Raw genomic sequence first — 70807 nt, forward strand, 5'->3', positions numbered from 1 at the left:
GCAAGCCTTGGTGTTCTCGGCTTGTGGCTGCCTCCCTCCAATCTCTCTTCCGTCTTCTTGTCCCCTTCCTCTCTGTGTCTCTCTGTGTCTTCTCCTTTTCTGTCCCTTGAATGGCCACTTGTCATTGGATTTAGGGCCTGATCCATCCTGAATCCAGAATGAGCTCATTTTCTGATCCTTGTCTTGATTACAACTGCAAAAACCCAACTGCTGGGCATCAGTGGTAAAGAATCCACCTGCCAATGCAGGAGACGCGGGTTAGATCCCTGGTCTGGGCAAATCCCACATGCTGCAGGGCAACAACGCCAGTGCACTGCAGGTACTGGGCCTGAGCTCTAGAGCCGGGGGGCTGCAACTACTGAAGCCTGAGAGCTCAGAGCCTATGCTCTGCAACAAGAGAAGCCTCCACAACGAGAAACTCATGCACCACAGGTAAAGAGTAGCTGCCCCTCGCTGCAACTAGGGAATAGCCTGCACAGCAACGAAGACTGAGCCCAGTCAAAAATAATTAAATAGACATTAAAAAAATCCCTTATTTAAAAACCCAACTGCTAAATAAGGTCACATTCACAGATATTGGGATTAACCCTTGGGCATATCTTTTAGGGGACACCATTCAACATCTTTGACTTCCCTGGTGGCCCAGACCTAAAGAATCTGACTGCAATGATGATGTGGATTCGATCCCTGGGTTGGGAAGACCCCCTGGAGAAGGGAATGGCTACCCACTGCAGCATTCTTGCCTGGAGAATCCCAGGGACAGAGGAGCCTGGCAGGCTATAGTCCGGGGGGTGGGGAATGGTCACAAAGAGGTAGACACAGCTGAGTGACTTTCACTTACTTATTCAACATCCTCCAAAAAGGAATGAAGTTGATGCTGACGCTAGGAGCCCACATGTGACTTAACTAGGTGAAGAGGTGATGACAAGAGGAATTCCAGCCCACAGAAATAGCATGTGCAAAGGCCCTGCGGCCAGGAGGAGCTGACACGTTAAGGAATTTGTCTGAAGGAAGCCCAGCATGACTGGAGCAGGAGGAAAAGGAGATAGCACAGAGGAACCCAGGCAGGGCTGTTCAGGCCACGGGGAGGAGGACTCGGGTATTTCTCTGCAGGTGGGAAGGGAAGTCCCAGGGAACGACAGCCTTGACTAGCCGTCTATGTGCCAGGTTGGCTGTTTCAGTGCCCAAGCCTTGGCCACTTTCAGTCCTTCCAGTCACTTTCAGGCTCCCCAGTCACTGGACCATGATGGATGAAGCTGGGTAAGCAGACAAAGCTGCCTGGGCCACCTGCCTCTTGTCCTGGCCCCTGCTGCCCTCCACGCGCAGGTGGAGCTGGTCTCTCGAGGCCCTGCAGGGAGCAACCCTGCTACTGCCCCGCCCCCACCCCCCGACCATAGCCCAGGGACAGGGTTCACCTCCCTGGGCACAGGCTTCCTCTGCAGTATGAAGTGATGTGATGGTCCTTATTCCTAGGGACACGGTCACGGCAAAATGAATGAAGCACCTTGGGACGCAGCTGGGTGCAGCGCTGGGGCCAGGTAAAGAGTGGAGGGGGGCAGAGTGTCCTGCAGGTAGCCGGCCCTTCCCCCGCCACGGGGTCTGGACCAGCTGTGTGAGATCAGCACAGAGACCCGCTCCCAGGGCCTCTGCATGTGTCGAAGCAGCGAGGCAGCCCGGATGATGGCAAAGATAAAGGGTGACCGTTTTCCACGAGCTCCCTGTGTACTCAGCCCTCTTAGAATCTCATTTTCTCATTCAAGGGTGAAACCCACTTGCACCAATATAGCTGGTGAGAAAGCTGACACCTGAAGAAATGAAGCAATTTGGCAGAAGTCACCTCACAGGTAAAAGGGAGTGCTGAGACCTGGAGTCGGGTCTCCCAGGCTGGTCGAGGTGCAGAGATGTGGTGGAGAGTCCCAGCTGGTGAGGCTGAGTCCACTCTGCCCGGCCAGGCTGGGCTCCTTCCAGAAACATCTTTTTGGAAACTTAAAAAAAAAAAAAAATCCTCATTATTAAGTGATTAAGTGGAGGGGCAGGCACCATACAGACATCTGATCCGAGAGCGGTTTCTTCTCCACAAGTCCTTCCAATAACCAAGAATAGTGGGTTTCCTTCTGCCCATTAAACCTGAACCCCACTTATCATTTTCCGACACGTTATAGGGTTATTTTGAATTGCCAGCAAGAGTCTCTGAGCTGCAGGAGTTGGCGGGTGTCCCATAAGTGCTTTTGTTTGGGCCTCGCGATACGATCGTGGCGGTCTTATAAAGAGAGACCCAAGGAAAGAAGAGTGGCACTTTTTTCCCCCTTCTAAGTTGTGTTTCGATTCTGCCTTCTGGGCTGGGTTCCTGGAGAAACGCATAGGAGACCTTATTTGGGATTACTGAGTTCCTTGAATTTTATGAGCATTAAATACTTGCTCTCAGCACGGTGTCTAGGTTCCGTTTCTGTGGTGGGGAGGTTGCATGTGGCTGGGGAGAAACCGGCAGACCTGGCTGCTTGTGGCTGGGCGGGAGCCTCAGTCTCTCTGCGCCACCTCCCCTCCTGCTGAGATGAGACGTGTGAGCTGAGAACAGACCTCTGAGGCTTGCCGAACGCTAGTGTCCCAGAGCGGACGTGGACACTGTCGTGTTCATTTAGCCCTTGGAACAGCCTGGTCGGAGGGATCAGGAAAGGGAAGCTCAGAAACTTTTAGTAACTCTCTCAAGGGCACACAGCCTACAAGTTGTCCCTCCGGAGTTTCCATGTGGATTGGTGTCTGTACAGATTGTACTTCTGACCACCTGCCTTTATTTATTTATTTTTTGATGTGGACCACTTTTAAAGTCCTTATTGAATTTCTAACATCATTTCCTCTGTTTTATGTTCAGGTTTTTTGGCCCTGAAAAAAGGGCATGTGGGATCCCTGACCAGGGATCAAACCTGCACCCCTTCATTGGAGGACAGAGTATTAACCCCTGGACCGCCAGGGACGTCCTTCCCTTTTTACTGTCAAGTGGATGCTTACAAGTGCCAGGGACTTGTAACTTTACAAGCCAGCTTTTCAAAACCCCTTTCCAGGGTTATAAAATGTGGTAGCTGCTACAGAAAAATGTTTTTTGTTCAGTCGCTAAGTTATGTCCTTCTCTTTGTGACCCCATGGACTGCAGCACACCAGGCCTCCCTGTCCCTCACCATCTCCCGGAGTTCACTCAAGTTCATGCCCATTTGAATGAGTGATGCCATCCAACCATCTCATCCTCTGCCGCCTTCTCCTTTTGCCCTCAAGCTTTCTCAGCATCAAGGTCTTTTCCAATGAATCAGCTCTTCGCATCAGGTGGCCAAAGTATTGGAGCTTCAGCTTCATCATCAGTCCTTCCAATCTGTATTCAGGGTTGATTTCCCTCAGGATTGACCAGTTTGATCTGCTTGAAAAAAGTTTGCTTCCTCAGTAAGTTAAACATGGAATTACACACAACCCAGCAACTCCACTTCTAGGGTATTGCTAACCTCCAAATCACCCAGGATCAACTCACCCTGGACCAGTTTGGGCCACCAGGCTTCCCTGGGCCTGCCGCTGTAGTTGCAGACTGCTGGGCTCAAGGCTGCCTAGGGGGCCAGCCCCTCCAAAGCTGAAGAGAGAAACTGGCCCCACCTGGGCCTCATGAGTGGAGTGGGGAGACTGGGAAAAAAGCTGGAACCCAAGAAGCAAAAGCTGTGCCTACACCCCTGAGACCCTGCACACAATCTGGTCCAGGGTTTAGTTGGTCCAAAGCTAAACGTGTTCAAACAAAAGATCTTAGACGAATGTTCCCTGCAGCCTTACTTACTTACAAGACCAAGATGTGGAAACAACCCGTGTCCACCAACAGAGGAATGGATGGACAGGCTGTGGTGTCTCCATGGCACGGAAGACTATCCATCCACAAAGAGGGCTGCCGTTCTGACACGTGCTATACCGTGCATGAACTGTGAGGACTTGACTCTCAGGGAGAGAAGGTGATCGCCACAGGCTGCAGACTGTGCCATTTCGTTTCTGTGAAATTTCAGAATAGTCAGAGCGGGGGAGACCGAAGGCCGATTGGTGATTGCCAGGGTTCAGGACGAGGGGGAATGGGCTGGCTGCCGTGGGCACAAGGTTCCCCTTTGGAGAGATGGAGATATTCTGGAACGAGATGGTGATGATGGCTGAACAACATCGCGGATTCATCAAATGCCGCCGAATTGTGCAAATGGGAAAGCTGAATTTTGTGTGTGGTGGTCTTTGCCACAAGTTGGCAAATCCCTCGGAGGCGTGAGGAGCCTGAGGCTGGGTCCCACACGAGCAGCAGTCTGGGGGGAGGATGGGGAAGGCTGGCGATGAGGACCCTGTGGTGGGCTGTGGTCGAGAAGCCTGGGACGCAGACGCGCATCTTCGCTGGACTTGGCAGGAAACACCCCCGGGTGTGAGATGCAAACACGCCCTCCGCTTGGCCTGAGAAACCTTCCACAGAAGGTTCTCTTTGGAGATTCTCTGACGCGGGTGGTCTTGTCATGAGGTGTAAGATAGCTGGGTTTCCAGGTCAAGGCCGGCGCGGAGGAGAAGCGGGTGACGTCGGCAGGAGTGGCCGGAGGCCTCGCCCCCTCTGGTCTGTGCCCCGCGGAACCTCAGTAACAGCCAGCAGCGAAGGACTGCCCGACCCCCGTCAGGGGCAGCGGTCACTTCTGGTCCTTCCACGTCCACCCAGGCCCACGGCGGGCAGAGACCGTGTGTGGGGTCTCAGGGGTGTAGGCACTGAGATGCTTCTTGGGTCCCAGTTTTTTCCCAGTCTCCCCACTCTGGTCATGAGGCCCAGGTGGGGCCAGTGTCTCTCTCCAGCTTTGGGGGGGCCGGCCCCCTAGGCGGCCTCGAGCCCCAGCATTCTGGAACTATGGCAGCAGGCCCAGGGAAGCCAGGTGGCCCGAGCTGGTCCAGGGCGAGTTGGTCCCGGGAGCGTTGCTGGGAGCCTGGGTGAGACATGGACTGGAGATGCTGGGGTATCTTTGTCACCCGCCCCTTGGGGATGAGCAGGGGGCGGCCGAGAGGAGGGATACAACTTCCTAACCAGGTCCAGCGGGGCGGGGCTTAGTGGACGCCCTGACCTCCGCAGCCATCTGACCTGGTCGTTCTCGTCTCTAAGACTTGCTTGTTTCTGTTGCTTGCAGTCAGAAGCAGCTGAGGACGGCAGGGGCTGTTGGAGGTTTTAGCTGCCCCGTGCGCCGGGGAGGGAGCCGTTTGAATCAGCAGCAGCTGATGGAAAGCGTGTGGGGGTCCCAGAGAGGGCAGTGCAGGGTCGTGCTCCTCTGCCCTGTGGCCGGGGGGTTCACACCTCTTCGAAGAGCAAGCCCTCTCTACTGGCCAGTGGGCAGTCCTGCCCTTGGCATCAGCCAGCCGTGGGTGTGGCTCCAGCTGCATGACCTTGGGCTGGACTCGTGGCCTTGAGGCCCCGGTGCTCACCTGTAAGTCAGGGGCCATGTTGTCCAACCTCAGGCCCGTGGCCCTGAGTGCTCCCTGGGTGTCAGGCGTGCCACCACTTATTGGCCTCGCCTGCCTCAGCTTGCCCATCTGTAAACTGGGATAATAAGGGTGCCTCCTTCCCAGGGCGACTCTGCAGCAGATGACTGTCAGTGCTCAAGACGGCGCCCGGGAGAACACGAGATGTCGCCGGTCCTCAGCAGGGCTGCGGTAAGGACACGCAGAGCCTGTCAGGGGCACAGAGGAGCCTGCTAACGGGGGCCCCTCTGCACCCCCCTCCCAAGCCATTCCAGGAGTCAGAGGTGGCTGGAGCTGGCCTGCCTCCAGAGGGGACCCATCTGTCACCTGGTGGCAGCCGTGCCTGCAGCCCTTGCCTGCTCCTTAGCGGTGATGCCAGCGTCCAGGAATGTCCGGACCTTCACTCTCTTCTCCGGGAGCTCATGCATTACGGCTGAAAAGATAAATAAATGCCTCAAGCCTCGCCTGCCGCTGGTGAAGGCCTCTGCAGACACAAGGGGCCCCCGCAGCCCAGGCTCCTCATTAAAAATGGGTTGTGGAGGAGGCCCAGCAGGGGGTCTGGCGGTTCCCCCTCATCCGACCCGGTCTGACCCTGGGCTAGTGTGGGGCTCCTGCAGACCCTCCATGACCCTCCCTCCTGCACCAGGACCCCCGTCCAGGCCCCTCCTCACTCTCTCCTCCCTCCCTCCCCACCCTCCACTTCAGTTACCCCGAAGCTCCTATAGATACCGTCCGGCCCCATTAGCTTTGCCCAGGCGGCTGCTGGAGGGCGCACAGAACCTGAAGGGGCTGACATCGCTCCTGCTGGTGGTCTTTAGGGATTTGGATAAAGGCAAATTTGAATTAAAATAAGACCTGGTTAGATCTAGAAATCTTGATGTTAAAAAGGAAAAAGAAAAAAGGAAGATGTTAAATTAAATCTGTGCCCCTGATTTTACCCCTTTGGGAAGGAGCTGCGCTCATTAACCAGGGAGTGGATCATTTATAGGATTTCTGACCTAGATAGAAGCCGGAGGCCTCCGAGTTTGAGCACTGCACGCAGGACAAGGGTTCTCAGAGACGGTGCGGAGCGGGGCCTGGGGTCACAGCCGGCTTCGGGGTGTGGGACCCCACAGCCCCCCGGAGCCCGCGGCTCAGAGACCCCGAGCTTGGTCTCGTGCTCAGTGGCCTCTGTCTTCCAATTCTTATTCTCTTATTGGATCTGGGCTTTTAGGTGAAGTCTGATGGAGCGTGTGCGCACGCAGAGGCCCCGGAGGCAGGCTTGCCCTTCCCCATGGATACACACCAACCCGAGCGGTGGGGCGTCTCGACAGGGAGGCAGGTGAGGCCCCAGTGAGCTCGGTGTCACCCCGTTCTGAGCAGGTGGGACCCTCACCGCCCCCGGAGCCCAACTTCCGTCCAATCACAGGAAACACATGTGGCCAGGGCCCGTCGCCCCCTTCCTGCACCGGCCACCGCCCGCATCAGCCCAGCGCTCACTCCGACACCCTGGACGTGGGGGCGGGGGGGAGATGGGGAAAGGAACACTTCCGACAGTGAGCAGAGCTTCCACTGCCCTGGTGAAAATAAAAGCACACAGGCGGGCACGAAACTGTGTCGTTTCCATGATTCTGTGCCCATGTTAACATTCACTTCCCCTCCCGATATATATTTTTATTGAAGTACAGGTGATGTACGATGTTTAAGCTGTACACTAAAGTGACTCAGGTAACTGAATTGCGTTTTTAGATTCTTTCCTAATAGAGGTTATTACAAGATATTGACTATTATAGTTCCCTGTGTCAGACAGTAGGTCCTTGTTGCTCATATACATATATGTATATGTATTTAAGTTTTTAAATTTTATACTGGCTCATATTTGATTGACAGTGTTGTGTTAGCTCAGGCGTACATCACATGGTTCAGTTACACGTGTACATGGATCTGTACTTTTTCGGGTTCTTTTCCCATGTAGGTTACTACACAGTCCTGAGTAGAGTTCCCCATGCTACACGGTTGATGTTTCAGTGCTAAGTCATGTCCGACTCTCTGTGACCCCGTGGACTGTAGCCTGCCAGGCTCCTCTGTCCGTGGAATTTCCCAGGCAACAGTCCTGGAGGGGGTTGCCACTTCCTGCTTCAGGGGATCTTCCCGACCCCAGGGGATCAGCCCGCTTCTCCAGGCAGATTCTTTACCGCTGAGCCATCAGGGAAGTCCCATGTGATACGGCAGGTCTTTGTATAACAGGCTTTTACATTTGAATTCAAATCTGGCCCCGCATAAGATTGCGATGAACAATAAGGTACATGTTCATAATTTAAAATTCTAACTCTCCTCTACTTTACAACAGCATCAAACAGCAAGGGGAAAACACAACAGGCAGAGAAAGACACTGCGGCAGAAAGACACGGCTGCGTGCTTTGGTGCCTCCGTGGGCCTGTCCCCTGCTTTTTGGCCAGCACCTGCAGGTCCAGCGCCTGGCGGATTTCGCGCCCGTTTCCCTGGTGGCTAGCTCTGTGGGGACAGCATGTGTCCGCTCCCGCCGCGATGCTGAGGCCGCTTTGCCCACGGGCGCCCCTCGCACAGGCGGGAACACTGAGGCCTCGGCTGCCCCGCCTCTCCGGCACCCTGGGCTCGTGGCCTTTACCCTCCAAGACTCAGCCCCCTTCCTCCCCCTGGGGCCGGGTTCCTGCCGCGTCTCTGGCCCTGGCAGTTGCTGTGGTCTCTAGGATCTGTCCGGCTGCAGGGCCATTGCTCCCAGCTGTGGGCTGGTCCCTCCAAGAGGCTCCCCCTGCCCACAGCTTCATGCTGTGTTGTGCCAAGTCACTTCAGTCATGTCTGACTCTGTGCAGCCCCCCTAGGGTCTGTAGCCCACCAGGCTCCTCAGTTCATGGGATTCTCCAGGCAAGAATACTGGAGTGGGTTGCCCCTCCTCCAGGGGATCTTCCCCACCCAGGGATCAAACCTGCGTCTCTTAACGTCTCCTGCATTGGCAGGCAGGTCCTTTACCACTAGTGCCCCCTGGGAAGCCCTCACAGCTTCAGCGACTCCCCACTATTTGCGGGATTGAACTCACCCTCCTGGACAGGCTCCAGGCCCCTCCACCCCTCAACCCCCAACTCCAGCTGCATCTCCACGCTGACCTCTTTGGGGCTAACCTCCTCTCTCCCCCACTGGGTACCCCTTGCCATCGGAACACACCCTCTGGGCTTTGTGAATGCTGTTCCCTCGGCCCCGAAGACCCTCCTGCCTCCTCCACTGGCCTGTTCCTTTGCAGCCAGATATTCTGAGACAGGAGGACACCTCCCCTCCCCTACACCCATCTAGAAAGCCGCTCCTGCTCTGGCCCTGGGTTTCCGCAGCTCAGCAGCTCTCTCTGTCTCTCTCTCACCATCTCTCTGTCTCTCTCTGCTCACCGCTCCTCGTGTAGTCACAACCGAACTACACCTTTGATTTGGCCCAGCTGTGACGCCCTCTAGTTTGTGAGCGCTTAGGCTCAGGAAACATGCTTTTAGAAAACACTAATAGCTTTTGGATGGTTTGCTATCTATCAGCCGCTGTCACTATAGTATAAATTAGTTTGTTCAGCATGCCTTCCTTCTAACACCCAAAGCTCTCAGAGGACAGGGTCTCCAGGGGATCCCACAGCCCTGGGGAGGGTGGAGCAGGAGGGCGTTGGGGCAGATGAGGCTGCCCAAGGCTTCCCAGGTGGCACCACTGGGAAAGAACCTGCTGCCAATGCAGGTCCCATTTCTCCCATTTCAAATGGTCCTGATGGGCCAGTCCTGAGGTGAAGACAGATGAGGAAAAACCCATCTTCCTCTCCCCACCCCCAACAATGCTTACCCCCCGCTCTGCCCCATACTCAGGGTACCCTCATATTCCAGGGTACCCGGAATTCAAACAATTATATTCTGCACAGGAGTTCAGGGTGTCAAGTGGGGTGAAATGCCACTTTTTATTGCTATTAAGGCAAGAAAAGTGCCACTTGTTTTTCCGACCACGTGGATAAACAGGGCAGCCGTGCAGACAAGTGTTCTGTGAGTGGGGTCTGGAGTGGATGGGGAGGCTTGGCCATCTCTCTCTCCAGTGCCCCCAGGAGTGGTGCTGAAGGGGAGGTGGGCAGACATGTCCAGGGAGCAGGAGCCTCCTGGGGGAGAGATGGAAGCCCCGCCCCCTTGAGGATGCGCACAGGTGGATGGGGTTGGTTCCTACTGAGGTCACTGGCAAGAGAGAGACCAAGGACCGCCCCCCAGGTGTCAAAGGGACCCCCATCTGCATTCTCCCCAGCTGACCTGAAGGTCAGGGAGCTGGTGCTGCCACCGTGGGGCTCCTGCTGGGGGGAAGTGACAAGCCCTTGACTCCATGTGCTCCTGAGGGTGGGACCCGCCAGGACCTGAGCAGGGGGACCCCAGCCCAGGCGAGCAGCAGGGATGCTCTGGGACTGCGCTCCACAGCGACACCATGCGGCAGCAGAAGAGGCTGTCGCTCAGTCGCTCGGTCGCGTCCGGCTCCGCGAACCCGTGGACTGCAGCACGCCAGGCTCCTCTGCTCTTCACTGTCTCCCAGAGTTTGCTCAAATTCATGTCCACTGAATTAGTGACGCTATCTACTCATCTCATCCTCTGCCACCCCCTTCTCCTTCTGTCTTCAACCTTTCCCAGCATCAGGGTCTTTCCCAATGGGTTGCTTCTTCATAGCAAGTGGCTAAAGTATTTGTGCTTTGACTTCATCATCAGTCCTTGCAATGAATATTCAGGGTTCTTTTCCTTTAGGATTGGCTGGTTTGGTCACCTTGCTGCCCAAGGGGCTCTCAAGACTGAGTCTTCTCGAGCACCACGATTTGAAAGCATCAATTTTTCAACGCTCAGCCTTCTTTATGGTCCGACTCTCACATCTGTATGTGACTACTGGAAAAACCATAGGTTTGATATACTGATTTTGGTTGGCAAAGTGATGTTTCTGCATTTTAATATACTGTTTAGGTTTGTCAAAGCTTTCCTTCCAATGAGCAAGCGTCTCTTAATTTCATGACTGTAGTCATTGGCAATTTGGGTGTAACATGGGCTCTGTGTGTGGAGTAAGATGCAACACTTTGGGCTCCTGAGGTTCTTGGACTTTCACATGGGTGGAGGAGGATTCAAGAAGAAGATTCTAGGCTTCTAGCTAAGATGGGGGATGATGGGACAAAGAACTGGAAACTACAAAGGAAGTGAGTTTCGGTATCTAGGTGGGTGCTGGTCACATCCTCTCAGGGGACACGTGTATGGGCCTGGCCTGGCCACTCCCAAACAGTTTAGCAAAGAAACAGAGATGGAATTTCCTGCTGGAGCAAACAGCCCTCTCCCTGTGGAGCTCGGCCGGCCCCCTCCAGGGCTCCTGACCTTCCAAAGAGCCCTACGAGACACCTCAGTCACTCACCTGCCTCACTGCGCTGAGCTGCAGTCTGACACCCCGGCCTCCACCAGCTCTCCTGGGGACCACGGTGGGGGTCTCCCCTAACCTTCCAGCTCTGCAGCAGCCAGCCTGGAGTCCATTCACGGTCAAGGCAAGGACTTGCCTCGCCTCACACTTGGAGGGGAAATCCCTCCGTTCTCAAGAATGCCAGCCCCCAGTGTCTGGCTGTCCTGGTCTGTCTGTCCTCTGCAGACCTGTGGTCCCGCTCCAGGAGAGGGGTGGTCTGTCTGAGTCCCCGGTGGGGTGCCTGACCCCCGGCCGTGGGGGCTGCTGCCGTGTAACAAGTCTGACCCGGCCTGAGAGCCCTGATGGCAGATTGCCCGATGGCCCCGGCTTGTATTCACCCACGGGACTGGGTCCTGAGCGGGGGTCCCAGCATCCTCTGTCTCATGGAGCAGGGCCCCTACTCCTCCACCAGAGGACTTGGCAGGTCACAGAGACCAGCTCCCTCCTGGGGGCAGGGGGCTCCGTCCTGAATGCCAGGTGGGCGTGGGTCAGACTCTCCAGGGGCCCTCAGTGCCTCTCTGCACCCTTCTGAGCCCCGGGTCCAGGCGGCTGACCTGCAGGGGTGGCACATGGCTCCCCCACCCCATCCTTGCCTCTGGTCAAGTCAGGCCGCTGGGAGAGGCTGACGGAAGCCAGTGAGACAGGCTGAGGAATTAGTCCCGGCTCCTTGCTGGCCACGGCCGAGTTCCTCTTCCCAAGTGGCCTGTCCCACTGCTGCAGCTGCATTTGGTTCTACCAGTGCCTCCCCGACCTCTTCGGTCCGGGCATACGGGCTCCCCACCCACTGCTGCCCACCCCGGGGGCCTTGGGCAGCTCCCCAAGCCCCGCTGGTCTCTCTTTTCAGTTCACACCTACAACAGTTTCCTTCATTAAATGTGCTTGGATCCCCCTTCCGCGTGGGCTGTGTCCTCTCTCTCCATGGGAGGGTCTCAGCCTTTGGAGGTGTGGCGGGCAGCGCAGGTATGAGACGGCGCTTTCTCTGTTTGAAATCTGTCCCTTATCACAGCCACTCCTCGTCCTGCGGTCAGCCCAACCCGCCCGACTCTCCCCGCGGTGACTCAGCCATGTAGCTGCCAGAGAGCCGTCCAGCCGCCAGTGCCCCCGCCCCACTCCCAATCCACCCCGTGTCTCCATCCCTGGAGGTTCTGGCCCTTGTTCTCCAAGCACACCGGTGACTCAGGGGCCCCTCGATGGCCAGGCCCAGGCATGGACTTGTATCAGTCTCATGCTCTGATGGCGGGGCTCAGAGGTGCAGAGAGAGCCCGGGGCCAGGAACGGGACAGGCCAGGGCAGGGCTGGGGGCAGGCCCTCCTCTCCATTTGTTCGCAGAGGGGAAGGGAGCAAAATCTGGAGGCCTTTTCACCCTGACTGTCCGGAGGTCGGTAGGGAGAGGTGCTTGCTGAGACTTCATCTGTCGACTTGGAATTCCCCGCTCAGCCGTGATACACAGCCCACCACGTGAGGAGGAGGCTGGCCTGACAGTCAGGAGAAACTGCGGCCTCACTTGGGAATTAGCCAAGCTGTGACTCAGAGTCATCTGGAGAGATTTTAAAAGTACAGGTGCCCAGGGCCAGCTTAGGGAGGACGGTGGGATGGGGTGAGAACACCTGGGCCAGCTGGGCTCATCCTTATTGAGCTGAAGCCTGAGGATATTTCCATGAATTGTGATGCTTGGAACATCAGGAAGTAGAGTTTCGGGAATGTTCTGGAATGTTCCAGAACGTTCGACATGCCTGGCGGGGACCACAAACCGCCTTGGGGTTTCATCTCTTTTTGTAATCGTAGGCCGTGGAAATGCTAGAGTCTGGATGTGTGTCCTCTCCTCCAGCTGCGGGGTGTGGCGGTGGAGGCCTCAGGCCATGCGGCAGCCTTATACAGGTCAGGTGAAGGTGGCCCATCCACCCGTCAGACCCGAGCAACGTGCAGACCTACGATGCCCGCACCGTGGACGATGCCCTGAGCTGCAGGCCCTCGGGCAGCACATAGAGGGCATTCGACATGGGCATGGGGCTTCTGGGGAAGGCCAGGAGAACTCTGAACTTGGTTTTATTTCTTCTAGGCTATTTGGACAATTTCAACAGGGAACAGAGGAGAGACACCCCCATGTCCCCTCAAATTCACATGTTGGAGCCTGATCCCCCGTGGGATGCTGCTGAGGCCTCTGGGGCGAGATTAGGGTTACGGGAGGTCGTGAGGGCAGGGCCTCACTCACCCAGAGCAGACAGCCTCCAACATCCCATGAGACACGTCTTTTCTCTGCCAGACCCTCTCGTCGAGCTGCCCATGTCGGGGCCGTGAGCCGAGCTCCCCATCTGCCCACCTCCCACCTGGAGCCTCTTCTCCCCTTGTAGCAAAGATAAAGGCCTCTGGCCCAGCAGGGCGGTGAGCAGCTGTGCTGATCCTCCTCCTCCTCGTGGGGTCCCTTCTTGTTACACATGGAAGAGCTCAGAGGGGAAGATCAAACCACACACAGGAGTGCCACCTGAAGGCAACTTAGATTGATGTTTTGTTCATCATTGTCGTGAAACATCTTTCTATAGTGTTGGGGCTCCCCTCTCTGGAGGTTCACTCATCCACTCATCTATCCAACCACCCACATATGCATCCATCCATCCATCATCCATCCATATACCTACATATCCAACCATCCATCATCCATCCACCTACATATTCATCCATCCACCTATCCATCATCCATCCACCCACCCACATATCTATCCATCCATCATCTACCCATCCATCGTCCATCATCCATTCACCCACCCACATATCCATCCATCCATCCATCCATCCACCCCATATCCATCCATCCCTCTTCCTCCCTCCCTGCCTCCTTTCATCATTCCTTCCATCCATTTAGCTATCCATCTACAATCCAACCTCTGTTCCTCCCTGCTTTCTCCCTTCCTCATCTCCTCCTGCCCTTCTCACCGCCTTTCCTCCTATTTACTAAGTAGCTGCTGAGCACCTGCCCTCTCTACTATCCCTGATCAGCTTCCACAAGGAAATGAGTCTTTCCCGATTGAGGCCTCTTGAGGCCAGAGGCCTGCAGCCCAGGGACCAGCCTCCGAGAAATGGTGAACACCACAAGCGTGCCCCAATCCTATGACCTCTGCAGATTCTGACTTGGAATTGTCTTCCTGTGGCTCACGTTTGCTGAGTTGCTTCGTACTTCGGGTTCTTTAGGGCAAGAGCCAGCCTTGCTGGGAGTCTTAGCTATCTAAGCTGTGGTGAGCTGAGGTTTCATTGGCTACTCAGCTCCTGCCAAGTGAGACCTGAAAGCCAGTGGGTACAGCCAGACTGATCCCGGACCAGAGGTGACACCTGAAGCGGGTGGGAGGAGGTGGCCTAGGAGAGGGTGTGGGTGGGTGCCAAGAAAGACCCTTCATCGTGCCCCGGGGGGTCCTGCTGCTTGACTCCAGAGCAGGACACCCCCAGAGGAGCAGGCGGGGGTCTTAAGAGTGAATTCCTCCATGGTCTGGGGCACGGGTCCTCAGCCTCTGGGATCTAATGCCTGATGATGTGTGGTGGAGCTGATGCAATGAGAGTATAAATAAAATAAATGTAATGTAAATAAAGTAAATGAATGCAAGATGGAGGAGCCCATGGGCTCCGGTCCATGGAGTCTCAAAAGAGTCAGATTCAGTGACTAAACAACAAAACAAATGTAATGCACTTGAACCATCTCAGAACCATCCCCTGCCCCTGGTCCCCGGAAAAATTGTCTTCCATGAAACCCGTTCCTGGCGCCAAAAAGGCTAGAGACCGCTGGTCTGGGGGCCTCTGTCTTCTCCCAGCTTCAGGCCCCTCTGACCGGGGAGGCCAGACCTAGATCCCTGGCCGCAGTGGGGGGTGGCATGCCCCACACTGCCTTGAATTAGCACAGGCAGAACTTCGGCCGCCCCAGCCACGGAGAAGGGCAGCCTTTACCGTGACTCCTCAGCCTGTGCCGGCCCATTCTGCCTCAGTTTCCCCCGAGTTCCAGCTTCTCCTCCCACCTGGGTTGGGAGCCGCTTGAGCCCTGTCCAGCCACGCGGGGACCTAGGGTCCCAGTGCCAGCACTTTCACCCCAGACCTCGCCTGGTCCACCCATGTCAGGCCCCCCGAGGCGAATTCAAACGAGGGACTGTGTTTTCTCCCCAGGTGCTGGCAACTGTGTCAACAGGCAGTCAGAGATTCTCAGGAAGACGCTTCCTCGTCAGGCGGTGGACACGTTCCAAGTGTACCAACAGTCTGCACAACAGGGCAAGATTAGATTCCTTTCTACCAAGATGGATTGTAATCTGCCCCCGCTCATGCGAGAAGAACAGCAGGTTTCCACGAGGTCACCAACCCCTTTGCTGATGCTGGAGAATCCAGAAGGCCTCTTGCCCGGATCCACCTTCAAATGGTGGGGCCTGGGTGGTGGAGAAAGAAGGTCTCAGGTTATTTTAGTGACAAGCCCAAAGGTGAGAAATCAGGAAGGGCTGTCCAGGGTCCAGGAGCCCCGGTGGGCCCACCCAGGCCAGGGTCCCCCACCCTCCCCACCAGCCTAGGGCACACGGCGGTCTAAGCAGCCGACCCGAGCCTCTCAGGGGGAGTCTTCTGCTCGTCGGGGCCGGTCCTGGAGAGACTCCCAGTGCTGGCTTCCGGGTCTGGCCTGGGTCAGTCCCTGTAATAGCCTCCCCGGGGGACCTGGTCTCTCCATTGCAGGAGGCAGCGTGGGAAACGGCCGACGCACTGATATGGACTCCCGCCTCCCTGCAGCCTGGTTCCCTGGGGGGAGGGGGGAGGGGTGTGGGGGCCAAGCAAGCCTTCTGTCCTCGCATCCATCACGTGCCCAGTGGGACTGTCCACTCCCCGCGGCCATGTCCGTGGTCCTCTTGGGCTTCTCCAGACCCCGCTCTCCTTAGGAACTCTGCTCGCAAAGTTCCACTCCTTGGGATCCTTTCAAGGACCTGCATCCAGCCTGCAAGACCAGCCTCACCCACATCCCCCGGGTCTGAGCAGTGACCGGACTCACCTGGTATCCTGGTGGCCAGCAGTGGCCTGCCCTTCTCTGGGGCAGGTCCTGGGTGTCTTCACCACCCCTGGACCTTGCTGGCCTGCCCACTGGTCCCCGTCTGCCAGGGCCAGCCTTTGGAGGTCACCAGGTGTCACTGGCAGATCTGGCTTCACCCTCCAGAATAGCAGCTGCTGGGGGTTGGGGACGGTCAGTGGCCAGGCTGGGCAGTGCCTCGATAGTCACCGCAGTCTGGAATCTGTCTCTCTGCCTCTAGAATAGAGACCGCCCTCGGTCTGTGTCAATTTCATTCATTCGTTTATCTGTTAGTGAAAAGTCCCTCAGTCGTGTCTGACTCTTTGCGACCCCATGGGCTGTAGCCCGCCAGGTTCCCCTGTCCTTGGGGGTTCTCCAGGCAATAATACTGGAGTGGGTTGCTGTGCCCTCCTCTAGGGGATCTTCCTGACTCAGGGATTGAACAAAGGTCTCCCACATTGCAGGCAGATTTTTTTTTTTTTTAACCATCTGAGCCATCCTTTAGGAGCTATGCATGTGCCCAAGCACTGTAGCCTTGGCCTCTTGAGGATTCAGGTCTGATAGGAGAGATGGATGTTGATCTGAAAAAGCACAGAGACCAGTGAACATCACCGTCTGGGACTTGCGGCGATGGCAAGGCCCCTGGAGTCAGGAGGGTGTGCCACACGGCACTGGTCCTTGCCAGGGACAGTGTGCTAAGGAACACCTCCCAGAGACCGTCCTGCTCGAGCTGAGATCCGAAGGCTGCCTGGGAGAATGGGAGACACGCCACCCAGGGCTTCGGCACAGGGCGTGGCTGGTTTGCTTTCCGGCTGGAGCAGAGGTTGGGGGGGGGGTGGGGGTGTCCAGCAGAGGTGGGGAGAGCAGATAGGAAGCCAGGGAGGCTGTCCAGCTGTCCAGACGAGAGGTGATGCCCCCCGGGGCGGTGTGCCAGCAGAGGGCAGGAAAGCACACACCTGTGGTGTCTGGAGGTCGCCGTTCTTTCTAAGGTAAACCAGGTCATGGCGGGTCACCCCGGAGCTCTGGTCTCCAGCGTAAGGCCGCCTGGGCCCGGCCGCTGGCCTCCCACTCCTCGTCGCCCTGACCTTTGCCCTGCTGGTTTCCCCTGGGTCTCTGCCTGCATGGATTTGGACCTGGGATAAATTACTGTTCTTCTATCTCATGGCCACTGGCACTGCCCTCTGCGTAGGCCAGAGAGCCTGGCACCCGCTGGGCCTTTGCTTCCCGAGCCCGTCCTCCTGCAGCTGGCTTTCGTGAGCCTCTGTGCACTAAAGCTCTCTTATTTCCTGGATGATCCTGTCTGAGTTGACCCTTCACAGGCCCGCAGGGGGAGGCCCAAGGTCACAGGTGGGCGGGGTCAAGGGCAGGATTTGCACCTGGCCCCACCCCACCCCACCTGCCTCTGGGCTCACTCTGCCTTGTTGAGCGGAGTGGAGGGTAACAGGTGGGCAGCCTGGCGTGGGGAGGGGAGCTTGACCTCAGGACGGACCCTGGTTCTCTCCCTTCCCCTTCCCTGTGGGCCTCCGGGGGGGAGGGGGCAGGTCGGCCACCCTGGGCCTGCGGTTCTCAATGGGCTGGGGATGGGGTGGGGAGCCTGGTGATTTTATCCCCCAGCGACACTTGGCCATGTCTAGAGGCATTTTACTGGGAGTGGGGGTGCTACTGGGGTCTGGGGGGCAAGGCCACAGGCGCAGCTCACCTTCCTTCAGGACACAGGACAGAGCCCACCACAAAGGCCGTTCTGGCCCCAGATGTGAGGACCCTGCCCTGAAGAAAGCTCAACCCAGCCTCACTGGTTGGTGGATCTGGGGCCCGGTGGTCGGCGCACTCACTGGAGTCCCTCTGGGGCTGGGAGCACTGGCCGTCTTTAATAAAGGTTTGCTGTGGGCACGGGGCTCCAGTTTTGGAAAGTGTTGAGCCCTGTCCCCCAGGCTGCAGGCCGTGCACCAAGGCCACAGAATGTAGCTCACCTCCGAAGCTGCTGAGCCTCTTTGTAACCATCGCCAAAAGCCCCCCCTGATCATCACTAACAAGCTTCCCGACTCCTAATTAGACAAAGATGCCCGCTCCAGTAAACAGGCTAGAGCGCCCTAACCAATCACCTAATGCCACCCTTCCAGCAGGAATTTTCTTTGTCCTGAGGCTATACAAATCGGCTGCTAATCCACAAAAACTGTCAGCTTCCCTTGGTGACTCAGGAGGTCAGCCTGCTGTGCTGTGCACATTATCTCTGCTTTGTTCTTAATAAACTCACTCCCTTCTGAAATGCTCTCTGTCTGGAAATTCTTTCCCAACCCACATTCAGACTGCCTCCACAGAACGAAGGCAGAGTAAGAACTGAAACCCAGGCAGGAAAGGCTCCTGCCGCTGGGGAGGAGCAGAGCCGAGCCCTGCACACAGACAGCCTCACATGGTCCCTGCTGCCCTGGGGGTCTCAGAGGGTGGCCTCCCGACCTGGATCGCCCCGGGACGTGCCTTTGGAGTGGGCCAGGATGACCAGGGCAGAGGGCATAGCATATGCAAAGGCCCTGGGGAGTCACTGCTGGATGGGTTAATACCCACATGTCTGAGCTGAGAAGACGGAAGAGGAAAAAAGCCCCCTCCTGCAGGCTCAGACAGCCCTGCCAGGCACCCTTGTCCCCCCACTTCCCCGGGGGCACCCTTACTCCCCAGCACGTGTTCATCTTGCCCTTTTCCTCTTCTGTCTCTGAGGGAAGAACACTGATGGAGATAGGTCATCAACATGGGCTTTCAACGTGAGAAATGGCAAATCCTGGGATCACTGCCCCATGACAGCCCCAATTCTCACACTGTGGCCAGAAACAGCCTGATATGGCTGCACTCAGAAGCCTTGGGGTCTGCCCAGCACCCTGACCATGGCCACCCCGCGGTCTCTCTCAGGACTGAGTGACCCATGCTCACTGCTTGGGTGGAGGGGCTGGGAGGGGGCCATCCAAGGGATACAGCTTGGGGTCGTTTCCCCCAGGGACCCACAGCCAAGCCCACCCTGGTATTCAGGGAAGCCGATCCCTGCTGCCTTGTCCTGTGGGCACCCAGAAGGGCCAGGCGCCCCGGGAGGGCTGGCTGGAGGACAGGACGTTTGTTCCGTGCGGATCCGTCCACTTTCTGTGCTGTGAAACCACGCTGTTGGTCTTCAGACTTGGCGGAGAGACTTCCCGCCAGAGATAATATCCTAGCAACCTCTTGGGGTGACCGGGACACACTTGTGGCTAGAGTTGCAAAGCTGTTTACATTGAGTTTTATGGCATTTGAGGGAACTTGGCGATCTCAAAGCTGGGAAGATGGTTGTTCAGAGCTTCCAAAAGTTGATCCTGGGGCAGCGGGGCCTGAAGACGCATGGGCTGACTTTTCAGGAACGTAAACTCTAAACTCTCCGCTCACCCCTGGGAGTTTGAAGGCTGCTGGACAGGGGGAGTCTGTGTCTTCTCTGTGGAGCCTCATCTGCAGCTGGGCAAGTCCACCAGCTCTGCCTCCTTGAGCTGTAGGTGTCAGGCTGATGGCTGCTGGGGTATCACTGGGAAATGTGTGTGTGTGTGTGTGTGTGTGTGAGAGAGCGAGTGGGGCATGCCTGGGGTTGGGTCAGAAAAAGAAGCTAAAGGTTCCGAAAAATTTGTTACTGTCTCTCTTTTTTTTAAATTGAGGAATAATTGAGGTATATATGTTTCAGGTGTACAACATAGTGATTCACAATTTTTAAAGGTTATGCTTCATTTATATTTATTATAAGATATTGGCTACATTCCCTGTGTGATACAGTATATCCTTATAGCTTATTTATTTTAGACACAGCCGCCTGTGTCTCTTAATCCTCTGTGCCTATCTTGTCCCCTTCCCTCTTCCCACTGGTAACCACTAGTTCGTTCTCTATACCTATGAGTCTGTTTCCTTTTTGTTATATTTGCCAGTTTCTTGTATGTTTTAGATCCATATATAAGCAATAACGTATAGTACTTGTCCTTCTCTGTCTGACTTTCTTCACTTGGCCCTCCAAGTCAATCCACGTGGCTGCAAATGGCAACATTTCATTCCTTTTATGGTTGAATAATATTCCACTATGTATATATCATTGTCCTTTTTTTTAAAAATATGAGCCATCCCCTGGGGGGAGGGGATAGTTAGGGAGTTAGGGATGGACACGTACACACTGCTATATTTAAACTGGATCGCCAACAAGGACCTACTGCATGGCACAGAGAACTCTGCTCCATGTTATGTGGCCGCCTGGATGGGAGGGGGGTTTGGGGGGAGGGTGGATACATGTGTATGTATGCCTGAGTCCTTTCTCTGTTTACCTGAAACCGTTTTATTTCTTCTTCTTGCCTTATTGTTCTGGCTGAAACCTCCAGTACAATGTTGAGTCAAAGTCTTTGTCTTTTTTCTGATCTCAAGATTAAGTTGATGTTAGATGTGTTTTTCACAGATGCTCTGAACATGTTGAAGAAGTTCCATTCCTAGTCTGTTGAGTGTTTTCATTATGAAAATGTTTTGTTAAATGCTTTCCCCACATCTATCGAGGTGAATTTGTGGTTTTATCTTTTATTCCAGCAAGATTGTGTGTTATGTTGATCGATTTTCATATATCAAACCAACCCTGCATTCCTGGCATAAATGCCATGTGGTCATACTGTATAATCATTTTATATGTTTCTCAGTTTGATTCAGTATTTCACTGAAGGTTTTTGTCCCTAAGTTAGGATTTGTAGTGTTCAGTAATATTCGATTTCAGATTCTTGCATGGTCAATGGTCTTCAAAATTTTCTTCTATCTTCAATGAATTTGGTACCAGTGTTACACTAGCTTTTCCTAAAGGTTTTTTTCCTGAGACTTTTCTACTTTTTTGCATGCCCTGGAACAGTTTAAATGATATTGGAATAATCTGTTCCCTAAAATTGTGTTAGAATTCCCATGTGAAACCACACAGCCTGGTGCAGTTTTGGCATGAGGTAGAACTATCTATTTAAGGATGTCATTTTCTATGGGAGTTGGGTCATTTTCTCTTTTCTGTCTCTTCTGGGGTGAAGTCTTCACATTTACAGTTTCTTAGAAAGAATCTGTTTCATCCAAGTCTACAGATTTATTGGCATAAAGTTGATCAAAGCATTCTTTTGTGGTTCTTTCCATTTTCTCTGTTCATGTTTCTCTATTTGTATTATCTTATTCTGCACAAGGGGCTTCCCAGGTGGCGCTAGTGGTAAAGAACCTGCCTACCAATGCAGGAGACGTTAGAGATGTGGGTTCAGTCCTCGGGTGGGGAAGATCCCCTGGAGGAGGGCAGTGGCAACCCACTCCAGTATTTTTGCCTGGAGAACCCCATGGACCAAGGAGCCTGGTGGGCTACAGTTCATGGGGTCACAAAGAGTCCGACACGAGTGAGCAACTTCACTGTCACTTTCTTTCAAAGCAGATTAGCATGCATGCATTCTGTATATGTATATATACTCTCTTTTTCTTAATTGTGCTGGTTTTAATTGTCTTTTTCCCTCCAAAAAGTCAGCTTGGTTGAACCTTTCTTGGAATGAGGCTGCAGGTGGAGACCCACTCTGCGTGGTCCTCTGGTCCGCCTCTCTCCTTCCAGAGGTGGGGGTCCTACGTTGTGTTCTGGAGGCTCTTTGCTCTGTCTCCTGCTGGTTCCATCAATAAACCTCTTTTGTGTCAAACCATGTCTTTGCATCTGGCTGTTAGCAGACCCAAACAAGCCCCAGGCATTCCCTGGCTGCAGTGCACAGAATGCCCTAGAAGGGGTGGGGAGGGAGGTGAAGCCCGTCTGCCCGGCTGCTGCAGTGGTCTGGGAGCAGAGGGGACCCTGGTCTCATCCCAGAAAGTGGGGAGCGAGAGGGGGTGTACTGTGAGGGATGGGTCTACGAGCTGTTTGGGGTCAACGGGACTTGGGCATATAACTGCATAGCTAACATTTCACCATTTATTGCTTTCAACATTCCTTCCCAGGACCATAAGAATCAGATGAAGCTACAAATCTGAAGGCAGAGTTGAAATGTTTATTCACAATCTCTCAACTTGGCCTTAACCCCCAGCCCTCACTGAATGTCAAGATCTTGCATGAGAAAGAAAGAGACACGGCTCTAAAGGGGACAAGCAAAGGTTACTGAAGAGCCTGGAGGGGCCAGGACCCTGGCTGGCCCTTCTCCCGGCCCTGCACGCAGAGGCTGGGGGGCGGGGGCAGCCGTCCTTGGCCGTGGACACAGCACGAGGTCTGGCCAGCTCTGATACGCTCTGGCCCCACCCAGGAGGCGACCAGGGAGGGCTGGTGGTCAGCAGCCCACCTCCCCCCGCAGATGCTAAAAGAAGGAAAAATCAAGCAAACCTGGACACTTTTCAGGTGGGTTTTGTGCTGTTGGTCTTTCGCTGGGGGAGCATATTGTACATTTTCTCTTTTAGGAAATAGAATGTTCTGGTGAGAGGAGGCCTCAGAGATTAGCAGAAAGCGGGAAGGAGGAAGCCAGGTGGCGGGTCTTCTGGCTGCTCAGGACCTCCCACCTGGCAACTCCAAGCCCACCTACGCTCTGCCTTAGACCCCCTCCCCACATGGTGCTTGAACCCGAGAGCTCCGGGTCCACACACTGTTTCCATACCCTGCCTTGTGCAGATGAGAAAACTGAGGGGCTGTCTGAGATCCGGAAGCAAGTGCAGGGCTGAGCTGGGAACCTCCGTGTCCCGCCTCACACCTCACCTCCCCCCAGCCAAGGTATACAAGCGCAGGTGTGCATGCTCAGGTGTGGCTCCTGTTCTGAAGGCAGACTCCGCACGTCAAGCAGGTGTGCACCTGTCCAAGGTGTTAAGGGTCACCAGGTGTGCCCTGCCCCAGCTCAAGTTAAGACAGAGAGGTTGAGCTCGTTGCAGGCAAGTGCCGTGTGTGTGACTCTGGGCCCCTTTCAGGACTTGGGGAACAGCAGGTGGGTGGTCCTAATCCAGGTGACCAGAGGACCCACAGGACTCCTCCTGGGGGAGACACGCCTCCTCTGAGGGCCCATCCCACAGGGTTTCTGACCAGCCCCTCCTCTTCCTTTTTCCACCGTCCTGCATTCACTCTGCAGGTGGCCTGAGCTGCCTGCTGGGTTTCTGGGTGAACGTGCCCACAATATGGGGCCAGCCAGAGCCAAAAACTGAGTACACGTCATAGCACTGAGCTCCCCCCAGTGCTGGGGTGCCCTGGGGGTGTGCCCGCACACAGGAGGCATCTTCTGTGCCCTTTCCACCTACCGGGTCCTGGGTGCCAGCAACGAGCCAGCCACAGAAACCAGCTTGGTGAACAGAGTGGCCTCCAGTTTAGGGCCCCGGGAAAGGACTTAATTCTCCCCAGCTCTTGGCTTCACACAGCCCTGTCAGATATCCCCTCCCTGACCCACCATCAGATGTCCATTTTTCATGAAACTAATGCAACTTCAATTTCAGGTCATCTTCCTTACTAGGAGCTTCCGAGGGCTGAGGAGGGACTTGGGAGTTGTGTTTACAAGGTCATGCGTTTTTGTAAAGCTTGCAAAAATTAGCAATTTTATGTGGTGGACACACTGTGAGGTGACCAGGGGTGGCTGAGAGAGTTCCAATGAGTCACACCCTTGCAAAATCCCCTTTCTTCAAGCATGGGCAGGTTCTGCGACCTATTTCTTTCTTTTTTTAAAGTTTTTTTTTTTTGATGTGGACACTTTGAAGTCTCTATTGAATTTGTTATGATACTGCTTCTGTTTTATGTTTTGATTTTTTGGCCACGAGGCCTGTGGGATCCTAGCTCCCCAACCAAGGTTCAAATCACATCTCGCAGTATTGGATGGGGGAGGCTTCACCACTGGACAACCAGGGAAGTCCCCTGTGACCTACTTCTGACTGATAGATGATGGCAAAGGTGATAGGCTAGCATGTCCACGAGTATGGCAGGTTACAGGGACAAGGTGAAGAGATTTTGCAGAAGTAATTAAAATCCCAACCAATTGACTTTGAGTTTTTCAAAAGATGGGCTTGGGCAGGCAGGCCTCCGAGAGGGCCCTGGTTTCTGCTGAAGCCAGAGACTATCTCTCACTGGCTTTGATGAAACCAGCTGCCTGAATCCTAGAGCAGCAAGAAAATGAACTCTGCCAACAACCTGAGTGGGTTTGGGAGCTGCCCTCCCCGAGCCAGCCTTCAGATGAGAACGCAGCCCAGCCACCACCTCGATTTCAGGCTCAGACCCAGGCAGGGGACCTGGCTGAGCTGGGCCTGGATTCCTGACCCAGGGAAACTGTGAGATGACATGTGGGTTGTGTTCTGAGCTGCTACACATGCAGCAATGTTAGGTAGCAATAGACAACACATTCCTCATATGTTCTCTTCCTTCTAGAGCTCTCCCCTGCCAACAGCGTAAGCTTCATCTCCATAAAATCCTTGAGGCCGTAACTTTCTGGTGCCTTTCGGTCGTAGGAACCGTCTTACTTCACCCATGATGACTGCCTTTCAGAGATGGAAGTCTCCAATCTGGTCCACAGAAAAAGTCCAGTCTCATAGGCAGCTCAAGTCTTCTTTCCCCAAACTCAGGCCCAGGCCCCAGTGGGGAGAGCGGGAAGGGCTGTGGCCGAAATGTTGGAACAGCAGGTAAAGCTCTACCCGAGTGTCCTGGGGCTGCAGCAGCAAACAACCAGTTTGGGGGCAGTGTATAGCAGAAAAGGATCTCTCCCCGTTCTGGAGCCAGAAATCCATGAGCAAGGCATCGGCAGGGCTGCCTTCCCACGGGAGGCTGCAGGGGAAGGTCCTTCCTGCCTCTTCCAGCCTCTGTGGCCTCCAGGTGACCCCTTCAGTCTTGCCTTTTCAGCACCCCGCCTTCTCTCCTCTATGTCTGTGTCTCAACCGCCCCCTTCTCTTATAAGGACCCCAGCCCTTGGATTTGGGGCTCACCTTAAATCCACCATGATTTCAAGATCCCTAACTTAATTATGTCCTCAAAGATCCTTTTACAAATGAGGTCACCTTCACAGGTTCTGGGGATGAGGCTGTGGACAGATCTTGCGGGGTCACTGTTTTCAGCCCCCTACGGTCATATTCAGAGTGTTTTCTGCAAGTGAACCAGGAGCCAAGTGTGCCGCAGGTGAGATGAGATGTGAGAGGCAGGGGTGGAGGAGGACAAGGGGGTTCAGAGGGAGAGGATGTTGGGTGACACCCGTGAGGGTGACATTTAAGCCCGGACCGGATGGCTGAGAAGGGCCCCTGCCGTGGAGATGAGACAGGGAAGCAGAGGGGCCCTGGTGTGTGAGAGCTGAGGGCGCGTGAGGCTGCAGGGTGGTGGGGTGTGGAGAGGAAGCAGGCAGGGTGTGGGCGGCGGGGAAGGCCGTGGCCTGGCCAGTTCAGACCATCCTGCAGAGGAAGCAGTAGGTCTCCAGGCACTGGGAGGCCAGGAGGGGCGTTTCCGGGGATGGAATCCTGTGCTGAGGTGGTCGGCCTGCTGCCTTGTGACCCTGGATACGCCCCCCCTGCCTAGGTCTGATCACTGGGCCTTGTCCCTGCTAGATGTGGGGGCTAGGGGAGTCAGGTGTCCTGGGAGGGTCAGGCAGGGCCCCCCTCCAGTTGCCTGAAACTCTGATGAGAGTTGCATAAAGCAATGCATGAAGCCAGGCAGCTTTATGGGGTGTTTGATGAAGCTTTTAAGGCATCAGAGACCATCATCAGAGGCATGGCCACCTGCTCCGTGTGGCTCAAGATGCAGTCTCGTGGGGGCCTCTGCTGGATTGCGGGCCACACCTGGGGGGGCTGGAGCTTGGCCAGGGTGCACCCTGTTCCTTTGACCCCTAACCGTCGGGCCATCCCGCCAGGCACGGCCGGAATCCTCCAAGTACGAGGTGTGTCCAGAGCCCTGGCCCTCGGTCCTGGCACCGCAGAGGGCAACGTTAACACAGTAATGAAAACCGTGGAGATTTTAACAGTTTCTTAGACAGGGGATGCCTCTTTGTTCCAGGGATCGGGTCCCGTGGCCACATCACAGCGAGAGACACACGAAGTTCCCGGCGTTGAGGGGCTCACGTAAGGGGGATGGTAGACAAATGACTGGAGAACCCACTGGGAGAGCGTGGGCCTGGGGGTGAGAGCTGACGGCATCCCTGGGCGGGGGTCAGGAGGCCTCTCACAGGTGACAGAGCAGGGTCTGTGGCATCTGGGGGGACCGTCAGAGCATTCCAGGCAGGGATGCTATGCGGTTGGGGCGTGTTGCCAGCGGCCACCACGTGGAGGGAGGTGAGGTGGGCAGCACGCAAGGGAAGCGGAGAGAGCGGCCAGGCCTGGCCCCTGAGAAGGGGCCCAGAGGAGGCTGAGCCTCCATCCAGCAGAAGTCCCCTTTCCTTAAGGTGGCCCTGCTGTTGTCTGAGCTGAGATGGGCCGGACTGGGGCAGGGGGAGGGGAGCGGCGGCGCTCCCCGAGAGTTTGGCGGCCCACATGGGCCAGCGGTGAGCCCTTTCCCCTGGGCAGGCCGTGGACTCAGGAAGCAGCTGGCTGCGCCCTCAGCGTGGGGCTCTGTGGGCACAGCGGGGAGGGCTCCCGTGGAGCCAAAGCTGCTGTGGGAAGGGTCCTGGCTCTCTGGGACCCCGTCCCCACTGGGAGTGCGATCATCCCCAAAGACACCCTTAGCTGGCCGTGGCAAGGTGGGGGCTGGTGCCTCCGGCTCTGAGACCCCTCCCCAGGTTGCCCAGAAGTGGGGGGCTCAGGCCACAGCTCCCCTCTCCCTCAGCAGGGCAGCAAGTGGTCAAGGCCATGGGCTCTGCTCCCTGTTCCCCAAGAAAGACCAGCTGGCAACCTGGGGTGAGCTCCTTCAATCCTTCTGAATCTTGCTTCTCTCTCTACTGGGGAAGCTGAGGGGTCAGTGGTGGAGCTCACAGGCTAGCCTCCCCGGCTCTCAGCTTTGTGACTTTGGGCCATTTACAAAACCTCCCATCTATTCCCAACTTCCAGGGGTTTGTTTTCTTGGGTGGGTATTGAAAGCATCAATATACCCAAAGCACTGACCACCTTGTTCATGGCAGCACTATTAACAATTGCCCAGACATGGAAGCAACCTGAATGTCCATCAACAGATGAGTGGATAAAAAAGATGAGATACACACACACACACACACACACATATATATACATGCAGTGGAATATTACTCAGCCATAAAAAAGAGTGAAATAATGCCATTTGCATCAGCAGAGATGAACCTAGAGATGATCACACTTAGTGAAGTAAATCAGAAAGAGAAAGGCAAAATACCGTATGATACCACTTGTGAGCGGCATCTAAAATATGGCACAAATGAACTTATCCATGAAGCAGACTCACAGACATAGAAACACACTTGTGGTTGCCGGGGGCAGGGGGCCAGGGGTGGGCGGGGAGAGGATGACGTGGGCGTTTGGAATAGGAGATATAAACCATTATATGTAGAACGGATAGACAAGGCAATACTGTGTAGCACAGGGAACTGTCTTCAACATCCTGTGCAAAACCACGATGGAAAAGAATCTTTTAAAGTTTGCATTAATATACACCAGAAGTGCTCAGAACTGCGTTTGGTGGTGAGAGCTTGGCCGCTTGTGGCTGTGAGCACCAGTTCCCAGGGTGAGAAAGCCACGGCCTCTGACACCCCAAGCCCAGATGTGGAGGGCTTAATCCAATGACGGCTTCTCTCTCTCTCTCAAGTCACAATCCAGCGCAGGAAGGGGGAGGGGAGGGGCCTGTCCCACGAAGGCACTCGGGGACCCAGGCTCCTTCCAGCGTGTGGTCCTCTTGGGGCTTCAGAGTCTTCCTCTAGGATGGTCTGCAGATGGGGGCCCCCGGGAGGCCCCTCTGGGCCGGGCCTGGGCCATCTGCACGCACAGGCTGAGGCCACGCTAACCACAGGGAGGCCGGGACCCGGGGACCGGCTCTGCGTCCGGGAGGACGGAGCGCATTCTGTCTTAGCTGTTACTGCTTTCACCTCCTCCTGCAACAGCTGGAGCGCCAAGAGAGGTGAGGGGTAGGAAGGGCCTGCAAGGGCCTGGCAGACGACCCTGTTAATCACCCTTCCGGTTCCATCCCAGCCGGCTTTGCCACCCCCGAGAGAGGCTGCAAGGGGGAAGGGGCCCTCCCAGGGGCCCCCGGCGGCTCCTCCCACGAGGAGTGTGTATGTGTCACCAGCCACCTCTTAAATCCCTTAATCTTATTATTCCTTGGCGGGAAGGCTCTGAACATTCCTTTTGTATTTTTTTTTAAAAATTGCCTGACAGGTTTCTTAAACAGAATTCTTCTTCTTTTTTTTTAACCCTCAATCTCCGGGAGGATCGTTTCCTGTTGGGACCAAGGATGGGGTCCTGCTGAGGGTCAAGAGAGTGACAGCATTTCTCAAACAGGGTTCCTGGAGGCCTCTTCTGGGCCACTTGCTGCCGGCCCAGGGGACAGAGCTGTCCGCACAGCTGAAGTCCTAGGGGACGCCGTGAACCCTCCAGCCCCCGTTCCCACCCGATTACAGAAGGTTCCTGAACCTGGTTGTGCAGAGACACTTGCTCACCTGTAGATTCCAGGCCCCACCCCAGCGGCCCTGATGCTGACCGTCAAGCAGGAGAAGAATCTGAACTTTCAACAGGAGTCTGGGAAGTGCTGACACGGTCTGCCTGTCCATAGCCTGGAATTTGGGAAGCCAGGCTGTGGGGGACAGTGAGATGAACCAGACACCGCCCCGTCTCTGGGACTGTGGCTGTCTGGCAAGGAAGGTAAGACAGGACCCTTGCCGACCTAAAAAAAAAAATAGCACAACCTAAAAGTTGTTTATGTTTTATTCAGACAGAACTCAAGGCAGCCTCTCAGCTCAGAGGGACTGCTGAGGAGAGACGAGAAGAGCTGGGATATATAGGGGGTTTTACGACAAAACCCAGGTAGTCGGTGCATCAAAAATTACGGTAAATTAAAGAGAAAGCAGACATCTCACGTTAACGAATTAGCGCTTGTCTATGTACGGGAAGAGGCAAGAGTCTGGGCTCACTGAAATCGCCCCTCTGATGTGCACCTCACTGTCTGGGGCCAGGAGCCTGCTTTCCTCCATGCTGAGTCCTCTTGGGGTACACGCTGTGTGTGTGGGGGGTGACCACAGGGGCTGCCGGCTCGCTGGCTGCAGCATCCTTTGTTTACCGATGTGGCAGGGGACACTCTTCGTTTACACCCCAGCCAGAAGCACCACCTGGGAGAGACGCTAACTAACAGCAAGGGCCTCACTAACAGCTGTGAGCAGAAGCCAGCTTCACACCGGATCCGGGGCCCTGGGCTTTCTGGTGTTGCGTCTTTGCAGATTCTACTTTACAGACGTGAAGACAGAATGCCGGAAGTCCAGTTATCTGGCCCAGTTTCCCAGCAGCAGCAGAGCTGGCTTTGAGTACAGAAGTGCCACTGTCTCTCGGGCCAAGAGCTCGGACCGTCCGATGCGTGAGGGGCTGCCAGGAGGGGGGGGTGTCTGTGTGTCCTCTGCTCCAGGGCTGCACACGAGGCTCCCTGTCCGAGGCAAGGAGGCTAAGTGTGCCCATGCAGGTCCCTGCAGAGGCCACACTGACCGCGCCTGCATTTAAAAAAAACAAAACAAAAAAAAAACGGAGGTCAAATTCACGTAACATAAAAGTAATCATTTTCAGGTGAACAATTCAGTGGCATTTCATGCGTTCCCAGCGTGGTATGACCACCACCTCTATCAAGTTCAAAATATTTTTATCATCCCAAAAGGTAGCCCTGCACCCATCGAGTAATCCCTCCCCACTTTCTCTGACCCCAAACTCTGGGGACAACCATCACTTGGCATTCTGTCTCTATGGATCTGTGGATTCTGGAAATTTCATATAAGCGGGATCGAGCAGTGTGAGGCCCTTGGAGGCCAGCTTCCGCCGAGCGGACTGGTGTCCAGGGTCATCCATGCCGTCGTGGGGTCAGTGCTTCTCCCCTTCCCACACACGCTCCTGCCTCCTCCCACTGCAGAGCAAGAAGCTGTCCTGGGAAAACGGGCTCGGCAGGCAGGGCACCGTCCCCGGGGAAGGGAATGTTCTTAAGACCCAGGGGTCCGTCCTGCCTCCTGCCCACCCCAGGTGAGCCCGGGGAACCGGCAAGCACAGATGCTTCTCTGGTGTCCAGGAGGACGACGCCTCGAGCCAGGCTCCGCCTCCTTCCTCTCCTCCAGCCCCAGGAGGCAGTCCATCTGCCAGCAATTTGGCCTTTTATAAATAACCTTGTTGGAGTTTTGTTTGAAAGCACCATGTGGGGTGGGGAGGTGGAGTGGGGTTGCTCCAGGCTCTGCTTAGCCTTCGAGCTAGTTTCTTCCTGAAACAGCCCCGGCCGGGGCTGCGATGCCTGTCTACCGCAGGGTGATGGCCTCATCTGCTTCCCGACCCCTCAGACAGGGCACTCAGACTGCAGCCAAAGCGGGTCCCTGGCCCTGGGGAGTGACAGCTGGCTTCTCGCTTCCCAAAGGACGGCCCAGAGCGCCCCCCTATCCATGGAGCGAGGGAGGTGGCCGCCTGCCCCACAGTGCCTTTCCTTCTAGAATCTTGCGCTGGGAGGCCCTTTGATCCCACAGTCCTGGCCCCGAGCAGGATGTCAGAGCTGCAACCTCACCTCCCAACCCCCCTCCCCCTCCCCCCATGCCCCTGCATCTTCCGGAGCTTTGAGAATTGTGGGGGCTCTGGACAGAGAGGGGTGGCATCCGCGTGCCTGGAGACAGGCCGAGCTTCTGGGAATTCTGATGCAGGAGTGTCTTCCTGCCGCTGCCCTTTCCGGGGCCTCTGCTGGACCACAGGTTCTGGCCAGTCGAGAGGCGTGACCCCCGCACGGATGGCAGGAAGAAACCGTTTATCATCCCGGAAGGATCTGGCTGCCGGCGTGTTTATCGGGAGGAAGGAAATAAGCTCTTTCATCCCTTCTGAGCGGTGTCTGGCCCGCTGGTCATCCGATCCTTCAGCCGGTGGAGTTGTAAATAACGTCCTGCGCTTGTCGGTACCTGCTTTGTGTCTGCGGCGGGGCTCTCAGCTCATCGCTTCCTGGGTGTCGTACTTGACTGTCGCTTCCTCCTTTAAATAAACTCGGCCATAAATTTAATGCTTGTCAGAGCCGCGTTTAGAAGCCTGGCCCAGCAACATGGCCCGGCGTGGCGGGGTTCTCTCCTGGGGCCGCCTCCCAGAGCATCCAGCCCGGGACACCTGGCGGGGTGTGGGGTGCCGGCCGGGGTCCCTGCTGTGCCAGGAGAGGCTTGCAGCCTCAGGGAAGCTACGGTTTGTGTCTCCACGTCTCCAAGCCAGGGAGAAAGTAGTGAGAAATCTCACCTGGCAACTGGCATGGAAATTGCTGGAGGGCAGGCATTACCAGTCTGCATACTCATGGCCAGCAGCATTGCTAAGCTAAGAGGGCCTTGCATGGTGTTTGCACCCCAGGGGAAGTGATGCAGGAGTGAGCCCATAAGTCTAGCGTCTCCCATCCAAACATTCATCCATCCATCTATGCATTCATCCTCCAAACGTGCATCCATCTACCAAACATTCATCCATCCATCCATCCACCAAATCTCTATCTATCCTACTACCAAGCATCCATCCATCATCAAACATCCATCCATCCATCCATCCACCATCCATCCATCCATCCATCCATCCATCCATCTATACGTCCATCCACCAAATACCTATTCATCTACCAAACATCCATCTATCCATCCATCCATCCATCCGTCAAACATCCATCCATCCATCAAACATTTATCCATCCATTCATCTACCATCCATCCGTCAAACATCCATCCATCCATCTACCAAATATCCATCCATCCATCCCTCCATCATCCACTGAAGCACTGTCATTTCACATGTCCCTGTGGGCTGGACACCATGCAGCCCCAAAAGGACAATGCCCCAGGGAACCCCTTGGCTGTGGGAAGCAGGGACTTTGGTTTGGGGGTTACTGGGGGTCTTGGGTAGTTGGGGGTAGCCTCCAGAAGGAAAGAGAAGCTCCTTCTGCTGTGGTACTTAGAAGAGGGCAGGGTTCAGAGAACGAATCCCCTTTCTGCCCCCTCCCATCGCCTGCTGTCTCACAGTCTGGGGTGACCAGAGTTAAAGGCAGAATCCCCATCCCCATCCCAAATTAGTGTCCTGGGACTCCTGGAGCAAAGAACCACAGATGGAGGGGCTTAACCCAGGGAAACGTCTTCTCCCACAGTCCTAGGGGCTGGAAGGCTGAGGTCGAGGTGTGGGCAGTGCTGGTTCTTCCCCTAAAATACAGGGGTGGCCTGTCCAGGCCGCCGCCCTGGCTGCTGGTGGGTGTCAGCTTGGGGCTGCATCATGCCAGTCTTCATACGGGTTCTCCCTGTGTGCGTGTCTGTCTCCGCTTCCCCTTGTTATCAGGATGCCAGTCACAGTGGATTGGGGGCCACCCCACCCCAGTTGGACCTTAACTAATTATGTCTGTAATGACCTAGTTTCTAAATAAGTCCGTATTGAGAGGTGATGGGGCTTAGGACTTTAGAGTGTGAATCTGGGGTGAGGGGAACACAATTCAGCCATGTCACCTACAGAAGCTAAAATCCCTCTTGGCGTGGAAAGCGGCTGCTGAGAACCCTGACCCTCTGTTGTCCCCTGATGTCCCCTCACATGGGCCCCGAGGGGATGGTCGCCAGGAACCACACAACCCTGCTCAGGTTCAAGGTCGGGGTCCGGATGCCCGGATCCCCTGTGGGACCTCAGTCCAGGTGCCCTGCTAAGTGCAGAGGCTTCTCGAAAGAACAGTGCCAAGCCAAGGTCAGGTCACCCAGCAGCCTCGGGTTCCCCGGACCTTCTGGGGTGCCGAGGTCCCAGCACCGACCCGAGAATTCCGTGGCTGGAGCAGGATTTTCGGGGCACGCTCTGCCTGGTCTTGTGTCTCAGGTCCACCTCCCCTGCCTGGAGGCCGTGCGGCTCTGGGTCCCCTGGGGCCTGGGAGCTGTGCCCGGAGCCAGCCGCTGCCCTGAGACCCCTCGGGTTCTTGGAGAAGGAGTTGGGGGTGGTGATCGCGATGAGGCCACGCAGGGGACGCTGGGGCAGGGGACAGTTAGAGGTGCTGCTGCAGCTTTGCTTTCAATCTCCCCAGTAGGCCCTGAGCCCAAACCGAGCCCAAACCGAGCCCATGGAAATTAAGACTGGCTTTGCACACACCCATTATCTGGAAAGGATTGCTCGGCCTGGTTCACGCTCCGGCGGGTATGGTGATGCAGACACCTGCTTCTGGCCCCACTCCCTGCTCCCCGATCCCTGGGCCCGCCTGGGACAGACTGCTCCTGGGCCCTGGTCCATGTGGTGCCCTGCCCTCCCTGGGCGTGTGCTGTCCCGGCCCGTCCATGTTTGAAGCCACCCATCCACCTATGAGGAAGCCCCGCCTGGGGGCCTCTGCTGATGCTCTCATCCATCTCAACTCCCAGCCGAGGGCCAGGGGCCTGGCTTATCTCCCCTGGCCTCCCCCAACCCTGGGTGGGGGCCCACAGCCGAGAGAGGTGTTCAAAGGCCTGGTCAATGGCTCCGGTGGTCCTGGAGATGGGGAGGCCTGCCCTGGGTGGGCAGCAGGACTAAGACCAGAGATGCAGCAGGAGGGCCAGGCCCGCAGGCCTCCAGGGCGCTCAATGCCCCCCAGCCTGAGCCTGCCTCCCTCCCCTCCCACTCTGGGACACCCTCTATTTCTTGCGGGAAAAACACTTATCTTCTGAGGTCCAGAGAAGCCAGGAGGCTGTGGGTGACCCAGGAAACTAGTGCCCCTTCCCCATCTGTGTCAGGTGGGGAGGGGTCAGGGTCTCGGGGCGGATCCCACCTGACAGACATCTCCTAACGGGAGGTCAGCCGTGAGCCAGCCTCCTGGGGCCCCTGGTGGGGGGAGCTCTGCCCCTCTCCTGGGAGGAGGCCAAGTTCAAAGCCAGCATGGCGCCCCCCAGGCCGGGCACTGGGCCTGGCTGAGCCCCTCCTGACCTCCCCACTGTGGTGCGCTGCGGGTACAGCAAAGAGACGGTCCATCTGAGAGAGCCTGAGGACACTCCCTGGACAGCCCCTGGACACCCCCTGGACAGCCCCTGGACAGCCCCTGGACAGCTCCCTGCCTTCTCCCACTGACACATGGGGTCTGTGAGGCTCGCTGGCTGTGGGCTCTTTGCAGACGCACTTCGTGGGGCAGGATTCGTGCATCACGTTTCCAGCGGTTGCAGAGGGCAACCCCTCCCCTGCCCCGCTGCACCCCTGCTCCAAGGCCGCTGAGGAGACAGCCCAAGAGGAAGTGGAGGGTCCAAGCAGGCCCTCCTGTGGGGTTTGGACACACGGGCTTACTGAGAGCTCCGGGGAGGCTCCGTGGAGGCTGAGTAGGGGAGGACCCCCAGGGAGGAGGGCTCACGCCCAGAAGGGGGCTTCACCCCTCAGGGGAGCTCAGGACACAGGGAGCCTCTGGGTACTGATGGAGATGAGGAACCCCCCGGGGTGACAGTGCAGAGGGGACCCTAGAACAGCAGGGTGCCGTGTGCGTGTGTGAGTGCACGCGTGCACATGTGTGAGTGTGCGGTGTGTGAGTGCATGTGTGTACACATGTGTGAGTGTGCGGTGTGTGCGCGTATGAATGCGTATACATGCGTGTGCACGTGTGTGAGCACCAGGGAGCCACGCTGGCGGGAGTGAAGGGGCTGTGAGCCCCAAGAGGCTCAGGAGGGCCATCACGCTTGGAGGCTCCCCCATCCGAGCAGAGGGGTCTCCCAGGGCTCTCTGGGCGAGGACAGGAGTGAACCAGGGGCAGCAGCCTGGGGGAGGGGGACACCAGGCTGGGTCAGGGAAGGGGCTCCGGAAGGAGGTTGCCAAGGAGTTGGGGAGTGTAAGGGCCAAGGAGCATGAGCAGGATTTTATAGCAGGAGCCCTGGCCGGGAGGCCCGCCCGTTGTGGCCTTTCAAGGTTTGATCAGGCTTTGTGACCACAGCTTCGGAGGGAACAAGGAGGTGAGGGCTGGGGGGCTGGTCCAGGCAGGCTTTCAGGCCCTCAGGCCATGAACACAGAGGCCTCTGCCCTTGGGGGTCTGGGGTGCAGCTGGGTCTCCAAGGAAGGCTCAGAGGTGAGGGCCAATGCTGCCCCCTGGTGGCGGAGAGAACGCCATCGTCGGTCTGTAATACTACCTTTTCCATCTCACAACTTTTTACTTTTTAAACAATGTATTGATTTTTGGCTGTGCTGGGTCTCTGCTGCTGGGCGGGTTTTTCTCTAGTTGAGGCGCAAGGGCTTCTCATTGCGATGACTTCTCTTGTGGCGGAGCACGGGCTCTAGGACCTCAGTAGTTGCGGCCCCCCAGGCTCTAGAGCGCCGACTCAATGGTCGCAGCACTCGGGCCTAGTTGCTTTGAGACATGTGGGATCTTCTTGGACCAGGGATTGAACCTGTGTCTCCTGCATTGGCAAGCAGATTCTTTATCCCTGAACCACCAGGGAAGCCCTCCGTGGCACAGCTTTGCATCAGGGCCCTTGGAGGCTGAGAAAGAAGATGGGTTTACATGAGACCTCCCGAGTGAGGCTGAGTGCCCCCAATGGCCTTGTGTTCGGGGTTGGGGGGGGCATTGTTACAAGGCCCCCAAGGCAGGGCTGATCATTAACAGACTCCAGACCCGACCTACCTCCCACCCAGCCCCCTAGCCCCACTCCTCACATTTGCAAACGGGCAAAGTGAGGTTCACGCGTAGGAGAAGCCTTGGAGTGTCTCCTTCCCCCTAAGGGTTCACTGCAATGGTCCAGGGCCCTGGGGGACCCGAGACGTCTCCCAGAGGGTGTCTAGTGGGGTGGGGGTGTGCAGCAGTAGGCCCCCAGGAGAGCCCGCGGAGGGCCTGGCTCGCTGAGTGTCTGTGCTCCGGGGGGCAGTGCCCTAGGACCCAAAATAATACCACCTGCTCTGAGAAACTGGTGTCGAAATATGCCCTCAGCCAGGCGAGACCCCCAACATACAGTCGGTGCTTATTACTGTAATAAGTACCCTGGGCACCAATGGTGTGCAAGGTCTGTGATAGGCTATAAAAAATGGACCTAAACGATGTGATAGAATAAAAAATATGTGAACTTATGGGGCAACAGGGACTTTTCAGATGTGGTGAACTTGAGGGACAGACAGGGGAGATTTTCTTGGATTATCTGGGTGCTCCCGGTTTGCATTGCCATTGCGAGGGTCCTCACAGCAGGGAGGCAGGAGGGACAGTCAGAGAAAAGATGCGCTCTGAAGAGAGGCAGGAGAGAGGCTGAGAGACCGGAAGATGCTGCCCCGCTGGCTCTGCAGACCGAGGAAGGGGCCAGGCCGGGGGATGCGGGTGCACCGAAACGCTGGAAAAGGTGAGGAACGGGGGTCGTCCTCAGAGACCCCCTCAAAGGACCAGCCCTACTGATGCCTTGGTTTTAGCCCAGTGAACCTTCTGACCTCTAGAAGCACAAGAGAATAAATCTGTGTGGTTTCAAGTCAGTAAGTCTGGGGCCACTTATGACAGCAGGGTAGGAACTCATGCAGGTCCTGTTCTGGGAAATGGCTTTTGTTCAGTCGCTCAGTCATGTCTGATGCTTTGAGACCCCAGGGACTGCAGCACGCCAGGCTTCCCTGTTCTTCACTGTCTCCCGGAGTTTGCTCAAACTCACGTCTACTGAGTCAGGGATGCCATCCAACCATCTCATCCTCTGTCATCCCCTTCTCCTCCTGTCCCCAATCTTTCCCAGCATCAGGGTCTTTTCCAATGAGTCGGCTCTTCGCGTCAGGTGGGCAAAGTACTAAAGCTTCAGCATCAGTCCTTCCAGTGAATGTTCAGGGCTGACCTCCTTTAGGATGGACTGGTTGGATCTCCTTGCAGTCCATGGGACTCTCAAGAGTCTTCTCCAGCACCACAGTTCGAAAGGAAGTGGTTCACTGTCCTCTAAATGGACGGGATCACGGGGGTGTATTTCCCGAAGCGCTTACATCACCCAGTGCCCGTTGGGAGGGACTCCATCCCGAAATATGCCCAGACCCCAGAGCTGACTGGAAGGACCTTGTGGGGACACAGAAGCAGACTCTGTTCTCCCTGGCTGCCCAAGGAGGGGGCTTAGGCTCAGAACCCCCAAAGAGACCCAGACAGTGCGATGACCTCAGCACAGCCCTGCCCCGTTCCTCCCAGCTGGAGCCTGCCAAGAGCAACCCAGGGGGAAATGATAGAATGTCCTTCTGGACATGTGTCCTCCTATTTTTAAACTGTTTTTCCCCTCCCCACCCCCCCCCCCCAATAACTGTTTGGATGTTGAAAAGGAGCTGGGAGCAATGGTGCCCAGTCGGTCTGAAATTTTTTCAGGGGGCACAGGGTCCCGGCCCTTTATGTTCACTCTCTCTCCCGGCAGGCGATCCCACTTCATGGAGGGGAACACTGAGGCTCGGGAGCGGAAGTGACTGGGCCAGCGCCGCCGGCTCGTGAGGGGCAGGGGCTAGATCCGGACCAAGGTCACCCAAAGCTTCCGGCTTTTTCCCACGACACCATGCTGCCCCCCTGCGGCAGGTCTGGTTTTCTCAAGAGTGCTAAGCTGGCTGGGAAGATTACCCTGGAGGAGGGCATGGCAACCCACCTCAGTATTCTTCCCTGGAGAGTCCCATGGACAGAGGAGCCTGGCGGGCCATGGTCCATGGTGTTGCAGAGAGTTGGACATGACTGAGCAACTGAGCGTGCTCACACAAGCTGGCTGGGGCTCCCTCAGTCAGATCCGGAGCTGGAGACAGGGCTCCATCAGGAAATGTGGTTTGCATTGCTTGGAGCACAGTATGGGGCGACCAGGAGGTTCCCCCATGTTGGGAATGAGCGGCTGGAGCAGGGGAAAGCCCAGGAGTCTAGGAGCTGGGTTGCAGTTTAGTTCCATTTGGGGCCTTAAAAGTGTAACAATGAGTGTTTCATGTCTTTGTTCTATGAAAATGCACAAGTCCTACTATGCGCTGGGTACGGAGCTGGAAAGGCTTCGCCCTGGAGGACAGGCACTGCAGAGGCCGTGATGCAAAGGCTGAGGAGTAGGGGTGACTCTTCCAGACCGAACAGCAAGTGCAAACGTCCTGAGGCTGGAACTAGCCCACCATGCTTGACGCACCAAGTCAGCGCAGCTGGGGCCGGATGGAGGGCATGCAGAGGGAATGTGAGGTGACGCGGGGGTCAGCAGGGGCCAGCTGGAGTGGGGCGGGCTTGGAGGCCATGGTGAAGAGTTGGGAGCATGTGGGGTGGGGGTTGTGGTTTACAGGCTGTGTCCATGTCATCCAGAAGGTGGCTGGAATCACACTGGAAGAAAAGCTATGACCAACCTAGACAGCATATTAAAAATCAGAGACATCAATTTGCCGACAGAGATCTATCTAGTCAGAGCTATGGTTTTTCCACTAGTCATGTATGGATGTGAGAGTTGGACCTTAAAGAAAGCCGAGCACCGAAGAATTGATGCTTTTGAACTGTGGTGTTGGAGAAGACTCTTGAGAGTCCCTTGGACTGCAAGGAGATCAAACCAGTCCATCCTAAAGGAGATCAGTCCTGGGTGTTCATTGGAAGGACTGGTGCTGAAGCTCCAATACTTAGGCCACCTGATGTGAAGAACTGACTCATTGGAAAAGACCGTGATGCTGGGAAAGATTGAAGGCAGGAGAAGGGGACGACAGAGGATGAGGTGATTTTGGATGGCATCACTGACTCAATGGACATGAGTTTGAGCAGGCTCTGGGAGATGGTGAAGGACAGGGAAGCCTGGCGTGCTGCCGTCCATGGGATTGAAAAGAGTCAGACACAGCTGAGCGACAGAACAGCAGTAACAAATGGGGTATTCAGATTTGGGTGGGGCAGCTCTGGTGAAGGCAGTCTTTTCCTGTGACCCTGAGAAAGTAGGTTTACTGTTACAAAACCTGCCTACAATATTGAAATTCCCACAAAAGAACGCGACTTGCTTTTCAAATCTGACCTTCTCCAGCCACGTGCCTCCTTTTCCCACATTGAAACCAGGGTTTCACATAATGCAACGCTGGATAACACAGGATTCTGTGAAGATGCAGTTTTGCTCCCGCAGAACTAGCGCTGATAATTCTTGACAGTTCCTGATGTCTTCCCTCCCCCGCCCCAGTTGTGGGGCATGGCCGGAGCCCCTCCACCCCTGGGGATGTCTCCTAGGTGCCCCCGGGCCGTGGAGCAGAGTCCTCACCCACACGACACCCTCCGACCCACAGATCTCCGTTTTCATCCCGCAAACCATCCCGACACAGGGCTGCGAGCCTGCCCTGGGCCTGAAGTTTGGGAGGGAACAGAGCAGAAGACACTTCATGCCCCACGTCAGACACGGCGGGGGGGTCCCCAGAAACAGCCTCAGCTCATGCTTTCTGTACCCGCCGCGCACCCCAGACTCCAAGCTCAGCACCTCGCCTGTATTAACTGCAGAATTCTCACTGAGATGGGCTGGGACCTGGGACCCTTTGCTGCAATGCTTGCACCTGGGCACCCCTTTCCCGGCGCAACAAAATACAAAGAAACTATCGGGGATGAAACACTGCTGTGTGCATGCGCAGCAGGGGCGAATTCTGGACAAAAGGTACAAAAAGACCAAAGAACGCAAATGCCACTTCTGAAAAGCAGGAAGCAAAAGCAGGCCGCCCCCCTACCAACGCACCACCCCACACACAGGACCACCCCCAAAGGGGTGGGCAGACCACCTATGCCACCCCTCCAGCCTGATCCCTAGGTGCAGCCCTACCCTCGCCCCCGTATAAGGAACTAGCTCATCCCCTGACACCCCGGGAAACAGCAAGGGAACCTGTTGCTTGTTCTCGCTCCCCGCTGCTGCAACAGGGACCCCAATAAAGCCTTGCAAAAATTTCTTGTCCAGCCTCTGATCAATTTCTATTGATTAAGGAAGACCAAGAACCCCAGTCAGTATTAACACATGCTCTTCATACAGACGAGGAAACTGAGGCTCAAAGAGATGGAACGATGGGCAGGCATCTGGCAGCGGGTGGGGCCCCCAGTCTGCGGGGGGGTTGGTCTTTTGGGAACCAGTGCACCCCTTTCCTGGGCACACCTCTCTGGGCCCCAGCCCCAGTCCCCAGCTGCCCAGGCCCCCAACTCTGATGCAGGCCCGGCCTGGCCCTTCTTCACCCTGTCCTCTCATTTCCGCTGTGCCCGGACCTCGGCTCCTCCAGGTCTGAGGAGGAGGCGGCAAATGCTTGATGACATGTGATCGCTTCTCTGCATCATTTGTTCGCCATCATCTTCCTCTGAGATGGGGGGTCCCCAGGGTCCGGACTGCGGCCTCAAGGGTTAGGACCATGCCTGCCTTACTGACTGCCATCTCCCCAGCCCCCACCGCAGGCCTGGACACCGTAGGTCCCAGCGGGTGTCTGCTGGACGAAAGGATGTGTGAACAGCTACATGGGGGTGCACACGCCTGCCCCGCCATGAAACGTGACGTTTGCTCTGTCTCGTTCTTTGGGAAGATGATTCATGCCAGGGAAGGCTGACGGATTAGTGAAAAGACACCATCTGGGGAACGTTCCAGGCTCTGTCCATGAGACCCATCTCCTATTCTCCTCCACCTTCCTTCGATGCTTTTCCCATTTGCCTTGGCTGCCAGGAAGCTCAGAGCCAGCTTGTGGGACCCGGGATGGAAGCAGCTCCCTGGAGCCCTGGAAGACCTTGCCTTCCTCCTCCAGCCTCCCCTCTCTGCTCTCCTTCCTAACTCCTTTTTATGGCCTGACACCTCCAGTGCCATGGGGTGCAGGCAGATGACACACAGAACCAGGCGGAATGGCCTCGTGGGGAGGCCTCCCGGGGGGTGGGGACAGAGGCCCCACCCTGCAGACAATCCTTGGCACCTTGATCACCCGCCCGGGGCCGCCTGTACCTCCAGGAGCCAGCTCCAGGACCCAGAGGACACGCAGATAAAATCTCGCCAGATAAGGGTCCCTTGACCTGGGCATGGAAAGCAACCGCAGGGCCTTCACCACGTTCTCCTGGCATCAGACTTACACGGGGATAAAAATACCAGGTGTGGCGGGCGTGGAGGTTCCCGAGAGACTTCCCAGCCTGGCACCGCCTGGCCTCAGACACCACTCCAGGGTGAGGAGCAACAGGAAATTCCAAGCCGGGCCCCACCCCGCGGGGCCTGCACGTGCCTGCCCCACCCAGTTCTTACACAGCTGCCTGGCTGCCCTAGGCCTCAGTTTCCGCATCTGAAAAATGGAGCTGCAACAAGCCCACCCCATCCCCCACCTCCTCTGGTGGGTGCAAGGCTTGGAGGACACGGCCCCTGGGAGGTGCCTTATAAAGTGTAGGGTGCGGAGCGCCCGCTGCAGGCCCCAGGCTCGCTCTCTCTGAGGCCCCTCGGCTCGCAGCAGCCTCCCTGAGTGGCTCACCCCATCCAGGCTGCCCACTGCCTGCGCTCGGGCCGACAGGGAGCCCGTGTGCTGAGGCGAGGGGCGCCTGGCTGCACTGGGGGGCTCGCCTGTCCTCAGTTAGAGACTTGTTCCCTGGGAGGGGGGGCTCTGGACACCGCTGTCCCTTTCTGGAGCCGGGCAGGAGGTGAGCCTGAGGGTTCCGGGGACCGGGGCTCAGGCTGCGGGCAGGCTCCCGCCCTCTCGAGAGTGGGTGGCTCTTCGTTTCACCTGTCCCCGAGGCCGGAGCCGGGAAGGGCTTTCTCCCCCACTGGCTGGGCTTTCCCGGTGCCCAGTCCCGATGGGCGACGGGGAGCCTCGGGTCCTCGGCCTGGGTCAGAGCCACAGCTGCTTCACCTGCCGGCACCGGTGTGAGTCTAGCCCACGTTCCCGCAGCCGAGCAGGGCCCCGGGTGCAGGCTGTGTGTGTGGGGGGAGTTCAGAAAGGGGGCTGCCCCCGGTACCTGGCCCAGCGCTGAGCAGCTGGGGCAGGCGAGCAGCCTCTGCTTGGCGGCTGCTGGCTGCCCTAAGACCCTGCCCCAGAGAGGGGGCTCTTGGACTCCTCTGAGGGCCGCTGACAGGTGAATGGGCCTCCAGTGCTCACCTGGGATCCCCTAGGGCAGCCGCTGACACCCTCCGGCCCCAGTAGACAAATTCCAGCAGGGTCCCTGCTTGGACAAGGGCCCCCTCCCCCCAGGCCCTGGGTGGTCTGTCTGGATTAGAGCCTGGGGGCCCTAGTAGAAGTGGAGAGGCCCACCCTGCGGTTCCAGAGACTGTCCACCAGGGGGCAGCGCCTGCCTGGGGACCGGAGTCCCTGGAGGGCACCCCTCCCCCTCCCCACTCACGGAGGCCGCGCTGGGCCGGGGGGCAATGAATGGGAGAAGGGGACAGCAGCTGTTTTCAGCTCTTGGTCAGGCCAGGGGAGTGACGGAGCGGACACCGGGCCAGTCTCCACTGGCCAGAAGGCTGCCCAGAAGCCTGCTGTGTCCACTGGGTCTTCGTGGCTGGACTCTCCTTCATTAGACGTGTTATTGAGCACCAGTTGTATGCCCAGCATCCCAGAGGGCGTCCAAGGTGTGGGCTCTGTGGTCAGCTCCCCACGGGGTCCCAGCGCGGCTGCTGGCGGCGGGGCAGGAAGGACAGAGTCCAGGCGCCGGGAAAGGAGGGTCAGAGGTGGAGGCCTGACAGCAAGGAGGGTGGACACACAGGCCTCCCCGGCTCTGGGCCCACTACCCACCTGCCCGCTGGTGGCTCGGCGTGGAGCCTGCCCCCCACCCAGCTGGGACGTGCAAAGCAGAACCCAGCAACCTCCCTCTAAACCCGCTTCTTCCCCCAACAGAAGACCCCTGTCCACCTCTTCTCTCCAGCCAGGAGAGATCTTAAGACTGCCCCCTGCTCACAGTCCTTGAGGCCAGCCCCAGGCCAGGCACCAGCATCTCCCCGTCTTCATGGTAGACTTCCCAGCCCCTTGTGGGCTCCAAGTCGTCCTCCTGGTGCAGGGCGGCGGCGGGGAGTGCCATGGGGTCGGTGGGAGGAAGGAGAATGCAAAGGAGGGCAGGGACCCCGGCAGAGGGGCGTCTGCAGCGGGCGCTGCACCCCCAGGCCATCCCAGCTTGTCCCCATCCCACCCCCGGCCAGAGGGCAGATCAAAGAAAGTGCTTCTCCTTCATCCCGGGGTGGGTCACAGGGTGGGGTGAGGATGAAGTGAGGACGGGCCAGCGGGACCCAGCGTGGTACCCGGTGAGTGGTACAGGATGGATGATGTTTTATAAGAAACTGACGGCCCCAGGAGGTCATCATCTGCTGTGGGGGCAACAAGGGGCTGAGGGCGGCTGAAGGAAGGTGGGCAGAAGGGGCCGGGACTGGGCCTGACCTCGGGTCCTTTGCAGTGTCTGGCCGGATGCTGGCCCCTGCCCACCAACGACCCCTTCCCCCCTGCCCACCGCCTACCACTTCCCCGAGGACCTGACCCACACCATCTGCATCACTAATTAACACCAGACTCTCCCCTCCTCCGATGTCCCAGTTTGGGTGACAACTTCCGTCAGGGGCTGCCAACCCGGCCTCAGGTCAAATCCTCTTCCACCTTTTTCGTAGAGCCCGTGAGCTAAGAGTGACTTTTACATTTTCTAATAGGCGAAAAAAATCAAAGGTAGAACATTTCAGCCCCCGAAAGCAACACGGCCTTCCAAGTCAGTGTCCATCAGCGAGGGTTCTTGGCGCCCGGCTGTCCCTTCCCTGACTTGTCGAGGCTGCTTCCCTAGTAAGTGGTGGGAAAAGAGATGAGACAGGATCGTGCAGCCAAAACTGTCCCCTCTCCAGCCCTTCACAGAAGGTCCGCTGAGCCCTGACCTCGCGAGCGCCGGGCAGGGCCTGGCCTTCCACGTGGGCAAGTGGAGAGAGCGCCGTCTGGACGGTGGCAGGATCCCTGGTGTCTAAACACGAGGCGTGGACAGACACACCTTCGCTAGGTGATGTTTGCCCAGCCCAGGAGGAGCTAGGCTCACCCCACACACAGCCGGTGGGCTTGCGGTCAAGCACCCAGGCTCTGGATTGAGCCTTGACTGTGGACACCATGTGTCTCAGCCCCTCCATCCTGAAAATGCAGACGACCGCACCTCCGTGGCAGAGAGGATCACAGGAGTCAAGGGCATGTGATGGGTCCTGTGAGGGCTCGGGGCGGTGCTCCCCTTCCTGTCTCACCCCACCAGGCACATCCCCCGGCAAACCCCGCTCCTTCCCCACAAAGGCCCAGCCTGCGCCCCTCCTGGCAACCCTGCTGCTATCACTGGTCCCCCTGCCACCCACTCTTGCTCAGATGCTGCAAGAGCCTCCTACCTGATCTCCCTACTTCTGTCCTGCCCCTTCCATCTGCTGCTCTCTCAGTGGCCAGGGGGGTCTTTCAAAAAGCAAGTAGACTATTATCTCTCCTGGGTGCAAAATCTCCCAGACCCCTTCTTGCTCAGAGTCAAAGCCAAGTCGATAGGCTGGCCGTTTACCTCTCTTGTCTCCTCTTCTGACCTTCTCATTGACCCCCCGACCTCCAGCCCTCTGGCCGTTCTCTGAATACACAGGGCTCCTGCCTCAGGGCCTTTGCACAAGCCAACCGCTCTTCCCAATCTCTCAACATCTCATTTCCTCAACTCCTTCCATCTTGACTTGGGTGTCACACACCTGGTGAGGCTTTCCCTGGCCACCCAATAGAAAACTGAGGCTCCATCCCCGTCACAGCCAGGCCCATCTTCTGGAAGTTCCCTGTTTAGTGCTCAATACCACACAACTGAGGAAGACTCTTGAGAGTCCCTTGGACTGCAAGGAGATCCAACCAGTCAATTCTAAAGGAGATCAACCCTGAATATTCATTGGCAGGACTGATGCTGAAGCTGAAGCTCCAATGCTTTGGTCACTTGATGAAAAGAACCGACTCATTGGAAAAGACCCTGATGCTGGGAAAGACTGAAGGTGGGAGGAGAAGGGGACGACAGAGGATGAGACGGTTGGATGGCATCACCGCCTCAATGGACATGAGTTTGAGCAGGCTCTGGGAGTTGGTGATGGACGGGGAGGCCTGATGTGCTGCGGTCCCTGGGTCGCGGAGAGTCAGACACGACTTAGTGATTGAACAAGAACAACCGTCCCCACTCAGGACATGCCTGTCCTCTGGAGGTTTCCCGGTTAGCTCTCAGCACCACACAATGGACCATACGGTCTCTATATTTGTCACATTTAGCGTCTGTTCACCCCCACCTGAGCCTAGAGGTGCTGTCTGCTTTGGTCTCCACTGGGTCCCTAGTCCATCTGGGTGTGCCCCATAGTAGATGTGCAGCACGCGATTTGTTGAAAGATTGAATCCAGGATTCTGGAGTTAGAAACTTCTCACCTGATGAACACACAGTCCCTGGGGCTCAGCCTGACCCACGATGACGGCCTCAAGAGTGCAAACATCCTGCGGGGAGGGACCAATGGACTAGCTTCCTGGAACTTTCTACGATGGATGCTGCGTGAGTCAGACCTCACAGGCTGGTTGACAGAACTCTCAACGCTGCTCTGTTCCGTGGGTCCCCACGGCCACCCTGCAAGGTGGGGGGCCCAGCATATTATGCCCACTGTGGAGGGGAGGAAACTGAGGCTGGGAGGACGATGGTGGCACCGAGCAAGGGTGTAACCCCGGCCTCCAGGCCCAGGGCTTGGCCCACCGTCCCCCAGCCCCTGCAGGCAGGACAGTGGGGGGTGGGCTGGTGGGATGCAGGTGTGTCAAGAGAACCAGAGGACGGAAGGGGGAACAGGAGGGGCACCCCAGAGATCCCCCTCCCGGAGGGTCCCCTTCCGTCACCTCCCCCGGCTCTGCTCCTCACGGTGGGGCTGCTGACCTGGGTCCTCCCTGCTCTCCGGGGCCTCCGCCCCTGCCCCCACCCCGAGTTCCCAGGGGGCCCACGCAGCTGCTGAGCCAGGGCTGGCACGGGGCCGTCACTTTACAAGGAAGAAACCGTAGCCCCCACCACCCCCACTCCCAGGCGCCTCCGGAGACTGCACCTCTTTCTCCAGGAGAAGCAAACTGCCCTCGTAAAAGCATAAACCAGTGACTGGCAGTGAGAGGCGGCTGGAGATAAGGCAGACCTTTACAACCAGATAGCCGACAATAGCGTCCGGCCCTGTGAGTTTGCTGCAGCACCAGGCCCGGCGGAGCGGATGCCCAGCCGGGCTTGCAGAAGATAAGGGGAGAGCGCGCTGGGCTTCCTGGCCTGGCCCTGGGAGGGGGGACAGCCGGGCGCCTCTGCAGGCCTCTGGGCTGGGCTGGCTGGGGAAGGGGACACTGAAGCGGGTTGTGTCTTGTGCTTGTGTTTTTTTTTCCCTTGGTTGCAGGGGAAGAAACCCCTTCAAAGGGGGCATTAAAGGGCATCCGGGCCCTGCAGCTCGAGCGTGTGACTCTGGGCCCTGTGGTTCTCATATCTGGTCTCCGCGTCCCTCTGGACAGTGACAGGCACCCCGACCCCGTCACCCCGTATGACGCCCCGGCAGGTCCTAGCTAGCTTCTCTAGCCTGAGTCCTGGGAAGGACAGCGGGTCCCCCTTCCACATTTCTGCAGGAAACAGGGCGCCCCGCTGACCTCAAGGTCAGGAATGCGCCCTACCCAAGACACACCTGGACCACGTGCCTGATGAGCCAGGGGCAGGATGGCGGGGGGGCCACCCCAGGTGCCCCTGGGGACCCGCAGGGGGGAGGGGTGACTCCCTGGAGAACAGTCTGGGCACAGGAGGGGGCCGGCCCCTCTGGATTCTGAGTGTGTTGACCTCAGGCCGCAGCGGCCGACATAGAGACACCCCACGGACGTCGGAGGCTGGAGCAGCTAGTGGACCCCGGACCAGAGTTTGAGGCGCTTGTGGGTCACCGCTTGCCGGGCAGCACTGGGTAAGGTGTTGGCCTTGTGTGACCTGGATTCGTCACTTGCAGTACGGTTTGCCCTAGAACCTGGGGTGGTTCTCAGGCTGGTGTGCCTTGGAACCCCCAGGCTATCATTGAGCTGCAGGTCTCTGGGTTCCCTCTTTAGGAAGGAGGGTTCCCCATGAGTGGGCTGTGGTGAGGCCTCTGAGCTAGCAGCCCCCAGGGGGTGCCTTTGAACTACCTGTGAGGGTTTCCGCCCTAAGCATCTTTGCAGTTTCTTTCTTCCTGAAAGGGGAGGTGGAGAAGGTAAGGGAGAGTGAGTTGTCAGGGCGGAAGCCCCCGCCACAGCTTGTGAGACGTGTCTGCGGTGAGCGCGGACACAGGACCGCAGTACATGACGGCCGGGGTGGGGTGGGCGCCGGCTCTGGCCCCGCGAGCCCAGGAGAGCCAGCGAGTCACCACCGCCACGTGGACGGTCCTCTGTCCTTCTCCCAACATCCCGGGAGGCAGACTCACTGCCCCCATTTTTCAGGGGAGGAAACTGAGGCCACGAAGGCAGCCTGACTTGCCCAGGGCACCACTCCCCCACTCCCCGTTGGTACGGGGACCCCTGGGGCTGCTCCCCAGGCCATTTGGGAACCTGCCCAGGCGCTGACCGTGCCGACCCCGACCCTCTGCCCACCCCCTCCACTGGCTCCACAGGAAAGCCTTTCACGGGGCTGCCCAGCCCCCTTATCCTGGTTCATTGTCCCCAGGTGAGCTCACCTGCGCGCAGTGCTCAGGCGCTCCCCCTAGAGGAGGTTGAGGGAACAGCTTTGCTGGAAGTCGGGCTCTCCACATCATTGGGAAAGTCCTCATCCCCAAGGCAGCATTGAGGGGGAAAGCCTCCTGGAGGTGAAGGGGTCCCCCCTACAGATCCTCCGGATGAGGCCTAGCTGCTGTTTTCATATGTATATTTCATCATCCTTAAATAAAAGTCACTCATGCCTGGATAGTTAGGAAAAAATAATCAAATGATCAGAAAATGTAAAGTAAAAAATTGTAAAATATTGTAAAAATGTTGTAAAAAATTGTAAAAAATGTAAAGTAAAAGTAAAAAATTCTGTCTTCCGCTCATGCCCTGACCTGAGACCTGTCTTCGAGAGTTAAGTTCTGTTCTCTTCCTGCGGCCCATCAGAGGTGTTGAGCCACCCAGGGCCCTGCAGCTCCTTGGAGTCACCAAACTCACAGAGAGCTCTCTGCATCTGCCCAGATAGAGCTGGCTCGTTCTTGTTGATGGTTGCATAGTATTCCACCCCTGCACTGTCATAATTTATGGAGATATTGTTTTCTGTGAACCATGCAGTGGCAGCAGCCTGGAACCTCAGCCTGGGTGTGCTGGAAGGAAGATGAATTCCTAGACCCATGGAGAGTGTGTGGGTCCTTGTCCAGGTAGGTGGACTCAGCCACCCCAGTGGGGAAGGAAGAGTCTGGCTGCTCCCCAGCCCCAGCAGAAAGGCATACTAGGGGCTGTTCTGGGAGGGACAGCACACACCGTGTGATGCCTTTGGGGAAAAATGAGGGGGAAAATCCACCCCAAATAGTGGTGTAGGTTGGCAATCGGTATTTTTAAAAGAATGGAGAGATTACCAGAATATGTAATGGCGATCTCTCTGGGAAGAGAGAGGAAATTTGAATGAAAGTGAAGGTGCCTTAGCTTCATTGATAATATAGTCTTTTGCTCTCTCTTCTTTATAAGAAATAATATATATTCATTTTATGCTTTATGGAAAGTAAATACATTTTCCAAAAGACTAGAGGTAAATAAGTCTGTTAAAAGTGGTTAATTCTGGGCAGGAAATACAAATGATTGCTATGTTTTACTTGGTTCCTTTCTGAAGAAGTCAGGTTTTAAAGTAGTAGGAAAAAAACTCCCTGCCCACCTTCTCTGGCACTGAGGTAACCCTGGCATGTGAGGGAGCCCCCGAGCTGGGTTCCCTAGGCATGCCACCGGCAGGTGACTTATTAACCAGGCTGCCAAAACAGGGAGCCCCAGAGAAGGAGTTTCCTTGTAGTTTGGCCCAGGAATATCTCACTCCTATGACTCAGCAGCAGGTTCTAGGCACCTCAGTCCTGGCCAGGGAATGTGCCCAGCTGGTTACTGACCCTGGCCAGCACCCGGGAGTTCATTCTACTCTCCCAGGCCCCTCAGAGCCAGTTATGATTTGAATCCAGATCCCCACAACCGCTGCGGTGTTCTTGTGGTTTTTAACATCTGGCCGGGGGTGACAGGTGGTAGGGGGTTGGCCCAGGCCCAGGCAGCATGGCAGAGGTTGGCTGGTTTCCAGACTGGGGCGGAAGGACATTTCTGTAGAAATGACTTGGGAGTCACATATTAAATTCTCTACCAGCTCCATTAAAAAGAAAAGAAAATGAGGGGCTTCATTGGTGATCTAGTGGCTAAGGCTCCACGCTCCCAGGGCGAGGGGCCTGGGTTTGATCCCTGGGCCAGGAACTAGATCCCACATGCTGCAGCTGAGTTCACAGTCTGCATCAGAGATCCCATGTGCTGCAACTAAGGCCTGGTGCAGCCAGATAGGAATAAATATACAAATAAATATTTTTAAAATAATAATAAAAATATAATTTTTAAAAGTAAAGCTAAACAGGTGGAGTTAATTTTAATAACATATTCTATTGAATCTAATATATCCAAAATGTTGTCACTAGACATGCAATCTACACTACAGCATTGTTAACAAGGCATTTTGCATTCTTATTTTCTGTGTAAGGCTTCAGGATCTGATGTGTGTCTTACACTCAGGCACATCTCAGGTGACTTGCCACAGTTCAGAGCTCCACAGCCACTGGTGGGTGAGTGGCCACCATCATGGACCACACAGGTGGAGCCAATCCCAGCAATGGAACATGTTTATAACAGGAGGGTAGATCTAGGCCTCCTCTTCCCATGCTCTCGGCAGCTAGAAGTCAAGGGCATGTCTGCTTTGTTAGGTGTGAAACCAGTATTGGTTCTTGTATGGATGATACACAAGTATGATATATATGTAATTGGAGTCCCCAAAAGCAAAGAAAGAGGGGAAATAAAGGATAAATATTTGAAGAAACAATGAGTGAATTTTTCCCAAAGCTAATAAAAAGTATAAACCCACAGATCCAAGAAGCTCAATGAATCCCAAGCATAAGAAACATGGAGAAAATTATTCCAAAGCACTTTATTATCAAATAGGTCAAAACTAGTGATACAGACACTTCCCTGGTAGCTCAGCTGGTAAAGAATCTGCCTGCAATGCAGGAGACCCTGGTTTAATTCCTGGGTCGGGAAGATCCCCTGGAGAAGGGAAAGGCTACCCACTCCAGTATTCTGGCCTGGAGAATTCCATGGACTGTATAATCCATGGGGTCTTACAGAGCCAGACACGAGTGAGCAACTTTCACTTTCATTTTCAGTGATACAGAGAACATCTTAAAAGCAGAGAGAAGAAGATGTCATGTGCAGGAGAGCAAAGATAAGGGCGACAGCGGATTTCTTGTCAGAAGCAAGTGACCAAGGAGACAGTGCAGCCACGTGTTGGAAGCATGGGAAGAAAAATCCACCAACCTAGAAGTCTCTACCTCGTGAGAGGTTTTTCAAAAACAAAGGTGAAATATGTTTGTTTGTTTTTTCAGATACAGACAAGCAGAAAGAATTCATCACAGGCAGATCCACCTTCCAATAAATGTTAAAGGAAGTTCTTGAGGCAGAAAGAAAGTGATACCTGGTAGAATTCAGGATCTAGATAAAGGAATGATAAGCACCAGAAAAGATAACTACGTGAGAAAATGTATGACTTGTTTCTTGCTATTTAAATACCTTTAAAAGATGACTAATGATATAGCAAAAGTAATAACAATGCAGTGTGGGGTTTGTAGCATATGTAGAAGTAAGATGTCTCAGGAGCACAAAGGGGAGAGGTAGAATAGAAATACAGAAGTATGTTTTGACAAAATATATTCTGACAATAGAAATATTGTCAGAATTTTATATTAATACTACACATGAAATAATATGGTAGCCGTTGAAGGTGGATTGTGGTAAGTTTAAGATATACACAATAAACTGCAAAGCAACCACCAAAATAACAAAACAAAGAGTTATTGCTGAAAAGGCAGCAGAGGGGATAAAACCACATCATGAAAAGCACTAAATCAATCAAAAGGAGAGCATAAAACTAGGGAAACAGGAACAAAAAATAGACAGGACAGACAGAAAATCACAGCAAGACAACTACATCAAAGATCACATTAAATGTAAATGATCTAAAATACTCCAGTTAAACGGAAGAGATTGCCAGTCTGAATCAAAACCCCAAGCCCAACTATGTGGCATATATAAGAAACTCACTTTAAATGTAGAGACATTATTAGATTAAATGTAAAATGGTGGGAAAAGATATATCATGCTTGTATTAATCATCAGAAAGCTGAAGCAGCTGTATTAATATCAGAACAGATACATATAGAAGATGTGTATAACACTGGGTAACCAACTAGATGTAATTTACATTTGTATAATGCTCCATCCCCCCCAAATGAAATATAGATAGTTTTCTACTGTACATTGAACATTTGCCCAGTAGGCCATATGCAGACCCATAAAACATATCTCAATACATTAAAAAAATTTGTCACACCAGGTATGTCTCTCAACATTAAATTAAATTAGAAATCAGTAATGGAAAGATTAACCCGGAAAATCCTCCCATGTTTGTAAATAGATAAGATGCTTTCAAGTAATGATGAGTCAACAAAGAAATCATCAAGGAAAATAGAAAGTATTTTGAACTGAATGAGAATGAAGACACCGTATACCAAATTTTACGGACACACGAAATGAACCATCACAGGAAGTGAGCCTTTTGGGGGGCCGAGGAGGGCATCCTGGGGGGTCTCACTCTCACAGACCGACTCCGTGAGGCCCTTGTTCCCCACTCAGGGCACAGATGTGGAGACTAGAGTCCGGGACCCTTGAACTCACATAAAAGTACTGTGTCTATGCACAAGCCTACTGCCTATTTTGAGTAGAGGTTTTGTAGCTTTCGTCAGATTCTCAAAAGGATCTATGACCCTTAAAGGGTAAGGACCACAGCCTCTGGGGAAGGGGGGTTACCTGAACCAGGTCACTATCTCCTGGGTGGGGTGGCTGTCACAATCTCCAGCTTTGAGACCCATTTGTGCATCTCTGCAGTGCCTCTGGCCATCTTGGGGAAGCAGTTCTGCAATTGTCCAAAATCCAATTTGCACAGCTTTGATGGCCCCCAATCATTAGTACAAAAGGCCAGGACAAAAATCTCTGTCTTGCAAAAATGGTTCCACGCGTGGCTCTTCCAATGGCAAAGTGAGAGCAGGATCTGCTCAGAGTCTGATTTCTAACTGCTTCTCAGCCATGGTTTCTCCAGAAGTCACGTTTACAGATGTGGGAGTGGGGCCATGAAGAGGGCTGAGCACTGAAGAATTGATGCTTTTGAATTGTGGTGCTGGAGAAGACTCTTGAGAGTCCCTTGGACAGCAAGGAGAACCAACCAGTCAATCCTGAAGGAAGTCAACCCTGAGTATTCATTGGAAGGACTGATGCTGAAGCTGAAACACAGATATCTGACCATCTGCTACAATAAGCCTACTCATTGGAAAAGACGCTGATGCTGGGAAAGATTGAGGGCAGGAGGAGAAGGGAGACAGAGGGTGAAATGGTTGGATGGCATCACTGACTCAGTGGACATGAGTTTGAGCTGCAGTCCATGGGGTCATAAATAGTCAGACACAACTTAGCGACTGAACAACAATTCAGCACCAAAGAGAAACATGGGGCTAGAGATGGTCACCCCTCTGGCCCAAGGGGTACGGGATGAGCCCTCTGGCCTGGGCCCATCTTCCTTGGGGATCCCAGGGAAGCTGTCTGGGTGCCTTGGCCAGACGGCAGCTCCTGCTACTTGCTGACTGTCACATTCTTGCTCAGGAGGTGTTGACTCAGAGCACAAAGCCCTGCTTCAAAAGGTCAACTTCCACTGGAGTCTATCCCGAGGCTGATGACCCAGCCCATCCACACATGCCCTGGGGGCAGGGAGCGGCCTGCCTGGGGGAAGGAGAGGCCAGGCCTGGAACCCCCTGGTCCACAGACTCCAGCTTCCTTAGACCCAGACCTGGCAGTCCTCTGAGGCTGCAGAACCTGGGGTGGCCAGGCACATGAGGGTCCCTGCAGCGGTGCTGACCATTGTCTACCTGCCTCCCACCCCCCAGATCCAGCCATCCTCCGTTCCCAACCTGTTTCTCTGCCCCAGGAGGCTCATGGCTACTGGCTTCCTGCCTCTGGGTGACAGCTGAGCTCAGCCAGTGGGAGATGCCAACGACAGATGAGGGTGAGGCAGGAGAGAGGGGCTGGCCTTCTTCCTGCTGCCGGGGGGCGGCAGGGCCCCACATTTCCCCAGGGCCACAGCTCCTGTGCAACCCCCTCCCACAGCCCCTTCTCTGGGCTCTGTAACTGCTCCCTCCTGGCCCCAGGGCAGCACCCAGGTGCTTCAGCATCTTCCACCCTGTTCCCACTCCCCACCCACTACCCAGGGATTACAGTTGAGGTTAGACACCTAGGGTGTCTGCTTCCGTACAGGGGACACACGTGTTGCTATAACCAACACTGGTAATGGCAACAACAATAAGAACTATCATCCCCTGCAAGGTGCTTACCATGGGCCCCCTTTATTTAATCCTTTGGCCAACTGACAGAGTTGATACTCTCGCTAACCCCCATTTTACAGATGTGGAAAGTGAGGCACAGTAGGGGGAGGAAGCAGAGGAGCAGGGTCAGGATCCAAGGGCTCTAAGACTAGCAGAAAGCTGGGGCAGGGCTGCTCTGAAGTTGCGGGGGGCGGGTTGTGAGCACACCCCACCGTGCACAAAACATCACACACAGGTGTCCTGTTAGGGTCCAAGGCTCCGGGCTCAGGGAGATGATGGTACTGACCATCCCGGCTCTGGACCCTTGGTGGTGGGCCCTGGACACCCGGATCCTTGCCTCTGGCCAGGCCCTATGCGGCTCATATACCATCTGCCAGCCATGGCGGTGTTGTTGTTGGCAGAAGCTTGACCCCGGTGGCCTATAAAACACTGCCCGAAAGTTACCCCGGCCTTCGAGGGATGTGCGTGTCACTCCCTGTTTCCTTTCTACTCACATGGAGGACTGAAAAGGAAAGTTGGTGATCCCGGGAGCAAGAGTACAAGCTAAAAATGCTCCCAATAAACAAACAAACCGGGTCAGGGATCAGCAGCCCTTGAGAAAGCAATTCTGGGGGCACAAAGGCCAGTCATTTATGGCCTCAAATTTGGGCTCGTTGCCCAAAGAACTCGGTGCCAAAGATAAAGGCAGGCAGAGTGTTCTGCTGGCTGAGGGCGCCAGGAGCTGCGGCGAGTCGTTAACCTCGGCCGCCTGCGCCTTGCTGGGGCCCAGTGCCTCCTGCCTGCCTTCCTGGAAAGGGCCCCGGGGCCGTGACCCGGGAGTCAGGTACTGAGCCAAGACAGCCGCCTGTGCCCCCGGGCAGTTTATGGTCTGCACCAGGCTGAGCAGTCCGGAATGGCTGTTCGGGGATCGGCCTCAACTCCCAGGACCTGGGTGCTCAGGTCCATGGTGGGAGGGCGACCATCTCTGCCTTCGAGATCAGGATTTCAACCCCAAATAAATTCACTGGTTATTATTCCACCGGTGGGTCTTCGATAACCTTGGAAAGGCTGTCCGAGCTTCCGGAGCCTCAGCATGGTGTATCATGGAACTCTGCTCAGGATCCTGTGGCGGTCTGGCTGGGAGAGGAGTTTGGGGGAGAACTGTGCTCAGCCGTGTCCGACTCTTTGCGACCCCGTGGACTGTATCCCCCCAGGTCCCTCTGTCCATGGAATTTTCCAGGCAGGGATACTGGAGTGGGTTGCCATTTCCTGCTCTAGAGGATCTTGCTGACCCAGAGATCCAAACCCACGTCTCTTGCATCTCCTGCGTTGGCAGGCAGACCCTTTTACCGCTGAGCCACTTGGGAAGCCCCTTGGGGGAGAATGGATGCTTATATATGTGCTATGGCTAAGTCTCTCCACTGTTCATGTGAAACTATCACTATGTTGTTAATTGGCTATATCCCAATACAAAATTAAAAAGTTAAAAACAAACAAACAAACAAACAAAAAACAGGGCAATAGCAGAGACTGCTTCTGGGCTATTGAGAAGATTCCAGAAGATTCTGGAGGACAATGTGCTTAGCACAGAATCTGGCTCATGGGAGGCACATATGACCCACACTTGGGTCTGTTATTGGCGTGGCTGTCGTTGGGCTGGTCCCCCTAGTCCTGAGGTTGGGGGACAGGAAATCAGGACAGGGCACAAAGACTGGTCCCCGGCTGGGGGGGCGCCGAGGGTCCGCTCTCTCTTTGTCTCTCCGGCTTTCCCTCTCATTAGTCTGTCTAACGAGCTGGAACGGCAATTAGGCACACGCTCCCTCCCCAGGGACCCCGGCTCTCTGGAGCCAGAGCGCAGGGGCCGCCAGGAAGGGGGCCCCGGATGCCCCTTGGAGCAGGACACGGGCCTACGAAGTCAGGCTCGGCCAGGGCCTGTGGGGTGACAGCTGGGCTGCACGGGCTGAGGGGGTCCCAGGGTCAGCTCCCTCTCAGCGCGCCCCCAGATCTGCAGGTAACAGGAGCTGTCGTGCGTCCAGCTCACCTCAGGGGGCGTTTCTACTTGTGGGGAGGGCTTCGGGACAGCAGACTGAGCGCAAGGGCCCCGGGTCAGCAAACTGCTGCAAAGCGGAGGTGAGCTCGCTTCACTCAGACGGTGTGTTTGTTCGGAGCTGCTGGTGGGGACCGGCAGGGCAAAGGCCACCCTCGTGGGCACCGGAGAGCCCTGGCAGGCTGGCGGCCCATCCTGTGTGCGTATGCACACGTCTGCAACAGAGACGCAAGCGCCGGGGCACGCCGTCTGATCTGGTTTGCACTTGGGGGCATTTCACCCTGGTGCTTACTGGAAGCTGCTGAAAGAGTTCGAAGCTGAGCAGCGGGGAGTGTCGGTGGCTCCGTGCTCTGCCAGACCCGGCCTCCCGAAAGAGCTCCCACTGGCAGGAGGCGATGCTGCGGCGGCTCCAGCTTTCCTACCCCAAACGCTGAACACATCCGGTGCTTCCAAAAGCCAAGTTTGCACAGGACCTCAGAGCTTGAGTTTGAAGGTTCTGTCCTGGCTCTGGGTCCACTGTAGGCAGACCATGGGGCGGGGCCAAGGCACACAGGCCGCCTTTGGGGATCCTCGTTGGGGAGGTCTGGAGGTAGGGCTCTGCCCTCCTTGGACCAGGGGCAGACTTTGGAGTAGGGGTGGGGCCTGCGGCAGTGGTCCGGGAAGGCCATGGCCCTCACCTGAGAGATGATCGGGGAGGAGAAGGGTCCTGCCCTCGTCCACCCAGCTGGATTTCAGCAGAGATGCTCCGGACCAAAAGCCTCCCAGCATTCTCTAGTTTTCCAAGAGGAAATGTCCCTGTTGTTTCTCTTAGATCCTAGAAGGATGCTTACCCACGGCGAAGCATGGTGCACCCACGGGGGTGTCTCCAGCCCGGAAACCAGCACAGGCCTGGAGATGGAGACTTTCCTCCAAGACTCTCAGCCCATCACGTTAGAGCTCGATTGGCAGTTAGCAAATGTCGCAATCCCTCCTCTCGTCGCCGCGGCTGTTTCAGATGTCAGATTCCTGCCAAGCTTTCCATCTTATTCTAAAACCTCTTTCCAGGAGACTCGGGGGAAATTAACATCGTGCCAAATGAAGGAAAGCCCCATTGGAGCCTGAGCGGGACGTGTCCTCCTGGGGAGGGCATTGAGCCGCTGCAGGGCTCATGCTCATATCAACAGCGAAAGATTAATTGGTGCACAGCGAATTATGGAAGCGCGGGAAGCCGGGCCCACCTCCGATGCCTTTGAAACTGGGGTCTCTAGCTACAGTGCCGTCCCTTCCGTGCCAGGTCCATGGCGGGGCTGCAGGGGTCGCGGCCTCCTCCTCCTGTCTCCGAGAGGCTCTCCCCAAACTCTGGAGGTGAAGCTCAAAATTAACTGTGCTTAGGACAGGGGAGGGGCTCATGTGACGGGGCAAAGCCGCTCCTGCCCCTACCCACTGACATACATTGAGCAATTCTGTAGATTAGGGGCTGGGCTCAGCACTTTGCATGGAATAGGTTTCCTTTAAGCCTACCCAGAATGCTGCCGGACAGGTTCTGATCTTGGTCCCATTTCCTGGATGAGGACACAGAGGCACAGAGGTGGTTACTCCGATGGGTGCCCAGAGAAGGGTATTCCGGGGGGCGCCGTCCCAGCCCCCTGGGCTCAGAAGTTCTCCGTGGGGCCCGCGTTCCTGTATTTCTCATGACTTCCTGGTAGATGCAGTGTCTGCTGGTCTGCCGAAGAGCAAGGAGGCCCTGGGTCTGATCCCTAGCTAATCAATCTATAAAGGGTCAAGAGGAGATGCCTGGGTAGCCCCCGCTTCAAGCCCGGCTTAGGGGCAGCACAGCCTATTCTGGGGAAGTCCCAGGGCGGGTCAGCAGCAGCTCTAGACACAGGCGAGCCATCAGGGTAAAGGTCCCATTTTTCGGATGAGGCAGGTGAAGCCCAGGGAGGGAAGGGGGCTCCCTAAAACCCACAGCAGGGCTAGACTCAGTGCCCAGGTGACCCCAGGTCTGGCAGGAGTTGGGGGGGGTGCCCCAGAGCAGACCAGAGCACCCCACTGCTCTCAAACAAAAGGGTGGCTGAGTGCCTGCCCCAGCTGTCAGCCCACCTTGGAAGCGGCTCTAGGAAAAGCCGTCCCCAAAGGAAAGAAGGCCACGTGGTCCTGCTGCCGCCACGAGATGGCACTGTTCTGTGGGGCTCGGGGGTTTGCTGTGTTTATTTGCAACCTAAGAGGAGGGACCGCAGGGATCTCCTTATGGGACCAAGGGAAGTCTGTCGTCTGGGTGCAGAGGGCAGGAGATGCCCTCCCGTGCGGAGCGCCCCGTGTGAGTGTGCGGGCGTGTGCGTGCCCGCACGTGTGGGCCTCTGCGTGATGGCGTACGCTCTCGGGTGTCTGTGCGTCTCTGCTCGCTTCGTGTGGACACGTGAGTCTGCACAAACACGCGTGTGTGTGGTCCAGCCTGCGCCTGTGTGTGTGTACACGTTAGCATGCTTGGTGTAGGCTCACCGGCGTACCTGTGCACACGTGTGTGTGGGCCTTCATGTGCGTGTAGATACGTGTGCACCCACCTACACAGACGTGTGTTTGTGTGGGCGGTGCTCGTTCTGGTCCTGTGCACACACGTGCTTGCCTTGGGCTTGCATGTGCACATGTATATGCTTGGTGCACGCTCACGTGTGCATACCTGCGCACATGTGAGCATGCATGTGTGTGTGTCTGTGTGCTTGTGTCTGTGGAGGGGGGAAGCAGGGAGCCCCGCATCCTTTCCTTAGTTGCCCTTCCCCCACCCTCCAGCTGGTACCTTTATTCTTTAGGACTTTGCTCAGAGACCAGGTCCCTGGACGAGAGATTGCCCGAGGAGGGGCGGGGCAGGTCTCCTGTGCTGACCTCTCTTGACTACACTCTGAGCCCCCTGAGGTCAGGTTCTTGGTGTTCAACGGGCTCCCAGATTTGGGCCCAGAACCTGGCCTCTACTAGGCGTTTTGACCTCGTGACCAGCAGACGCTGAGTACTGAGTGATTCTTCCCATCAGTCCCTTCCTGTCCTAGCAATTTCTCTTTTTGTGGGGGTGGGGGTGAGGTGGGGTCTTAGGGCAAATGCCATTAAGTTTTATTTTAGGATTTACAGCTATAAGAGGCTTCCCTGGTGGCTCAAATGGTAAATAATCTGCCTGCAATGCAGGAGACCTGGGTTTGATCCCTGGATCAGGAAGATCCCCTGGAGAAGGAAATGGAAACCCACTCCAGTATTCTTGCCTGGAGAATTTCATGGACAGAGGGGCCTGGTGAAGTACAGTCCATGGGATGGCAAAGAGTTGGACATGACTGAGTGACTAACACTTTTACTTTCAGTTTTAAGAAGAGTAATTTCATTTGATATATTCTAATAACAGCATTTTAATAGTCTGAAAAATGATTTGTTTTTTAATAGTTTAAAATGTTTTGAGAATCATATAGTATGAAATTGGTACCATACTTCTAATTCACAGGTAAGAAAATTATCCTAGCAGTCTCTGAGGGGCATTTCATTCTTTTGACAGCCTTCAGGGCCAGGTTCTATGAATAACTTGTCTTATGATGGGGAAACAGGCTCAGAGAGGTCCAGTGACTCACCCCGAAGCATCAGCTAAGATGTGGAGGGCTGGCGTCCAGCCCAGGATCTGGGTCAGTTTATGGGGTGAAATGAACAGACAATTTCATTAGTCAGACTCTATTTTTCATCAGGAGATGCTTCATCCACCTCTCGGTTGCAGAAGGGGCAGGCCTTCTCCAAAGCCCCCTGCTCTGCGAAGCCTCTCTGGCCCTGTGGGAGTGGACCACACTCCTCTTCTGCCCCTGCAGCCTGCAGGGGCACCCCTGGTGGGTCCGGGGAGCGGGGATGGTTTACAGACCTATGACAGGGAAGCCATGGTTCGGGGAATCATCAACCCCTTTGAGACTCAAAAGAAGCCTAACGGAAACTCGGGGCTGGGGTAGCACAGGCACCCACAAGTGTCCTCATCTCTAGGGCTTTGCTGACTGTGACGCTCAGTGCTATAGCTCAGGGCAGAGCCCTGTATGAGGGCCAGATGTCATCACGTCCACACTCGCCTGATACTGAACAGAGGTGGTTGTTCCTTCCCCAAAGCCTTCTGCATGACCGTCACAAGCCAGGCTTGTGCAGTAATGAACAAGCAAGGTGAAAATCCTCACCCTGGGGTTCCCCAGGTCCCAGCAGCGGGCTGCTCAGCGGCTGGATGCCCCCGTCTCCCTGGGAGGGAGCAGCCGGCCCCGTTTGGTGTGGTCCACGCCGAGCCCTCAGACGTCTAGAGGCCAGAAAGGATGGTCACGCCCCAGCTTTGCCCAGAGTTGGTGTCCTTCTCTTCTCTTTGCTGGGATTATCTTTGGGTTTTTTTTGGGGGGGGGGATTATTATGTGGGCGTAAGGGATTCATAGGACTAAGTACTTATCTTCTTACCGGAGGAACTATCCGTGGCTGAACTCCACGTGTGGTCCCCAGGGCGGGCCCTCTCTTCTGAGGGCCCTTCGGGTCGGCCACCCTGGCCCCAAGCTCGAGGGAAGGGCTGTGGGTCTGTCCCCTCGCCCCTCTTCTCTGATCAGCACTGATGCGGTCCGGCTCCCACAGACATCAGCCTCTCCTCGCCATCCCAGAGCCACCAAAACAGTGGTTATCCCGGGGCCTGCAAGGTCCAAGGTCTGCCCTGAATCAAGCGCTGTCTCTCCGTCTATAAAACAGGAGCCACCGTGGTTTGTAATCCCCACACTGTGAACCTCTGGGTGCTCAGAGGCTGGATCCCGGGACCTGTGTGCTGACTATCCGAGAGATGATGGGAAGTGAAGCCAACAGTATGATGAGGACAAGGTGGACTTGCCGGCAGACTCAAGGTCAATCAAGGAGGTGGTTTCATCCTATGCTTTTAAAAAAAGAAAGACAGAAAGAAAAAAACAAAAATTTCCCCCTAGGAGCTCCTATATGAAACACCCCCCAGAATCTCTGTCCACAAACGGCCTCCGAGGCTCAGTCCTGGGTGGTGCGGTCCTGCCTCCACCCCTGCTGGCCCTCTCACCTCTGTGCCCAGGTCAGCGTCACGCCCTTGCCACCTCTGGAGCCCGCCTGCCCTGAGATGCTGGAGTTGTGTGTCTGTGTGATTCTGCTTCAGGACCACAGTGGTATGAATCTACTAGCATTTTGCAGAGAGTTGGCACTCAGTAGATGTCTGTGGATGGAACGAGGTCTGGGTTTGGGGAAATGTCTCACAACCCAGAACATTCTCTATCCCACACTCTCTCCAAATACCTCCTGGGAGAAAGGACCGGGCTTGGGAGCAGGTTTTGGGCCAGGGTGGGAGGGCCTTCTGCCCAGGACCCAAGGATGGTGGAGGATAATGGGCTTAATCGTGATGGTGGAGCACCGTACAAAGTCCTGTTTGGTAACTGCGCTGGGCCCTTGGAATGTCCCAATTGGTATAAATGAACGGTTTGGTGGTACCGACTGCTGTGAGGTCTGTCTCTGGACATAAAGGAGGAGACGGGCTAAACTCAGATGCATTCTGACCCCAGACTCAGAGGCATTAATTACTTAGATGAATAAGTATTAAATCAAAGGCCTGGCTTCAAAAATTAAACTCAGATTAGCCCCTTGTTCTACTTCCTGTAAAATCAAAAACATTTGGTGGGAGACTGGACACCCGGAAGGGGAGAGCCTTCTGGGGAGAGGGCAGTTAATCCTCCCTCCCCCTGCCGCCCCCGCTGCCCGGGATGGAAGCACCAGGCTCTGGACACGTCTGCACCACTGGCCTCTCACCGCTGAGCTCCTGCGTGTGGCCAGGGCTGGAGGCAGGAGCATCTGGAATATAGCGGGGAGGAAAGACCCCAGCGAGCGGTTTCCAGCCCGGATTTGGTCATGCAGGTGGAACCTCTGAGCCGAGAGGGTTTGAGGCAGAAGCAAGAAAGGTTGGTCTAAGGTGAGAAGACCAAGGATGCCTCCTGGTTCAGCGCGGGCCCCTCCAGATACGGGGCTTTAGCCGGAAACAGCCAGAGGGGCCTCTCCGGGGATCCTTTATGACATCTTAGCCAGTGTTTTGGGCTTCCAGCTCATCTTGATCAGACCCCTCAATTCCCCAAGTCCTTGCAGTATTTCCAGGCTGCTGATCTGAACTTGCTTCCCACTTGAAAAATGTCTGTTGTTGCTCAGTCGCTAAGTCGTGTCCAAGTCTTTGCGACCCCATGGACTGCAGCACACCAGGCTTCTCTGTCCTTCACCATCTCCCAGAATTTGTTCAAATTCATGTCCATTGAATCTGTGATGCCATCCAACCTTCTCATCCTCTGTCATCTCCTTCTCCTCCTGCCCTCAATCTTCCCCAGAATCATGGTGTTTTCCAATGAGGTAGCACTTCGCATCAGGTGGCCAAAGTATTAGAGTTTCAGCTTCAGCATCAGTCCTTTCAATCAATACTCAGTGTTGATTTCCTTTAGGATTGACTACTTTGATCTCCTTGCTGTCCAAGGGACTCTCAAGAGTCTTCTCCAGTACTACAGTTTGAAAGCATAAATTCTTCAGCACTCAGACTTCTTTATGGTCCAACTCTCACATCCATACATGACTACTGGAAAAAACACAGCTTTGACTATATGGACCTTTGTCGGCAAAGTGATGTCTCTGCTTTTTTATATGCTGTCTGCCTTCAGCACAAAGGTCCAAACTCCTCTGTGAACCTCAAAGCCTGTAGAAGCAATGTCCTGAGATCTGGAAAAGAGGAGCCCTTGCCCCAGGCCCAATGCCTTAGAAGGCCTCTGGAGACGGTTGACCGGTAGCCCCCCAAAAGACATGGAACCCCGGAATGTGGACTTATTTAACACAAAGTTCTTTTCTGATGGAGTTGAGATAAGGCTCCAGAGCTGAAGACTTCCATGGTGGCTCAGATGGTAAAAAATCTGCCTGCAAGGAGGGAGACCCAGGTTCAGACCCTGGGGCAAGAAGATCCCTGGAGAAGGGAGTGGCCATCCACTCCAGTATTCTTAGCTGGAGAATTCCATGGACAGAGGAGCCTGGTGGGCCATAGTCCACAGGGTCACAAAGAGTTGGACACGACTGAGCGACTAACACTTTCTAGAGCTGAAGTCGTCATGGATCACCCAGGTGGGCCTGAAATCTGACAATGGGTGTCTATAAGACAGAGCAGGCAGAAAGGTACCCGCAGACACAGAAGGAAGCAGGCCATGTGAGCACAGAGACTGGAGGGATGCAGCCTTGGACCCCGGAAGATGGGAGAGGCAGGGCGGATCCTCCCCGGGAGGCTCCGGAGGGACCACAGCCCTGCATCACTCTGATTTTGGATGTCTGGGCTCCACACCGAGAGAGAATTAATCCGCATCATTTTACCCCACCCAGTCTCCAGTCTCTTGCATTGATATGTGTCCACTGCAGGCCGTTGGGGCCAGACCAGAGGCTCAGAGCAGGGAGCACACTGCCATGAGCAACAGACTTCTCCCCGCACGCCCTTGCCTTTTCCCTACAACGTGATGACCCCGGTGCCCGCCCCGCAATTTCGGGAAGACCAAACGGTCACGTTGCGTCGAGCATGTGGAGCGCTCCTGGCATCTACTGGTGCACTACTCGTTTTAGCCGTTACGATGATGGTTTCTCTTTTAACTGTGAGGAAAGTTTTGTTTATAACTGATGTCCAGGAACTCAGCAAAATACACAATAAAACAACTTCACTATTAACGGTTATGACATTTATAATTTTCCCAGTCACTTAGCTTGCAGGTGGCGAGCTCATGTTTGAAACCAGGTCAGCCAGCCAACAAAGCCCATGCTCTTGAGGCTTTTGTTGGGCTATGAAAATGGGTAAAATGAATGGGCCCCCAACAGGCCTAGAGTGTTATCCTGAGTGGAGGTCAGGAATGGCCTGGTCCAGGAGCACAGGGACTCTGTCCAACACGCAGCTGCATCCTTAGGACTTTGAAAGGGGCTTGGCACATAGCGGGTACTCAGTAAGTCAGCTTGGAAGGAACTGGTGATGAGCGATTCCTCTCCCCTTTCAGGAGCCCAGAGTTTTGGTCCAGCCAGCCTTGCCTCAGTGGGGCAGGGGCAGAGATGGGGGTCTCTTGCTCACATTCATGTCTGAGGCAGGGGTGGGATGTCTTTGAACGAGTGTGGAAGACGGGCAGTAGAAGATGGCCAGGGAGGTCAGCCCTCACGCCCAAGCTTTTGGAGGCAGTGAGGTTAGCAACTTGGTCCAAATTTGTATCCAGCTACAGAGCGAGGCCAGAGAATTTTCCAGAACCCCAGGCCAGTGACTATTGGCCAAGAGCAGGGCAACCCTGGCCCATGAGCTCCTGGGGGCGAAGCTGGCTGCCTGGAAGCCAGAGGGGTGGCGGCTTTGTCGAGTGGGCCTCAGAGGCCAAGGGTGGGGGCAGTGGGACAGCCGTGCTGCCCTGCATTTGGAAAGATCAGCAGGTGCCTTTGGGGAACGGATCGTGGGGGAGCAGAGGAGGCTTTTAGTAGGAGTCTAAGGTTAGCCAGATGTGCCTGGATTGGGTGGGGGGCAGGGGGTGTAATTTGAGTCAAAAGCACCCAAAGTAGCCCACTTCCCTTTCCGCAGGGTCCAAGGGAAGGATGGGAATCTCCAAATATGGGGAGGGGGCAATGTCTAGTGGGAGATGGATGAGAAAGCACCCTGTTTTCCCATCTTTTTGTCTTCAGCATCTCTGTCTGCAAAGAAACAGGAGAGGATCCATCCTGCCTGCCCACGTCTTGGCATCTAAGATGCCCAGGAAAGGACTTGATCAGCTCTGAACAGCTGAGGCATCTCTGCTGGGGTCAGGACTCTCTGAGTTGGGTGGTAGCCTGCAGGGCCAGGTAAGGCTGGGAGGGCCCAGACCCTCTGTGCCCCAGCTTCTCTCGAGACCCCACCTAGAGAAGGCCTTGGGACCCATCACTGTTAGCTTGGCGTTTTCTGCTTTTTCCAGTCCCTGTGAGAACCCCTGTCCCTTCTCTTTCGAAGCCCCTGCCTTCAGGGACAGGCTCTCGGGCCGAGGCCCTTGCTCTCAGAAGAGGCCTGGTCAGTCGTGGGGAGAGGGAGGCTCATAAAAGAAACCCCTCCCGCCCTTCTTGGGCCAGCATCTCCCCAGGACACCGTGCCTGTGTGCCTGAGGCCGTTGCAATACCTCCCTCAACAACAACAACATCAAACCCGCCATTTGGCTCATCAAAGCTATTTTGTCCTCCGCGGGGCTCAATTTGCACCTGGATGCAGGTCGGTGAGCGGGCGGAGGAGGAGCTGGGATGGGTTTACGACGGGGCAGGCTGGGGGGCTCCGGAGGCTGCAGAGTTGGCACCATTTGGAGCCCCCCTGCTGGGACCGCCTCTCCCTATGGGCCCTGCCCCCACTGCACACAGGCCAGCAGGGGGGAGGTCTCTCCGGAGCCAGCTTCCAGGATGCAGCCAGGGGTCCAGGCCTGGGAGCGGCGTTCAGGTGGGGATGGTGGCACCGCCTCCCGCAGGGAGGGGCCCCTGGGTGAGCGCTGGTCAGAGCCCTCTGCCCTCAGTCCCCACGGGACAGCCAGAGTGGTCTCCCCCAAAGCAGACTGGGTCACCGTACCCCCAGCTTGTAGCCTTCCAGAACCTTCTATGAGGTGAGGATTCAGCCTGCGCCTACTCCCTTGGCCTTGGCTCCATCTCCTCCATCATCCCTGAACCCCCCACCCCCCAGTTCAATTATCACCTCCCCCGGTAGGTCTTCCCAGATTTTCCTGGCCGGTCACCCCCTCCTAAGTCCCTCACAGCCCAGCTTGCATGATGTGATCACCATCTGTCTTCCCGGCTGGACTCCAGGCTGCCTGGGGCGGAGACCCCACTGGTGTTTGCTCACCTCTGTGTCCCCCCACTCCTGGCCGCACTGGGGCAGAGCAGAGTCCCCCATAAATGTGTGTTGGGTGGAGACAGGATGGTGGAGGGTGTTTGCAGGTGTCCTGGGTGAGCCCTGGGGGCTTGCTGCTGTCTGTCAAGCTGAGGGGGCCCCACCAGGACACTCTTGCAGGGGCCTCATCTCCCCCCTACCCCCCAGTCCCTGTCACAATGACAGGCACGGGCTCTGGGCTGGGGCAGCCGAGGCCCCAGGAGAGGAGACCCTGATGCACCCAGGAGACTGCCGGTCCTGCCTGGGCAGAGCTCCACATCTAGCCTGAGGGTCTCCCCCGTCCCTCCTCCATCACCAGGGCACCGGCCCAGCCTGTGTGACGAGAGTGGGGCTGTATGGTTTACACAGCCCCCTGAAGGCCCGCCACGTGGACCCTGAGTGCAGGGCCTGGCTCTGGGCGTGTCCCAGTGGGACACGGGCAGGAAGGGGGAGGCCCAGCCTACAGGCGGCCCCTGGCCGCTCTGACCAGCAGTGACAACTGGGTGGCTTCAAACCACACAAACCGATCCCCTCTTGTAGTTGTGGAGGTCAGAGTCCTCAGTGAGCTTCTGGCCAGGGTCTGTGCTCTTGCCTCTTCCAACTCCTGGAGGCCGCCAGCATCCCTTGGCTGGCGGCCTCATCCCTTCGACCTCTGCCTCCACTATCACGTTCCGTCTCTGGCTTTGATCTCCTGCTTCCCTCTTGAAAGAATCCTTGTGATGACTCGAGTCCGTCCAGATAATCCAGAGTCATCTCCCCTTGGTTTCATGTGTACGTGCGTGCTAAGTCACTTCAGTCATGTCTGACTCTTTGTGACCCTAAGGACTGTAGACCCCCAGTCTCCTCTGTCCATGGGATTCTCCAGACAAGAATTCTGGAGTGGGTTATCATGCCCTCCTCCAGGGGATCTTCCCAAACCAGGGATCGAACCCACATCTCTTGTGTCTCCTGCATTGGCAGGCAGGTTCTTTACCACTATGCCACCTGGGAAGCCCACCCCCTTAGCTTCACTTCAACCTTTATTTGTCACATCCACAAAGTCCTCTCTGCCACGTAAGGCAATGTATTCTCAGGTCCCTGGATCAAGGTGTGGACATTTACGGGAAGGAGAGACGCTTAGCACCCTCTCCAGGAACTGAGAGGAGGCCCAGCTGACCGAGTCAGAAGGGCTGCAGCTCGTCTGGCCTGTGCGGGGTCGGACTCCCCTGATCCCTGCTCCCTGGGTCCTCAGAGCAGCCCTCGCAGGTGGGGGCCACCATCGCTCACACCGTGCAGGTGAGAAAACTGAAAGGGAACCCAATTCAGCCAGAAAAGCAAGGGCTTGAGTCCAGCTAGCGGGTGGGGGAACCTTACCCCCAAATCTGCCTACCACCCTGGTCTCACCCTGCGGCTGTCTATGCTTGGTTGATGGACAGGGAGGCCTGGCGTGCTGCGATTCATGGGATCGCAGAGTCGGACACGACTGAGTGGCTGAACTGAACTGAACTGAACCTTAACTTTGAGAAACTTGCATTGACATTTGATGCACACACAGACACGCACACGCTGGGTGACTTGCCCACACAGCCAGCGTCATGATCAAGACAGAGCCACACCCTGCACCATGCCCCGAGGGTAACCGCTCCTGACTCCTATCAGCATATCTGAATTCTGCCTGCTTCTGCTTTCTGTGAAGGAATCGTCCAAAGTCTGCGCTCTGGAGTCTGGCTTCGTTAATCTCGGCACCTGTCTGATCGGCGCTTGGGTGGGCTGCAGGTCAGGCGTTCTCAAGGCTCCGCGGCAGGGTCAGGCCGTGCACTCTCCTCTCCATGTGCGTTTGGGTGGAGTCCATCTTGGGGCTTTTCTAACCAAAGCTTCAGAGAACTTTCCAGCACATGCCTTTTGGGGTACACGTGCATGCATTTCGATTGGGTATACACAAGGGCACACAGGCTGACCAGGGCTCTCCTTTTGTGTTTCTTTAGTCTCGTGGAGACACAATTCACAGCTCATGCAATCCGCCCGTTAGACTGTGCAGTCCAGTGGATCCTAGTGAAGTCAAGGTCTTGTGCAGCTATCGGCCCCTCTGATTTTCACCGAGAGCTTCTCTTCAGGACCAAAGTCTCCCTGCTGGCCTCTGACTCCTTCCCTTCCATGTAAAGGTGAGACATTCAATGCCTGCTGACTGAGCCCCAGCTGCATGCACGCGTGTGTGCTAAGGCGCTCAGTCATGTCTGACGGTGCGACCCTATGGTCTCTAGCCCACCAGGCTGGTATGGGTTGCCATGCCCTCCTGCCACGCCATGCTCAGCCATTAATTCCAGCTTGAGCCAGTTTAATAAATAGCTGAATAAAGAAACTGAGAAGAGCTTCACAATTAGAGTGGGTCGCCGTGCCCTCCTCCACGCGATCGTCCCGGCTCAGGGATCGAACCTGCATCTCTTATGTCTCCTGCACTGACAGGCCGGTTCTTCACCACTAGCTCCATCTGAGAAGCTAGCTGTATACCCAGCCATATTCTAAAATCTAGTGACTTAGGGCAAATGGGAAGGTGAGGCCTTGGCTTCCTGGACTGTACATTCTGGAATGGCAGGCAAATAGACACATGGGGCCACCTCAAACTGCGAAGAGTGCCTCAAAGTCAACAGTGAGGTGATGGGCAGAGGGTGTCCAGGGCTTGGAGGGTTCCTGGGGTGGGTGCTGGGGTCGGCTGGCCCAGGCCAAGGCAGGTACTCACGCAGCAGCTGGGAAGCATGCAGTGTGGGTGGGGGGGCCAGGGTGTGGATTGCTGAGGCAGAAATGGACTCACCAGTGGCAGCCAGGCCTGCAAGCCATGGGCCGCACATTCCTGGGTCTGGCGCTTTGAGCTGTGGGTCCGAGTGAGGTGGTTGGTTGGCGGAGCCTTTAATCAGGCCGAAATTGCTATGGGGGTTGCCCCAGGACACACACAGGAGGAGCCACGAGGCTGGCTCAGCCATTAATTCCAGTTTGAGCCAGTTTAATAAATAGCTAAATAAAGAAACTGAGAACAGTTTCTCAATTAGCCTGGACTCCTCACTAAGTGGTAGGTGGATTCTCGTCTTCCTAAAATAAGTTCTTTCCGCTGCTTGGCGGCGACACAGCCGGAGCCCTCCGTGGGGTGAAAGCCCCTCCTGGGCGCTGGGACGCAGCCGCAGGGACCGCAGAGTCCCCTGGAGTGGGGGCGAAATGACCGAGTCCAGCTCAGGAGGATTTCTGTTGATAGAAAACACACGTGCTCGCTTCTCCATGGGTGTCGTAGAGACCAGTGAGCACTTGGGCCTGCTAGCTTGTCAACCTTGAACTGCTCCCCGGGCGCAGGGGGACCCTTGACGCCAGGGGACCCCTCGGAAGCAGAACTCCCTCCCCTCCAGACTCTCCCTGGCAAGCGAGGTGGACGGTGGCTGCCTGCACCCAGGAAGCCCACTCGCCACTGCCAGCAGCCCGGGACCCCTGAGCCTCGGCTGTCTGCTCTGAGAAATGGGCCCTCGCCCACAAGGCCATGCGAGACAAGTTTGAGTGTGAAGCTCTCCGTGTGGCCTTGGTGCTTGGAGGCCAGGTCTTGAGATGTGCTGATCACAGCCTCTCTTCATTAACCCTGGGACCCAGGGGCCAGCTTGAAAATCAGGCCTGAGCACAGAGAGCCGGCTGAGTGACTGGCCCAGCCTCACGCAGCACCAAAGACTTATTTCCTCTCTCTTGCCTCTTGCTGCCAGCGGCTGGGGAGCAGGGCGGGGCCAGATGGGGCGTGAGGGGGCTGACCACCCAGGCTGGCGGGGGCGAGGGGGGCTGGGGTCGCCCAGGTTGGCTTGCAGAGACCCCTCTCACGGCCCGTCCACCCGGGCCTCTGAGCCCACCAGGGCACTGCCACGCTGAGCTGTGCCCCCCTGAGCCACAATCAAGGCTGGAAGCTTCTGGAAGCTCCTGCAGCCACCGCGGCATGTTATCAGACATCCCAGCAATGTGCCCACGAGATGCTTGTTGATAAGCTACTTGTAAGTGGGGAGGAGCAGCGGTAATTAATGCCAGGAAGTGATAAGTGTTAAGGGCAGGAGTAGCCCAGGTGAACTTGGCGGAGAATCAGAAAGCCAGTGACAGCAGCCTCGGGGCTCCTCCACTTCCCAGGTCAGGCGCCCACCCCTTTTTCGCTTCCTCAATGCCAACCACCACCTTTTCTAGTTGATTGGTGTGCTTTTCAATAATTGATAGACTAATTTTAGGACAGTTTGAAGTTTGCACAACAATAGAGCTGATGGTGTGTAGCCTTCCATACCCCTCAGAGCCTCCTATTATTCACATCTTGCACGAATAGGACACGTCTGTTACAGCTGATGAACGCAGACTGATACACTGTTGTTGGTTAAAGAGCTGGGTTTACCAGGGTTTGCTCCTTGCGCTGTTATTTCCCCTGCAAGGTGCTCAATCGAGTCCTACTCTTCATGACCGCAGGGACTGTAGCACACCAGGCTCCTCTGTCCATGGGACTCTCCAGACAAGAACCCTGGAGTGGGTTGCCATTTCCTTCTCCAGGGGACCTTCCCGACCCAGGGATGGAGCGCTTGTCTCCTGCGGCTCCTGCAGTGGCAGGCGGATTCTGCACCACTGTACCGCCTGGGAAGCCCCCAGGGTTTGCCAAAGTGTAGTAACACACAGATGGGGAAGGCGTGTGGTGCGTGTCTGAGAGTGTTCAGAGCAATCCTGGTGCACAAGGATCTGGGTCCAGGAGGTCCAGATGGACAGATCCTGGCGGCTAACCTTCCATCCTTATTTTCACATCTCTGTCTTCACCTTTAAAGTGGACAACCTGTGAGGTCCAGGGGCTAAGACTCTGGGCTCCTGATGCAGGGAGCCTGGGCTCGATCCCTGGTCAGGGAACTGGATCTTGCAAGCTGCAACCAAGACTCAGTGCAGTCAAGTTAATTAATTAAAAGAGGAAGATAGCAACTGTTCAAAAATAAAGTGCATGACCTGTGGACAGCAAATAGTTGGGTCTCACTCGTGTAATCAATCTGACCATCTCAGCCTTTTATTTGGGAGGATGTTTAGATCATTTCTATTCAGTGACGTCCCCAGAGATGGTTGGGCTGAAGGATGCCTTGTTGGTTTTTTCTGTCTTCTGTTCTCTGTCTCTCCTTTCTTCTCATTCTCCATCTGCTTATTAGCTTTACCTCTTTGTCTTCCTTTTGTTTGTTTAGCGCTTGCTTTGAAGTCTGTGTCCCCACCTAGCATGGCATCACACACAGCTTCACACAGAGTAAGAAACTCATGACAATATCCTTCCCCCGTCTCTTGTCCTCTGGTTTTCACACATTTCCTTTTACATATTTTTTGACCACCACCCCTCCCCGCCAGAATACTCCATAATTATCTTTGTTTTAAGCAGCTACTTAAACATTTTGAGGAGATTTTTCTAAAAGGAAAAATTGTCTATTTTGCATCATGAAAGGAAACATTTTCCAGGTGACTAGCTA

Source organism: Cervus canadensis, chromosome 29 (genome assembly GCF_019320065.1).
Source record: "Cervus canadensis isolate Bull #8, Minnesota chromosome 29, ASM1932006v1, whole genome shotgun sequence".
NCBI lineage: Eukaryota > Metazoa > Chordata > Mammalia > Artiodactyla > Cervidae > Cervus > Cervus canadensis.